At 48.2% G+C, this 63,672-nt stretch overlaps 1 protein-coding gene across 1 annotated transcript; it reads right to left on the reverse strand.

The window, feature by feature from the left end:
* Positions 1–29,127: 29,127 nt before the first annotated feature.
* LOC123032312 (zinc finger and SCAN domain-containing protein 23-like) lies at positions 29,128–38,316 on the reverse strand. The gene is made up of 4 exons (XM_044448107.1): positions 38,289–38,316; positions 35,909–36,988; positions 34,415–34,616; positions 29,128–32,081 (listed from the first exon to the last, which is right to left on the reverse strand). Exons 2-4 carry the CDS (start codon positions 36,761–36,763, stop codon positions 31,450–31,452), a joined length of 1,689 nt encoding a protein of 562 aa, XP_044304042.1. The 5' UTR covers positions 36,764–36,988; positions 38,289–38,316; the 3' UTR covers positions 29,128–31,449.
* Between the last annotated feature and the right edge of the window lie 25,356 nt (positions 38,317–63,672).

Raw genomic sequence — 63,672 nt, forward strand, 5'->3', positions numbered from 1 at the left:
CTTTGCACACACATCAGGTGCAGTGCCCAGGTAGGAGAGGGAACTCTCTTGCTTGAAACTCAGGAGAACCACTGCCAGTCAGTGTTTGACAATATAAGCAAGTTGGACCAATGGTGTGATTCCACAGAACAGTTTCCTATAATCCAGGATGAAGTCCAAGAGCAGCATTTACCAACAGCTCGAAATGCAAAAGGTTGATCATCCTTCAAGATCAAAAACATGGGCAAATGTCACACCATACTATTCCTTTTTCAGTTCTATCTCATAGCTCCATAGAAAGCAAAACAATTGTAAACTACAACAGTGTGTCAGACAGAAATCTAAACAACTATTAGCAACAAAGGCATTGTGCTTACAGGTGACTATATTGAATTGTAACTATCTTTCAGATGAGCTGAGCAAATGAAAAAGTTTCTTATTTGCAAAGATCTGCCAGACAGTAGTGGAAGGAATCTGAATCTCCTTGAATTTTTCATGTTGAAAAATGCATTCAGCAGCTAGATTTAAACTTCATGTAATTTTCTGTTCTTCTTTGATTGTATACATACTTTTACTTTGAAAATGAATGTGCTTCTTTCTCTGCCACAAATGTAGCAAGAGTACTGACCTTCAAGAGATTTCCACAAAGCTTCAGTGAATAAGTTTGAGGAAACATTTCTATTTCCAGCTATTTGAAGAAGTGATATACACCTTTCCAAAAGCACTAATTTGTTGAAAGTGAGTTTTACTAAGACTCACACTGAACCTTCCCTCTAAAAAGATATTTTACTTTGCAAAAACTGGAACACTCTCTCTTCTACTAAAAGTCTCAAACTTCTCAAAAACATAAATGGAACAAGTTTACTATTAATAACAAAATGTAATTATGGAAACCAAGCAAACAACTCTTGCACTGTTGTTTTTTCTTTCTTCCACATACACATTTAGACACACATATTTACACTTAAAGGGTAAGTTTTAAAACAAAACAACAGTTGCAGCAATTAGTGCACAACTGGTCGTCTTTTGATTCCATCCTTCCCATGAGATCCATATCCCGAAGTAATTGTTAGGGCTTTATTTTTTAAAAAAATCGAACTATTCCATCCTCCAAAGAGGATACAAGCTAATTTCAATGATTTCTTATGCCAAGTTCATCATAAACTTGAGCATAAACAATGTCAATACAATCTATGCCTGGGAGATGCCCAAATTGCACTGAATGCCTTGAAGCAATCCCAGAGTAGTCCATGGCCAGGCTATGAACTGGTTAAGGTTAGTGCCAGCAGGACACTGCAGATGGGGAGTGGAGGGGAGGGGGACAAAACCAGTGGACCAGGCCATGGGGGAACCAACCTGCTTACTAATTATAAGGAGCACAGCTCTTCTATTGCAGCCTTCCTGGTTTACCTGCTCACACTCACCTATAAGCAAAGTAACCCAGATGCCTCATTGTTTGTTTAGAACTGGGAATAAGCAAAGGGCTAACCTACTAATTAATTAATTAACTAACAAATGGATTATTAAACACAGGATGAAGGGTGGAGGAGAAGCTGAGCACATCATTTTTAGTTACTCCAAGCCTAACCTAAGTAATGGCCCTTTTTCCAAAAGCAGGGGATAAGACACAACCCAGCCACCCACCTTGCCAAGCGACAGGGAGACCTTTGATGAAATGAGTCCCCCTCCCCACCATCAGAGGCTGAGAAACACCACCTCAACACCACCACCAGACCACGAATCTTTCTGATTGTAAACTGGGCTTCCTGTCCTCCTCTAACACAGATGTCTCAAATTTCCACCTCAAAACCCCCACCTTAGCTTCCTGTCCCCCCCCCAGGAAAACATGTCTGCCCGCCCCCCACGCCAGCTCCTAGCCCATCCTCCACCAGCAGAAAGCTCCCCCCCTCCAACAATACCCGCCCCCAACCCATCTGGCTAAAAAACCAGCTCCCTACTATACTCTTTTCCCCAAAGAAAGAAGGAAGGAAGGAAAGAAAGAAAGAAAGAAGGAAAGAAAGGATCCTGACCATTCATTTTCCAACCCTAACCCTTCCCCCACATCCTCGACCCCTCCCGCCCCTAAGCCCAGCTCCCGACCTTTCCCCCCACTCCAAAACCGCAGGAAGGCCCTGGTCCCTTTCCAGCCCCCCTTCTTCACTCCCCCTCCCCATTTGACACCAAGACAAGGGGAATGCAGCCATTTTGCCTCTTTGATGTGGCTGGGGGTGGGAGGGGCAAAGAGATGGCTAATGTTGCTCTCGCTGCTCTGCTCCCGCCGGCCCCTCTCCGATCTTTGACATGTCTCAGCTCAGATTTTGGGGGGGATCAAAGAAAGCCCCCCTACACAAAATGCATTGCACCCCCTCCTCCTCGTCGTCTTGCACGTGGCTTTGCAAAATGGGGAGGCCCGCCCCTGCAACTCACCCTTGCCAGGGAGAGCCGGTCTTCCCTCCCGTCCCCTTGCACCAGATGCGGTGGCTTGGGGTGGGGGTGTTGCAATCCCAAACCTCGCCCCCCCACCCAAAGGCGGAGCAGGAAGGCGCCTCCTCCTCTTCCTCCTTCCCCACGTGGGCGCCAACGGATTAACCCTTTGCACGCCTCAGGCGATCCGGCCTGACCTCCCCTCCCCCATCCCGATCAGTTGTTTTTTTTAATCCGCAGTTTCTTCAAAGGCATTTTTTTTTCCCCCGGCGGAGGCTTTCGCGGACACTGCGCGGCTCATCTGAAGCCGGGTCGGGGGAAGCGTGTGCCCTAAACTGATTTGTTCGTTCTGAAAAAGGGGCCACAAGACCCATCGTTGTTTTTTGGGGGGCTACAAATTAACTCGCCTAGCCTCTGGAAGTGGCTCGATGCTCTGTAATTTTTGGGATGCGTGGGGGGAGGCAGTCTGGATTTGGAAGCCGGATCGGTGCGAAGTGGACTTAGTTCAAAACTCGCTGTCTCCCAACCGTCCTTATTCCAAAAGAGGAAGAAATATAAATTCCTAAGCACTGTAATAAAATATTTTATTTAATTAATTATGATTATTATTAATAATATATACAGGCAGGCTTAGGGCATATAAACTGGTCTGTTGCTGAAGGAGTTTCTAATTGGTTGGATGCAATTTGTCTTTTAAGGTTTTGTTTATAACTTATTTCTAGCTATTTTTAATTAGGATTTGGTTTTTTAATCTGCTTTATCATTTGCCAACTTTAATGCCATTTTGGCAGAAAGGTGGGATACAAATTATAAATTAATGATCATAAAATAATATATGCTGCAAGACTGGCATTTTCTACCACATCTCCCAAATTATTCTAAGAACACAAGAATGTAGTGATTTGTATTCCATTGAAGATCAGATATTGAAACAAAACATGCTAACTCTCTCCATTTCCAGGGGTTTCCATTTCCTGGGTTGTTTTCTGGTGTTGCAAAGTCAACAAAGAATCTAGTGCCACCTTAAAGGTTAGAAAGTTTATTATTAGTCTTTATGAGCTAGAGTCCATGTGTTGAAGTAGACATTAGTGCCTAAAATGTTTATAATACGTTGGATGCAATCCAATGCATGCTTATATGGGGAATGCACTAGCTAGTGCTCTTTCCATCTAAGTGTGCATAGAATTGCTTATTTAGACATTAAGCTCTTGCAAGACCTTTCATTAATTTCTCTTCTTGTCACTCCTCCACACCAAAAAGGAAATCCATACTTCAAATGATAAAAATAAATTGAGCAGGGCCCAGGCAGTCCAAATAACAGTGAGGTTAGCATTGACTTGAAACTATGCTTTTAATAACAATAAGCACTACAATTTAAGATTAATACCAGGCACTGTGCAGAGTGGGAGGTGGGGGGGGGGTGGAATCTCCAATTCCTAGAACAGGAATGGGCTATTTTTAGAGGTCTGGGAGACATTTTTGCAGGCTATACTCTGGTCAATGGCAGGAGTGGCAAAAATGCCCAAATATCAGTTGCCAATTTTTGGCTGCACACCTCTATGGAATACATCATATTTAGCTTGAAAATAGACTAAATTCTTTTAGCAATTTGCCGCTGATTTTCAGGCACCAGGTTAGGGAAGGCTGCAGGACATGGGAACTTAAGGGTTTGTTGTGTTCCAGTCTTTACTGAAGACTTTTGACGAGGGATTTGAGGGTTGTTTTGAGAAGAAGCTCCAAGCAAGGGAAGGAATCTGTTGAGACAGGTGGAAACTTTTGAATGCTGAAGAGTGATGGTGTTGGAGGAGTGAAGATCACTGTCAGGTGCATATTGGTAAGGGGTGAGAGATACCAGAGGACAAGAGGTAAGGAAACTTTAAATTAAGAACAAGGATCTCTGCTGGATTCAGGAGGGGTCAGGAAGCCAGTGTGGGGTTTTCCAGAGGAACCTTACATAGCAATAGGACAGTTGAATGATTTTGGTACCAGAATGTTGGATAGATGTGAGGGGACCAAGGTGAGACACAGGACCAGAGGAGAGAAGGTTGTACTATGCATGAGATAACCTGAAGGTTTTTGCAGAGGTGTTAAGAGGGGAACAGCCATAATTTTGCAGTATGGAGGAGCAACGGAAAGAGGCCGCATGGCCATGCTAGAACAACCTGAGACAAGAGAGAGATAGCCCCCATTATGTGCAGGGCCCAGGCAATGGAGTGAGTGGGAATGGGTACACTAGACCCCTGCTGTGCACCCAGCTGCAACCTCTTTGCTATGAGAACAGGGCTGAATTCAACACCAAATTTCAGATGATGCTTAAGGAAACCAGCTCCTCTGTTTTGGCTAGATCAGGGATCTCAAACTCGCGGCCCGCGGGCCAATTGCGGCCCGTGGGACGATATTTCGTGGCCCCCACTTGATATCAAAGTTCAGTGATAGTGCGGCCCACGTGTTTTTCTCACACGCACCTGCGTGAGTCGTTAGCCTGGGCGCAATGTTCCCTCTAAGCCGCGCGCCGGGACGGGCAGGGCACGGGGAAGGGGCCCTGCGGCCTTCAAAGCACCGGCGGCACCTGGGCCGGCCTCCGGGAGCCACGCGGGATGAGCGGCCCACCACCACCACGATGGTGGAATACTTGATGCGGCCCAGCCTCACCCAGACTCTACTTCCAGCAGCCCCCAGGTAAGTTGAGTTTGAGACCCCTGGGCTAGATCTTGTGAGATTTGCTGGAGCCAAACAGAACCAGTATTAAGAAGAGAAGAAGCAGCAGCTCAACAATGAATTGCTGGCCCAGGCTTTTTTCCTAGAATGTTAACAGTTTGCAGGTGCAGTTAAGGGAATTGCTTCCGAGCATAATTGCTGGGGCTTTCAGGGTGACAGCAAAGACCAGATAGGTTACATATTATCCACCCTGGGTTATATGCGGTTGGTCATGTGTTGTGACAGAGTGTTGATTTGTGCCTCCTTCCGTACTCGTTGTTCTGGTGGAGATGGTGTCCTTGCAACTATTTGCTCCGGCCGGTGAACTCCACTGGGTTGTGAGGGGCATTCCATGCATCAGCTCCGAGGTCAGTGTAAAGCTGTGTTTCCACTGTTGCAATTAGCAGGGGTATGTGATACAGTGCAGAGGGTGGCTGTGCCAATTTGTCCAGGTCTCTGCCCTGTATTTGCCTTTCTAACAGCTCATCTTCTCTAGCATACCAGTTGCCCTAGTGGGGCACTCTGTGAACATGTCTGAAAAGCTGCACCAGAATTTCTTTTGCGGTATCTGCTTCAAAGGGTTGTTGTGAAGGATAGGACGAGGATCGGACTGAGAGGAGGAGTAGGATTATGTAAGCCACCCTGAGTTCCTTGAAGGAAAAAAGGCAGGGTTAAATATAATAAATAAATAATTTGTGGCAGAGGGTTATGACATCCTCATTGTGGGGTTTCTTCCAAATTCTGCAGGGTCCCTAAGCAGTCTGAATTTAGTCTGAGGTTCTGCTAGAGCCCTAAATTTGGCATATCTTGAGCACAAGATGGCACCTTAATCATTCTTTTCTTAAACTAAAACATCTTCAGGGTCTAGTCCTGTACATGATTAGACAGAAAATAGCCCTATATTTCCCAGCCTCTGTAAATGTAAATATTATACTTGTTCTTCATTGGGATGGAGTTCCAGCCCCCTGTTCTTTTGAATTTCCCTCTAGGCTGCAGAGAAAACATCTGAATGGAATCTGCTCCTGTTTAGACTTTGTTGGATTAATTATCAAGTTCTGCTTGGAGGAAGCTAATGGTGTTTTGCATCTGGTTGCCAGGGCTCAGATCATTCTCTCTCTCTCTTCTTAGCCCAGATATGAGGAAAAAGAACAGCTGTGAATAGCGGTGCATGACAGTAAAATGCGGTCATCAATTGTGTGATTGATACAAAGGCATGGAATATTGCTATTAATGATAAATTAAGCTGTGATATTAAAGTGAGAAGAGGGCATATAAAGAAAAATAAGTTTAATGAGATATGTGGCACATTTATTGAGTATGTGCCTAAACAAGGAAAAGGATTTGAACTGTCAAAAGAATCACTGCAGTTTTGGAAGGGGGAAATGTCCTGAAATAATGCTTGAATGAGTTTTCTATCTGTAACTTGTATTCTAAGGTCCTGGTGGTGGGCACAGTATTATTAAGATTTATTTTAATTCTATGATAATATGTTTTTACTTTAGTTGCAAGTTTTTTCTTGGTTGTATTTTAGATTGAAAATTAATACAAATAATTAAAAAAATTAAAGAGTAAATAGCGGTGTATCTATACCAGCCGAACATCAGTGCCCACTTTAAAGTTGGATCTACCATTAGGCAAAATGAAGTGGCCATTTCTGGGGCGGGAGAACACCTTTTGTTGCTGTTGTGCTGTGTTTGAAGTAGCCTTGTTTTGACATTTTCATTTCTTCTTGCCATGCCTGCTTCTGGCCTCTGTTGCATTCAATTAATCGCTTATTTTGCATTTTCAAAAAACACGCAAATATAAAACAAAGGGATTTTATATTTGCTTGTATTGTGCCCCCCTGAAAACTTTTCGTTATAGCTTGGCTAATAAAGTAAAGTAAAGAAAGAAGGTATTAGACGACAGAGCTGTATGTGACATGCAACCTTCCCGGGGCCCTACATTGTCTTCCGGGGTGCCAGTGCTGGACACCCATTGCCAGTATTCAAGTAAAATTCACCTCCCAGCCCCGTCAGCTTATGCACACATTTCCCCACTTGGCTTGCTCTTTGCCTCTGGCAGCAACATAAATAGGGCCAGTCTCACTATGAGGGCGCATGCAGGGCATTCTCAGGCAGGGTTTTTTTTGCCTTGGCACATTATGTGCCTGCTGTTAATCACCCAAATGATGCTGGCCCAGCAAGCACACTTGTTGTCAAAGAATGACTTGTCGGCACATGGTAGAGATCAGTCACTGAAGCCATAGCGATCTATTATTACATTCAGATTATATTCTGCTAATCCTGTTCTCCGTAAAGAACCAATTTTGCAGGATCCACAGCCTGAAGCCAGATCTGATCCTCTAAGGTTTTCCCAGATCGTGCCTCCCCTGCCCCACCCTCCAATGTGCTTTATATAAAGGACTGGCTATAGGACAACAGCACCATGCACTTCCCAAAAAAAGCAGGGCATGGGGAGGGAGGAAATAAATCACAGCAGAACTCCAACTAGTGACTGCTGCTGCTGCTGCTGGAAAAGAAACGCCTGGCTTAGCAAGAGACACGATTATGTGGGTTTTCCCTATTCTGCCATGTCACAGATACTGGTGGGACAGTGTGTCATGGCAAGCCCCTTTTCTCTTTGCTCACACTATTCTGCAAGGGCTTCCCATTTTCCCATCTTTTTTATCTTTGACGTTGTACATGTCCATGCTCAGCGTTCCTTTGAGAAGAGCCCCGGTATTGAAGAAATATTAGGAATTCCCAGCACAGCAAGACTATCTCCTGGCAGCATAACAATTCTTGTTCCTTTCTGTTATGTAAGGGAAATACTGTCTCAAATTTGTACCAAGGTTTCCTTTAGCACGTAGGCTGATCTGTGGTGGAGCAAGGTTGTTTGGGCGCTATTTATTTTACAGTTTTGTTTTGAAATTGTAGTTTAATTTATTTCTTTTAAAGCTATCTCTTTGTGTTTCATCTATATTTTATTCCTGATAGCTTTCTTGAGTGTCATTTTTGGCAGAAAGGTGAGATATGAATAAAATAAGGAAATAAAGGTGCAATCTATGCATGTTTGGACAATAATAAATCCAACAAGCATTAAGATGAAGGAGGAGAATTTTTTTTTTTTTTTTTGCCATGTCAGAACAGGAAGGTATCTAGAAAGACCTGCCGTTTCTGTGTATCATTCATCAGCCCATTATCTTCACCCGACATACTGACAAGGTCTCTGCCAGTCCTTAATTGCTTGCTGCCATACAGTTCGAACCTCTATCGGTTAGAAGGCATTGAGTAGCTTTTCTGCAGAAAGGAAGAAGGATTTTCGGTGGTAAGAAAGAAAATGCAGGAAGTGGTGGAACAACAAAGAGGGTTACCAATGGAAGACCATGGAAGGTCCACCATCCCACTTACACAATTCCATGAATGAAACAGGGTGATTACCCGAGAAAAGCCTCATCTGGAAACACCTCTTATGTTCCTAAAACAGCACCCTGCATGCACAAGAAGAAGGTATGAAGAGGCGTGGGAGAAGCCCAGGCTCTGCAGCAAGACAAAAACACTTTAGGAAAATATGTGTTGGAGAAAAAGAACTGAGAAAATCAGCAAGTAAGGAGAATGTGATGGAATGGTGTAGCCCACAAAAGTGTATAACTGACTGGGTGGTATTCTAAAGTCCACAATTGTTTACCCACAGAGCAACTGGGAACTTGCCTGGATTTTGCATCATATCTACCAGCATTTAAGGGCACTCTTGTCATGTTCTAGCACTCACATTCTTCCTTCAAGAGTCATCATCTGATCCTGATGAAAGGTATACTTGTAGCACCTTTGCATTCATGCACATGCCCGCTTCTGAGCATGTCCACTACAACGAAGGCATATCTTCCTTTGACTCAGAAGTTTAATTTCAGAGCCGGAACATGAAGAATGGCAATTCTAGGGAGCATGTTTGCACACCAGCATGAAAACAATAAGAACAGCCCACATTTTACCCACCAAAAGAAAAAGGAGCACCAGGGACAGAGATCGGAAAGCAGAGACTGACCATGGTAAGCAGGAACAGTTGGCGTGTGTGGCTATAATGGCCGGTATTATGACTTTTGGGGGAAATTGGTGCTTGCTACAATGAATGCACATTCCTTTGTCCTTTCTCGTGGGAAGTCTTCCCCTATGGTTATGAAGCTCACCTTCTTTGCATCTGAGGGCAAGAGGAGGAGGCTGACACTGCGCTGTCCATCAGTACCTTGCCACCTCTCCTGCAGGCTGAGATGGAGGCCTCACTCTGCCTAAAGCACGTTGCCAACAGGCTGAATTTGCAACTAGAATTGGTGAGTGCACATTTATAGCATTAAAGGACAAATCTGTTGTTGTTTTTCTGTCTGTCTGTCTTTCCCCTGCCCCTCTTTTAATTGCATGGAGCAACAATTAAAGTTGTTGCAGAAACCCACACAGTGCTCCTGTGCAGCACAACAGTCATCATCTTTCCCCTGGAAATGTTTCAGGGAATGAGGGATTCCAAGGGTTAATATGATAGAGCAAGGGAATGAGAGAGGGGTTTAGGCTGGTAGCCAAAGCTCCTTCCTGCTCCGCCTCTTTGGTGAAGGGGGGTGTTGCAGCTGGAGAATCAGCACCTTATGCTGGAGTCAGCCCTGTGGGTGAGTTGAAGAGGTATCTGGAAGATGATGGGCTAACATCGTATCCCAGAAGGAAATATTAAGCTAGAGGAGAGGGAGCAAAAGACCCAGGATCAAGAAAAGGTGGTCTAGCAGCTGTAATTTTCAACCTGTGTATACTTTCGAAAAGATAGTTAGGTTTGTCAGCCCTTGTGCCCCTTCTCCTTTAGCAGGTTAAGATACTAAATTGCACAGTACCGAATCAGTTTATGCATTTTATGCACAAATTGGGCAGGAGGTCAGATCTTTTGATCACCAACAAATGTTAAAGAGACCTCCCCATTTACTATAGACAGAAGGGATTGTACCCCAGTTTCTATCAGGAGCTTAATCCTAGAGTTGGAAATAGCTCATCTAAGACACTTCAGAATGCATGAAGGAGATGCTTCTAACCGAAACAAATTGACATGTCTTGGATTTCCCACAAAAGGAATTTTAATTTTGGTAGGAGCAATGAGACTTATCATAGACCCATAGTCCCTTCAAAGGACTGCAGTGATAACCAGTTCTCCATTATTGGGTTGGGAGCCCAGAAATTAAACAAATATGATCATGATCTATATATGTAGCTTGTTCATGGACAGAGAAAAAAGAGAAGTCCAGAATTGATTCCGTTGCCCCTCTCTAATTCTCTTCCTGTATTTGCGATCTCAAATACAGACTCCTTCTGAAATTCTGCTGTCAGAAATATTATTGGTGTCCCCTTTTTCTAGAAACTACATTCTATTTAGGGCAGTCGCTTAATTAAAAGAAATGTTAGCTGATGAATCAAAGATAGCTTACCTGATTAAAGGTGCAATTCTACACATTTGGACAGAAAAATGGTCTGTGGTCAGCTAGGCTGGAAAGTGTAAGACCGTTTTTCTGTTTAAACATACACAGCATTGGGCCCTAAATCTTTATAAATTGCCATGTAAATAAAATAGTCACTGAAATTGAAAAAACCACTAATTTTTATGCACATACTTTTAGCAGCAGGCACTACTTTAAAAAGTTAAATGGGGGAGGTTTCTTTTATGATAGTGTATATCTGGTACCCATTGTTTTTGTAATCCTTGCCTTAGAAATATAGTCTGTTTTTTAAAAGATTCTGCCTGATTTATAAAGGACATCTTTCTGATTTTTCCAAAGATTTCTGATTTTATAACTGACAGAGCTGGTCCCTTCACCTCGCTTTGTGTCACAGACAGAAATGAATAAAAATTACAACTGTGGTTCTTACAGAACTTCCTCAAACTGTTTCACACATTCAGTGCATAACCTGATCAAACCAGAGGGATGATCAATTTCCTCTCTATTTCCTAGAGAAAGAATTTGGAGATGTGAGAATGCAGAGTTGAGCTGAATGCAAATGGAGCCATGAGAGAGAAGATGGCCATGGAGGCAGGAGATGAGGCAGAGCTGCGTGCATTAATCCACGTGCCACTGAGACTACAAGGAGTCAAAAAGGAAGAGCAAGGACCGGCAGGCCTCAAAATGCGAGATGCTCCAGAGAAAGGAGGAGAGGCTTCTTGTGTTCTTCACACTGGGAAATTAAGTTGGAAATCATCTCTGTTGGTGAAGGAGGAACCAGACGCAGGAGAGAGACGGGGCTGGGAAATCCAAGGCCGAGAGGCAGAGCAGCCTCATTATTTCGGATGTGGGAAGGCATGGCCAACGGAGTTTGAACCATGGGATGATATGTTGGCTCTTCTGGCATCCTTTGAACATGTGGCCTTTGCTTGTCACTGGCCAAAGGAAGAGCTGGTAGGCCGGCTTTTGCCTGCCCTGGGCGGGGATGCCCAAGAGGCCTACCTCAGTTTGGACACTAGTGACAGGAGGGACTATGGGAAAGTAAAGGCTGCCATCTTGAAGAGGGAACCCATGGCTACTGAGAAGCGGAGGCGGCATTTCCGGCAGTTCCGATACCAGGAGGCGAGGGGGCCACGGGAGGCGTGCCGGCATCTGCGAGAGCTTTGCCATCGTTGGCTGAGGCCAGAGAGCCGAACCAAGGAACAGATCCTGGAGCTGCTGATTCTGGAACAATTCCTGACCCTCTTGCCAGACGAGATCCAGAGCTGCGTGTGGGAACAAGTGCCTGAAACCTGTGCCCAGGCAGTGGCTCTAGCTGAGGATTTTCTGGCCAGGCAGCATGAGGAAGAGAGACGGGTACTGCAGGTGAGAAGGTCCTTCGCCTCCCTCCTAATTTCTCCCATCCTGAAATTGCGGATCTGAGCCCATTAAAAACCAAACCCATTCGTTGTTTAATATTAGGGGAGAAAACAGAAGATCAGCTTTCCCTTGTCCCCCTTTGTATAAAATAACCTCCTAAATGCAAATATGGCGAGCTGTTGTAGATGTTTCACGAGCTATGAAATTCCAGCACTGAAAGGCCTTTGAAATAATTTCTTCCATTTGTCCAGAATCTAGAATGCTTTAGATTTTCCATGCAAAGTCAGGAGCAAATGATGTCCCAATCAGAAGGACTAGAGCAGGGCTGGCAGCACATGCCCCATGTGGCCCCCGCCACCCTCTCTGGCCCCCTCCCCTGAAAAAGAACATCTGTAGCACGATGGATGGCTAAAGTAATAAATATAGTTTGCAAGCTATTTTTGACCCCTTTAGGTCTCTTTAACCTTGTATGTGAGCTAAGCTGGAGCTGTTTAGGGCACTGTAGCTACTATGGACCACCAAAGGGGTCAAAGTTAGCTTATACATAAACTGCATTCAATTATTTTGGCACTGCCTAGCAGCTATAGGTACTGTTTCTTCCTTTAAAGAAATACTGTTTTTTGCATAAGGGACAGATCATCAGGATATGAAGATGGCCCCTGGACCTCCCAAAATTGAGGTCCAGGGGCCATTGCTTTGCTTTAAGACAGGGTGGGCAACTTTGGGAGATCTGGGGTCCATCCTGCCCCAGGGCCGCAATCCTGTCACTACCCTGCAGAATTTGGCAGCAAAAAATCCCAATTTGCTGCTGACATGGGGTGGCCAACCAGCCAATTAGCCTGAAAACAAGCTAAATTTGGGCACTGTAGCATTCCATAGTGGTTTACTGGCAATTAGGCTTTTTTTTGGGATGCTGCCGCTGTTGCCATGAATTTGGGTGGTTCCAGCAGGGACCATATGTGGCCTGTGGGCTAGGAAAAGAGAAAAAAGCAATGGCCCCTGCTGTTTTTGGTCCCGTGCCTGTCACTGGCTTCAGTCCCATCGATAGCAAGCTGTCACTGACAGATTACCCCTGAGGGAATGCCAGAAAAATGACCCCCCCGCCCCCCCCCGAGGTAGAGGGCCATCTTCCAGAGGGAAGATGAGCATTCTCACAGGTTCTTCGGGGCCTCACCTGAAGAACCTGTGACACTGAGCTGTGAGATGCTGTGAAATCTCCAGGACTGTCCCCAAAGTTTTGGTTCCTAAGGTGAAGCCTCTGAATGACACCCCGCCTTAAAAATCAGCACGAGGCCCAAGCCAGCCGGACTGTGAGCGGTGCAGGAGTTGCACCAGAGCACAAGGCCAGGTCCTGTGAGTCAGGTCCGTTGGCTGCTCTTCCCGGTCACCCAGGATCTTCCCCCAGGCTGCTGCTGTGCTTTGCCTCCTGCTAGGCTCACCTCTGGAAGCACCCAAGAAAAGCACCTTCTGTGCAGTGTGTGGAGTGAACTTCGGATTCCGTGTCCCAGCACCAGCAGAAGAAATCAGCCAGACTGTCAGACTCGCTCTTCCTCAAGCTCCTTTGCCCTCTCAGCTGTCCCAGGGAATTACTGCCAGAATGTGATAGAGCCCCCTGTATGAGCCCCGTCTCTGTGCACATAACCCCCTCCCCCCACACCACTGTCAATTCAGGTGCCAGGCACTTGGATGGCAGGCCCTGGGGAGCTGGCTGGCAGCCTAAACAGGCCAGAAACAGGAGGGAAGGCCAGAAGGACTCAAGTCCCTAACCCCACAACCTCTCCCCACACAAGGATCAGAAGTGGCAAGAGATGGGGACAAATTGCAGCCCAGAAACCAGGAACTGCCTCCTTGTCCTGCACCAGAGACAAGCTGCTCTGACCGAGCCATCAACTCTGAGGCAAGGGCTTGGTAAGGCTTTGCAGGCCAGCTTGGGTCTTCGGACAGTTGACAGGATGCTCGTGCGGGGAGGGCTACTGCAGCTTACCCTGTGCCCAGTCTCCAAGGTTTGCTTTAGGAACAGATGGATGACGATAAGGCTTCAGGGCTGGACTGCAAAGGGCCCATTTCCCTGGCACTTGATGGGCGATTTTATGGGGTTGCAACTATACGTATGTCAATCAGCATGGCTCTGTTTACCCTCAGGTGCCGCAGAAGAAGCAGTGATGGTGAAGGAAAACCCAAGTCCTATAGTCTGAAAAAGCAGAACACACACACACACCTGTCCTGACTGAAAATCATGTTGACTCTCACAAGTGCATCCAATTCTGTTTCCAACCCCAGCAGAGTCCCTTGCGCCTTCCAGGGAATGTTGTCAATGCTTGGAGAAATCCCGGTCCCCCACCCCACTCATACCAGCCCTGCTCCCATGCACTGAACAGGTCCCTCCATTCCAGGTGTCAGAACCTTTCAAGGACATTGTGGCGATGGATTCCCCAAAGGCAAAGCTCGCTCCATCCGATACTGGGCAGAGGCTCTTCTGCAGGGAGATGAAACAGGGGATCTCAGTTGCAGGGGATCTCAGCAGCTCCCTGGGTAAGTAGTCACTGCCTTTGACATACAGACTTAGATGTTAAGCTCCTTGAGAAAAGGGAGGTCTCCTCGTAGAATCTGCAAAGCCTGTGCACATGGATGGGCTTGTCTATCCACCTACCTGTCTGATAACTGCTATACCTTATAAATGACCCCACAAAAGATTTTATCCTGCAAACTTATCTCCTAGACTGCTAAGTGGCTGCTGTTCTGCTGCGGAGATCAGCACAGAAACGTAGAATTGTAGCAATGATGATAATGATGTTTTTTTAAAAAAAATTAAGTGTAATGAAAAAAAATAGTTGCTTTTTTTCCAAACAAACTGCTGGAGGACAGGCAGAGCTGCGGGTATGATTTGGAGAGAGCAAAGGATAAACAGATGTTGGTTTGTTCTCTTTTCCCTTCTCCGTGGCCTTGGTTGGAGAAAATATGGCAGTTTCACACAGAAAGCCTCCTGCCTCCCATATCAGGGGTGATTTATGTGGGGCTGTCACACTTATCAAGAACTTGAAAGAGTAACCAGGACAGATCCCACAAAGAAGCTGGAGGCCTCCTCTTCTTCCATGTCCTGTGATGGACTACCCCCTCCATAGTACTGCCGACATTTAAGACTAGCCTAGCTAGATGTAAATAGAACTTTGCAGTGTTGGGGCTCAGAATCTTGTCATCTCCAGGGCCAAGCCCAAGACCAAATGGAGAGCCAGTGTGGCCTAGTGGTGAGAGTGTTGGACTGGGGATCTGGGAGCTCTCAGTTCTAGTCCCCACTAAGCCACTGGGTTTCTGGGGCCAGTCACAGTTGCAGCTTGTTGTTGTGAGGATAAAACAGAGAGGGCGATTATGTAAACTGCCTTGAGTTCCTTGAAAGGAAAAAAGCTGGGATATAAATTAATAAATAAATTCTTCCCCAAGCCATGAAGGATTTATAGGTTAAGACCAGCACCGTAAATTGTGCTCAGAAGCATGTAAACAGTTAATGCAAATGGGCCAGAAGAGGAATTGTATAGTCTCGTATTTCTTTGGTTGCCACATTTTGCACACCCTCAATCTGGTAAGAGGAACTACCTACCAGCAGTATCTTAGTCTTGTCTGAGTTGGGCTTCGGTTCGTTAGTGCTCATCTAGTCTGTGGTCACAGCCAGGAGCCAGTTTAGCACATCCACAGCCTCAGATGTGCTAAAGCAGAAGATGAAAAGGAGAATCAGAGCTGTGTGTCAACATAGTGATGATAATGCATTCCAAAAGCTGTTGATGACTCCATTCAGTAGGTTCATGCAGATGTTGAGTAGCATGGGGGCCACAAACTGGAGAATCCGCAGGGCCAAGCAGTATCACCCAGCACCAACCCTCCAAGTAGGAGTGCAACCACTGGAATACAGCCCCCCCCACCCACACACGCTCCCAACACAGCCAGCCACCCCGGCCATGGTCAGTGGTACAGAAGCAACTGAGACCTGTAGAATGGGTCCTGTGACCCACAGGTCCCCTTAACCAGCATGTGTAGACTTGCCTAATAGGGTTCATACTTAAAGAGGAACAGACACTGTGCAGAATACTTATTCCTCCCACCCCTTAGAAATTCGCCTGCTATTTGAAACAGGTGTGTACCTCAGGAAAAAGAAACCCCATAAATAATTGTATCACCATAGCACAGCCATCATAGATCCATCTCTGGAAGCGATACCCAAGCAAGTCCTTCTACTTAGAGGGATGAGGCTATCCAAAGAAAGAACTGGAATAGCAAAGTATCTTGTGACTAAACATCCATTCCCATCTTCTAATACAGCCTCTCTCTACCTGGTGTCCTCCAGACACTTCGGACTTGACTCCCAGCATGCTTAGGCAGCCTATCAGCTCTGAAGGGCAACAGATGGTTGCTTTAATGTTATTTCTTGTGCTCTTTGGCCATTTTGGGTTGAATCACACTGAACCCCTTTTCCATACAGGCTCTTCTGACACAGAAGTGACATGGGACTCCTCAGCAGATGAAGGTGCCTCTGGCAGCTCTGGAAGGCAAGATCCTTCTGTGGGGGCAGGTAAGCATGATGCCATTTACACAGGAAGCCTCCCAGATTTTGCTCCAGGCAAGGATACCCTACTAGTCCTGCAACTGAGCTAAAAATCATGAAGGCTTGCCTTTCTTCTGAACTTAGTAGATGAATCTGAGCAGAATTTCTATCTCCCCAGCCTCACAGTAGACTTAAGACTACAAAACTAGGTGATAGTTCTTTACCAGTCTAGTCAGCAACTCCAGAAAGGCAAAACTGACCATACTTCAGGGCTTGTCAGATTACATAAGGCTTCTGCTGGCTTTAGCTCCTTACTGGGAAAACATCCTCCTTACTGGGACTGTAGGAGAGAATTTGAGTCAACAGGACTCACTGGGGGGTATCCGAAGTCCTGTTTTCCTCTTGCATTATTCTTGTTGCCATTAGTTGTTACCAGCTTTCCCATAAGCCTCAAGAGGACAACCAAAGGGGCTGATGGTTTTGGACTATATCAGCATCTGGAGGAACACAGGTGCCCCTCCCTGAGGTCAACAGTACTAAGCTAGATGGACCTGAGTCTGTGTAAGACAGCTTCCTCGGACAGTGCTGAGTACAGCTATTCCTCTGCAGCCTAGATGAGATAGTGCAATATGTATACTAGACCAGGCTTAGCATGAGTGTAAAAACCTAGGAAGAGCTCTGTTCGATCAGCCCCAAGGCCTGTTGAGTCCAGCATTCTCTTCCTGCAGTGGTCAGCCAGATACCAATGGAAGAGCCACCAGCAGGACATGAGGTCAGGGTCATCCTCCCACTGGTGTTCCCCAGCCAGTGCTGTACACAGGCATTCTGCTCCCAATGCTGCCTAGAATAGACAGAGATCAAGACTAGCCGCCATTCATAGCCTCCTCTTCTATGAATTTATCCAGTCCCCTTTTACAGGCACCCAAGTTGCCAGTCATCACTACACCCAGCATCAGTGAGTTCCACAGTTTAACCATAAGTTGCACAAGGAAGTCCTTCCTTTGGTTTGTTCCGAATCTCCCACCACTTGGTTTCATGGGATAATCCCAGGAAGCTGAATGGTAGCATGAGGGAGGGAGAAAAATGCTTCCTGTCCACACCACACCTGATCCTGACCATGTCTCCTCCCCTTGCTTGTCCATTTTCTTCCCAAATGAGGCTTCTCAGAAAGCCTCAAATATTGGAACCATTACAGAGGTGGGAGTTGCTCTAAGCCCTTGATCATTTGGGAAACAAAGAGAGCTGTGTTGGCTATGAGAAAGAAGCAACCTCACATTTTTAGGGTTTTGCAAGCTTCTGAGATCTCTAAATCTGTTTATCAGGCGAGGTGTCATAACAAGCAGATTAGTGGGGGAGAAATAGTAGCCAGGGAAAGCTAATTGGATGCTGCAGTCAGGATACCTTTGGACCTGTTCAGGTGTTCAGTGCTAAACCTGTGGAGAGAGAGGTCCATCCAGGCCTCCTATACGTCCACCCTCTATGTCAGTGGGGAATATCGGCAACAAAAGCAAAGCGTGTTTAGACAGATGCAAATTCAAAGATCCACATAGCAGGGAGCCCTGCCATATCACGGTTCCTGATCCTGTTGCGCATATAAGGAGATGTTCGCATCTCTTCTGCAGATTCCCTCTGCAGGGCTGCTTGGGCACAGAGAAGCAAGGGTGAAGTTCTTCCTATCTCAGGAGTACAGAGGTGTTTTCACAGTGGGGGCTGGAATCTGCCCAGGCTGAATGTTATCGGGTGCTGTGGTCCCGCCCCATGATGTGACCCCCCTTTTTTTTCTTTGTGATTGAAGGAGGCAAAGAACTGTGCTTTATCTGAGATAACTCCAGAGTATCTCCATAGGAGATGCCCTCCAGGAGCTCTACTCCAGAGGCCTGGCTTGGATCCTAATCCTCTGGAAGTATGCCAGTAGGCTGTGTATTCCAGACTTAGGGGTTCTGGGGGCTGGATCTGGCCCACGTGGTGGAGGCTCTGCTCTATATTATTTTGAAAACAGCACCTGAACAGGACCTTGAGAGGATATGGATAAGGAAACGTGGCTTTCTGAAGTCTGGTGATCAGACGTATACAAGTGTATTTTGAATGCAGTCCCAAGTCCAAGAAAGAATTGTGTAAATTTTGTGAACAAGTTTTTTTCTTACAATAAATGCTTGGCTGTGTCTTTTTGTTTCTTGCTTCTTGCATGCTGGTATCAGGCTGCCAATTTTCTTTTCTCTCTGGCAGCTGGCAGCTGTGGAGTAACATCTGTCCTGGCGATGCATGAGAGGACCCCCGTCAGAACTGAGGAGCCCTTCCCGCAAAAGTACGAGGAGCGGCTTGCAGGAGCTGAGGGGCTCCGGACCCCCCTGGGGGCCGCCAGCCGGGACAGTGCCTACTTGTGCACCCAGTGCGGGAAAGGGTTCCGGTGGCCATCCGCACTGGCCGTGCACGAAAGGACGCATACGGGAGAGAAGCACCACCGCTGCAGCGAGTGCGGGAAGTGCTTCGGTCAGCGTGGGCACCTGACGGTGCACCGAAGAATCCACTCGGGGGAGAAGCCGTACGCCTGCCCACAATGTGGGAAGCAGTTTGTGGATTCCTCGCACCTCACCAAGCACCAGAGGACCCACTTGGGGGACAGGCCGCACCACTGTGCCGCGTGTGGACGGAGGTGTGCGAACAAACGGTCGCTGGTGCAACACCAGAGGATCCACAGCAAGGAGAAGGCTTAGGACCCGGGTGCTTGCGGTCTGCTCGGGGAATGCCTGGACCTGGTTGTGATGCTCGGACTCGGAGCTCCCTGATCCTGGTCTCATTCCGACGCGCTGAACTGCGACTCCTTTCATTCCCCTGCTAAAGGGGAATGATGGAGGTTGTAGTACATGGGAGGCCTCCAGTGTTGGGGGATCTGATCTACCTGAGAGGAAGGGAGCGACTGCTCTCATTATGAGCCCTGTATCCCCCTGTGGCAGGCAGATGGAGGGGAAGCTTGACAGAAGGGAGGATTCCCCCTTGGCCTTCAGAACCCCAGCAGCCACCTGCCCCTCCTTCCCTCTTATCTAATGGGATGCTTCCGGCTGGAGAGTCAACGGGGCCATGCACAGAATTCTCCAGCAGGGTCCAGAAGCTGATTTCTTCAGCTCGCCACCCTTCGTTCCTCCCACCTTTTCTCGTACCACGAAAAACCCGTTCAGAAACCAAAAACAGAACACTGCACAATGGATTCTGATTGTTTAGCACCAGAAACCTTTCACCTGCCCCCACCTCGGTCCCTTTGGTCATTGTGTTCCCAGTAGTGGTTCTCTGAAGTAGCAGGTTCTCTGCCTCCTATTTCCAAAGTGGTAATTGTTGTCCATGACTGAGCCATGTGATGGGAACATGAGTGCTTTGGGGCCTCCCTGATGCTCACCTGTGGTCAGTTCTGGCATGAAGGGTCAGCCTGGGCAGGCACCTACTGAGGGCTCACCCCCCTCCGGGGTGCCACTGACAAGATCACCCTGCAGTTAATTCCCTCCATGATTGCACCTGGCTTGTTTCCCTGCTTGTTTCCCTGCTTCTTGTTCTGACCCAGTTCGTGGTGGTGGTGCTGGTGAGAAGAAAGGACAGTAGACCCCACAGCCTGCTTGCTTACTGGCTCTTTGTCTGCCAAGCAAGCAAGCAAGTAGTAGTGATGATGATGATGAGGAGGAGGAGGAGGAGGCAATGGTGGGGAGAAGGTGGACATGCTGAGAAAGGGCTTCCATTGAGGGTGCCTCACTCAACAGCCCTTGAAAATCTGGAGCTGCCATGGGTACAGGTAGGATGGAACTAGGGTCTCTGCCTCCCGCAGCCTCCGCCTTCATTCTGGGGAGCAGGGTGCACCAAGTTTAAAGCCTATTCACTGCATCAGTTTTCTAAATGGACAGTGGCATAAAAACTGCTACTCAGGCTGGGAAGGAAGGCTGGAAATCTGTAAGTGTTTGTATGTGGGTGGCAGAATACCACCTCTATACTCTGAATTTTTTTCCACTGGGTGAAAGAGGGCACACAAATTTGGAGGAATGTGCAATATATGCATGTTTAGATTTTATAAAAGTCCTACAGCTCCCAGCATTCTCCACTCGGCACGTCTGGATGGGGAGTGCTGCAAACTGTAGGACTTCTTTTTGTCTAAACATGCAAAGGATTGTGTGCTAAGGATATGATGATACTTTAAAGACCAACACATACATCTGACGTAATTGGATTTTGCCCACACATACGTACACCCCTACCTGACTATACTATAGACTAGACTATACATTTGTTGGCATTTAAAGTGTCTCACAGATTTCATGGTTTGGACTATCACAACAGATTAATACAGCTACTCTTTGAAATAGATTCTACGTACTTCTCCAGTTCCTTTCAGAAATTTGAGATAAGCTGCTCTACATGACATGAGGATTCTGATCTATATCATTAAGTCTGAGGGACCAGGCAGAGTGGTCAATATTCAGACTAATTAATTCAGAGTAAAAGTGTTTGAGTCCTGTGTGTATACATATGGAGACATCTGTACTGTTATTTTGCACTGAGACCACTTTGGAAACACCCTCGCCACCTTCGTACATCCTCCTCCATGGGCTCCAAAGAAGACAGTGTTGCAAGTTTGCAATGGCAGCCAGGTATGTTCTTTTCTGAGTGGCTGGCGTCTTGGTTGTCACCTGAAGCCTCCCCCATTCTTGGAACACCCCTTCCCCCCACCCCCTCACCCAATACAGTCGTTAAAAAGCGGATAGATGAGTAAGCAGGCATGCTTTTTTAAAAGGGGTTTCCCCAGCTCTGAGAGGGATGGTGTGGAGATCTGATCAGAGTAAAAGACTTTATGAATAATGGTGAAAGTGAGCAGGTCTGGCTGTACAAGATGTTTCCAACCAAGGCTTAGTTGTGGTGCAAACCTACTATCGTTGGCTGAAAGCTTTGGAATTTTAAAAACATTTATTTATACTGAATTCTCAGAATGTTGACAGGGTGGAGCAAGTGCTTAATGCTTAAAACTAATTTTTTAAGCATTAGTGAATTGGAGCCCTGCCATCAGCTCTGAAAGAAGACACACTTCTTAATTCTAAGGGTGGAAACAGGCCAGATACAAAAGACCTACAAAGACCCACATTCAGAAGTTGTTTACCACTGAATACCATCTGTTGGGAGATAACAGAATGGGCACTGCATTTGCGTCCTACTTTGGGATTTGGCCACCATTTTAAGTTCCCACGATGCCCCAGAGATACAGCATGTCAGGGCATCATGGGAAATTATAATGGAGGCTAGAATGGTGCTGCTTGGAGTGCTTGGCAAGGAGAAAAAGGTTAAAGAGAGGCCAAAAGCAGGACTCAGCTGTGGGCCCTGATAGCTGCCCAGGAAGGCTGGTAATTGAACCAATGCCAGGCCTGTTCTTTCTCCATGTCAAGTGGGAAGTGAATACATTTGCCGGGACAACTAGAATAACATCTGCCACTACATTCATATTTAGCTGGAAAGAAAACAGTTCTCATGAATCAGCATGTTGCTAATATAGACCTTTCCCTTTGGTAGGACTCAACGAAAAGGGCAAGGTGAAGCGATAGAAGAGTTTCCTCTCATTTCTACCTTATATAGTGCATTTTAAGCATGTTCAAGGGCTGTCTAATGTTTGTCAAGAAATTAAGCAGTAGCCCTTACAACCGATTCAATCACATTTCAATAACCTCTTCTGTACAGGTGATATTTTTAAAAGTAGTTAACAAAACAAGGGTTTGTTGTAACATGGACAGGGCAACACGGAACCTGCCTTGCTGGATCACACGCAGCTCGCTGGGGCAGGCAGGTCCCTTGCAGCGGTTTACATGTAACCATGAAGATGGCAGGCCTCCCCTTTTGTCTGAGTGTGCTGGGTGTTGTGGGACTCATTTCTGGCCCTTCGGCCCACCTCTCCTCCACAAAATAGTCCATTGCTTTGTGAAAACCATGACAAGTCTGATCTGGACGTGCAGCGGAAGGAGCCGATAGTGCCCTGCATTGGCGGAATGGACTGCACCTCTTTCGACTCCTAGGGTGCAGCAGGATGTTCTTTTGAATGCTTTCTTACATTACTCCCAGCAAAAGGCTAGATCAGTCCAGCAGTCTGGAACTAGAACCTTTCTCACTCTTGTGCTCTTTTCCTTTGCGCATACATGCTTTTTCCTCTGCCTTTTAATTTACAGGGAAGGACCAACCCAAAACATTTTGATTGTGGAGGCAAAGAACACGATGATGATGCTATTGGATGGTCTCTACCAGAAGAATGACAAGGCAGTTATCAAGGTCCAACAGGTAGTGTAGGGAACTTTCCCAGTGTCCAAAAGCCGGGGCAGTTTCTTGGAGCCATGCCGAAGCCTTCTGGCACCCAGCCCGTTGGGAAGAGCAGCAGAGATAATTGCCTTGGAGCGGCCTTTCTCAATCATTCAGGAGATAACAGCTGCTTTTGCAGTGAAAACAAAGTTTTTTTCCTTTACTGAAACAGCTTCGAGCCCCCGCACCCTGCTCCCCACCACCTCATCTGGGAAGAGGGAGTTAGAGTCTGTGCCCTGGCAGCTTCTGAAACAGGGAAAGAAGTACTTTATTAAAATCCACAGCAAGAGGCATTGCTTTTGTTCTTGGCCTGGGGAGAGGATTTGAGACATTGCTCACCCAGGCAACTTCGGAGGGCCATGAAGCATCCCCTGGCCTATTCATGGAACCACTATGACTACACAGGAGAGGGCTGTAAGTGGCTTTTGCTTGTTTATATTCTGCATCCATATGTCATCACCGTATCCAATAAACCGTATATCATCTTTGGTACTTGGCTTCATTTCTTCCTAAGTATCCTCAAATCTAAACCAAGGCGCCTTGGCTGGACCAGGGCCCTGGGGTGAAAACTTTGCCATTTCCCATGCCATCTACACAAACAGACTGGACTGCTGGTTGGATTTTCTTTAGTACTGGCAATGGGGCAGCAGCCTCTGCCACGCCTGAAGGTAACTGGCTATCTTCGGGGTGCGTGGTACCCCCCAGCATCAGTTGCGTGCCACCTCCAAGGGATGGCCAGCCTCACATGCTATTCCACACTTCCAGTCCATTTTCCCACGGCAGCATCCTAGCAGGGCCTTACCTTCCACATTCTGCAGCACACACAGCGCGAAACTGAGTGGACGCTGCTGCATCTTGTTGCATTGAATTCCATGGTGCATGAAGAACTGCTTCATTTTTGTTGGTGCTAAGCTTTCTGTCAGGGGATGCCATTCAGTGGCCCTGAATTCTAATACTGCAGGAAAGAGTAGGAAGGCCTTGGCAATTATAGGCAGCCTATAAATACATGTAAATAGATAAATAAACAATGCGTTGTTTGGATAAGCATCAGACTTTCTTTCCAGAGATGCTAGTGAGTCAGGGGAGTTGTGGAAATATTGCTGATAGCAATGGGTGCAAGAGCAGCTCTGATAATAATAAGATTTTGATTGAAAAAAAATTACAAGCAGTGATAAACAGAGCTGAGTTTGAAGAGGACCTATGGCAGTGATGGCTAACCTTTTAGAGACCGAGTGCCCAAACTACAACCCAAAACCCACTAATTTATTGCAAAGTGCCAAGACTACAATAAAACCTGAAAAATGAGATTTTAGTTTAGAAAAGACAACTCACAGCCAGTCCAAGAAAAAAAAATATCCTTGACAGTACACTGATGGGCCATGCGAAAGCTCGGACGAGTTGTAGCTAATGAGTCGTAGCTTGTGACGTCATCGCCTGCCGACGCTACTCCTTTCGGAGCATGCGCATGGCCCCTATGTGCGCAGTTATCTGATGCTCAGCTGCTGGGGTGACTTGACTTGCGTGCTGACATAGAGGGCTCTGCATGCCCGCTGTGGCATGTGTGCAAAAGGATCACAACCACTGCACTAACCCTACCCTGCTGCACACCCCTAACCCTAATATAGGGGTAAAATACCATTGAAAGGGGCGATTTTGAAAAAGGCTTCCTTGAGTAGCTTTTTCTGCACAGCTCATCATTTCTATGCATTCTAAACACATTCCAACCATCATAATCATACCAGGACACCTCGTTTTTCTGACCCTAACCCTACCCTGGTGCATACCCCTAACCCTAATATAGGGTGAACGTTCCATTGAAAATAATGCGATTTTGAAAAGCCTTCCTTGAGTAGCTTTTTCTGCACAGCTCATCATTTCTGCCCATTATAAACACATTCCAACCATCAAAATCATGCCAGGACACCTCATTTTTCTAACCCTAACCCTAACCTGGTGCACACCCCTAACCCTAATATAGGGGTCAAGTTCCATGGAAAATGGGCGATTTTCAAAAAGCCCTCCTTGAGTAGCTTTTTCTGCGCAGCTCATCATTTCTGCCCATTCTCAACACATTCCTACCATCAAAACCATGCCGGGACACCTTGTTTTTCTAACCCTAACCCTACCCTGGTGCACAACCCTAACCCTAATATAGGGAGAAAGTTCCATTGAAAATAATGCGATTTTGAAAAAGCCTTCCTTGAGTAGCTGTTTCTGCACAGCACAGCTGCTGGGGCGATGCCGGGGCGATTTGGCCCACATGCCGACAGAGAGGGCTCTGCATGCTGGCTGTGGCACGTGTGCCATAGGTTCGCCAGCACCGCTAGGGTTTGGCTGCAGAGCACTTACTTGCATGCAAAAGTTCCCCGCCTAGATTCCTCGCATCTTCAAGGATGCTTCCAGACAGTGGGGTCCTGGTGTTACCTGTTCTATTTTATTCTTCCTGGATATATTTTTCATTCCACAGGAAGGAATGCAGCTGTGGGAAAGCACCAGAAGTTTAAAAGTGGCAGGTGATGCCCTCTGGACCCCCCCATAAAATTCCATTAATGAGGCAGCGCAAAGGTCTAATAAAGGCCTCACTTTAAGCAGCTTCAGTTGAGCTGGCAAAGTTTCCTGCCTGAAACTCTGCAAAGCTGCTGTTTGGCCAGGCCGTACTGAGCCCCAGGAGAGAAGGCCTCCTCTTGCAGTGGTACCAAAACTGGTTTCTGGTCTAATCCCTCTCTGTGGGAAGTGACTTCTCGCCATTCTGGCCCAGTCTGCTGTGAAGCAACAGGGTTTGTCGAAGTGCTGTCCCTCGTTTGGAGCGCATTTCCCACAGGGCCAATTTTCCTCCTCTCCTGAGATTAGCCAGGCAGAGATTCTGCCCCAGGGGTCAGAAAAAGCCAAGATCCTTCACACCCTGACGTCCACTGGCTCTAAGGTGGTGGTGGGGGCAACCTCAGGCTTCCTGGAGTCCCAATCCAAGGCTCCCCAGATGGCCACATCCCCTTCCTGTCCCAACTCCCTTGCGCCCAGTCTCCAGCTGGTGGTTTCCCAACTTTTGTAAAGTCTTTGGCCAACTCTGAACGATTGAAACGCCTCTCTTGTGGCATTGTTATCAGTTGTATGAGCCTTAAGCTAAAGCAGGCTGGAATTTTCCCTTGCCCCTTTGGCCTCAGCTCCTTCCAAGTGATTCTCTGACACTGAATTCAACCCTTGGGCTGAAAGATCCGGAGCCCCTGCTCAAAGGGACCAGCTTGTCTTCGGGAGACCAGGGGACAGGAAATTACTGGCAATACAAAAGTTTTGCCAAGCAGGGTAGTGAAAGGAGCAAGGGAAAGTCAGCCAGATTGTCCCAAGGCTATCAACTTCCTTGGACTGGCAGAGAATACTGAGGGGTTGGGACAGCCACAGAAATGTGCAAACATTTAAATGGCCAACTCAGAGTGTACACTGGAATTCAGCATCCTAGTCAAGGACACCCTCCTCTACTGAGGGAGAAAAGACAATGTTTGTGACATTTCCTCTTCCATGAATGGAGGATGCAATCAACTTACAGGCTAATACAGCACTTCAGTTCAGATGGCTCCTAGTATGAGATCCTTCAGAAACTGAGAAAATTTTTCCTTCTGTCCTCTGTCATTGCAATGTTGAGAGACCACTGCACTGCAAACTTCTGTTGTGTTCTGTTGTGGTGGTAATTAACACTGATTGGTATTGAATTTGCATAGCTGAGCTTAGCTTGAAAAGTAACCCTGTCAGCAATTTCTTCCCCTCTACTAATGTAAAAGTACTGTCATGATAAATCCAGAACTCCTTCTTTTCTTAAGACCCCTCCCCACCCTAGAAGGTGTTTTGGGCTTAAGCATATTAAGATGGCCCTAGCCTAGCTGCTGAGACTTTTAAAGATATGCCTACAGGGAGTGCAGCATTAGTTTTAAAAAAGGAAAAAGGGGAAAAAACAGAGAGCACCATAAAGTGAGATGTTTAATTTTCTTCGAAATTAATCCATACAAACAAGTGATAGTAAAATCCATTCTCAGTGTGCCTTTTTTAAAAAGAAATAATTTGACTAGACCTCTCCTGAGATAAAAATTCTAGTCCGATAGGTAACAAAGAGGAACAAGAGCTACCTCAACTCAAATTGAGGGTTGTGACTGAATGTGGGACTGGTTGGCAGTTGTTTTTTCCCCTCCTTTGGGATGAGGATTTGATAGAAGCAAAAAAAAAAAAAAACCACACACAAAACCAACTCCTTCACTGTTGCAGAAACTTCACCAATGGCTATCAGTTTCCCAGTGGCTGGAATTGGAAAAAACCCTCAAAGAAAGCTAGGAAGGTTTTATGGTAGTGCGTGTCCAAGAAAAAGTATCTGTTGCCCGGGTCCAGGGGTAGAGGATGGGAGGGAGCAGAACCAGTGTGTGAATTCGTGTGCACCTGTCCTGGCCCCCTAGCCTTTTATGATGGCCCCCTCACCTATTAAAAAACCACAACTACCCACAGAGAAGGGTTTGGCTGAAATTAGAAGTCAGGGTATGACTTGGGTCCCCCTATTTTTCTGCTGTGATTTCAACCCCAAGCAGGGGCAGCTTCGGAAATCTTTATTTCATTCCTGAGGTGAGTGCTGGTAGACTATGGGGGGCTGGAGCTATGTTTAGGTCGGGGTGGTGAACCTTTCAGCTGGAGGGCCAAATTCATTTTTGGAGACGCTCTCAGGGACATGTTCCAGCGATGTGCACAGCCAATGGCAAAGAGGGCCAAAACACCAACAATACCAGCTTGCTTGAGCTTAAAAAGCGTATTGCCTTGGGAGAGGCATTTCAATAGCTCAGAGTATGAGTGCAGAATTTACTGGAGCCTGAGGGCTGGATGCGGTTTCTGAAAAACATTTAGGGGCTGCATTTAGAGGAAGGCCAAAAAATGCCAGGATATTCTAGCGTAATTCTAAAAGCCTGAGGCATTTCAACCTTTGAGTGGGGGAAATATGATGCAAAGGTAGGAAAACATCGAATGACTGAGTAGGGACAGAGGAGAAACGGGGTGAGGCCTGGAGCCAACTAGTCGCCTGCGTTAGATTTGCAGCCCCCCCCCCCCTGCCAGTTCTGCGCCACTGCTTTATTTTCCGGAGAGGGGTGAAGGCAATAATGCCCAGAGTTGCCACTTGTTGCATAGCTGTGCTTTTGAATGGCAAGCAATTTAAGGGGATGGCGATTGCTCCCAGGAAATCCTTACTCCGGGCTGGTGAAACATCTCACCGTTTTCTGAGCCTTCCAAACTCACAAGAACTGCAAGATGCTTGCCCCATTCTCTCAGCTCACAACAGTGGAGACATGAGCCACTTGTGATGAACTCTCGGAGGGTCAATATCAAAATGGTAGGCGCACGTGCGTGCACACGTTCAGCTTGTTCAGAGCTGAAGGAAGACCTTGGAGAGCCTCCAAAGTTGTGTGAAGTCACATGCAAGATCTCCTCCTCACTCCTTATCAGGACGGAGCAAGGTTAGTGGCGAGCATAAATCCTGGCTTGCGATCAGCATCAAGCCAGATCTGTCAACCTCTGGTGACCACCACCCATTCCTCAAATACCTGTGAAAGGGAGGCTCTGAAGGGAGCAAGGCCCACACCCAGCACACAGACTTGTGTCTTGCCATCTCCATCACAGCAGAGTGGAAAAGTGTGCTCAGCGGCTTAGCTTAATGCTCCTGCTTCCACAACGTGTACCATTTCCTCCCGTGCCCCAGTGGGTTGCCACTGGATCTCCAGAGAAGCCTCACTGCCAGAGAGGGATGATCTCAGTCACCAGCAATGCTCTTTCCAGGAAAGGAATCCCACCACCCCTGGCTAACACACTGCCAGATGCTGGAGACTGAGGTAATAACAGCGTTCCCCTCAGCATATAATACTGGAAATGTGTGTCAGGTGGTTGAAAGAAGACCCAAGGTCTGAGCGTTTTTCCAGAAGTCATTTGTGAATGCTGGGGCTTTGCTACAGTTGTGCTTTCTCAGCCACATCAGTCCCAAGGCATAAAGGGCCGTCATGCCACCCTTGGTAATGTTACACCAACATTGGTGATGCTTCGACCAACGAAACATTGCCTCCTCCCCAATTTCTCTATAATCTGGCCAGTCCCAGATGCCAATGAGCCTGCAACTCAGTGATCAAATTTTTTCATGTCTGTCATCAGGATCTGTGGTCTTCTCTGTTTTGGCTTAGAATTCCCATCAGCCCTACCTAGCATAGCCAATGGTGAGGGATGATGGGATTTGCAGGAGGGCTCACCCCTGCTTAATAGCCCTGAGAAAATGGTCAGACTACAAGCTCCATGAGGCTGCCTGTCTATGGTGAAAGCCAACACCCCTCCCCTCGGTGCCATTAAGACAGAACGGTAGCTTGGCCGGGATGTGCATGACTGTTTATTGAAAGTAGAATTAAATTGTAACTTGGCGTTGAGCTAATATAAATTCAGCATCAAGAGAAATTAACTCCGGGACCTCTATGGACTGTGCAAATCAAAATCTATTTGCATATACTGAGTGGGTTACATAAATTTTTCAGCTGCACGTGTACTTGGAAAGGGCCAAAGGGCTGTGCTTTGGATCGTGCCCACCTCCTCTCTAGGTACATTGCCAGGCACCCACGTCCATTTAGCAAACAACACTTGCTTTGTAGCCTCGCTTCCTTTCAAAAATGAAAGGTAAGGATGCCGAATTCTGCACTCCAGACTCACTTCCTTGCTTGCAGATTCACATAAAGCAGCCTTCCCCACGCTGATGCTCTCCAAAGGCGCTGGACTACAGCTCCCATAATTCCCAGGCAGCATGGCCATTGGAGGTTGTGAAAACTGATGCAGAGTATTGCAAGACCAACAAAAGGCAAACCATGCTCTGTAAAACGGACAGGCTGAAAGCAGATCTCCCAGTATTTTGGACTTCAGCTCTCAGCATCCCTGATCACTGGCCATGCTGGCAGCTGCTTCTCGGATTCGAAGTCCAAATACCGAACTGCAGAAGTCCTGCTTTATAAAATGCAGTATTAGAGCACTGAAAAACTGGGCAGTCTGAAATTTCCAGAAAATACCTGCTTTACAGTGAAAGCTTTGCACAGTGGTGCTTCAGAATGGTGCCCTTCAGGTGGGTAGGACAACAACTCCCATCATCCCAAGCCAGTCTAGTCAGTAGTGATGGAATTGATATCCCAACGTATCTGGAAGGCACCAGATAAGCTTGAGGAAGGCTGGTTTAATGCTAAAAGCCAGCAGGGTAAAGGGACACAAACAGCTGTCTTTGAGTTGCAGTGACAGAATGGGGAGTTTAGGACAGGGTGCCGAAAGAGGAAGGCGGCCCGCCCATGATTAAAAATGATAACCTTGCCCCAGATATGGCCCTGCACTCTGCAAACCTGTCCGTAGACTACTATGGGCATTAGGATGACCTTGATGGGTTAGGAGCATGAATTGCCATTGCGGTTTTGCGTGCAGAGTGGGGTATTTGCAGTCCCCAGGTGGATAAAACTCCTCAAATATTCTTAGGTGGAGATCTTTGGGAGTTTCCCCCTTCTTCCTCTAAAAAGTTGGGCCCCTTCATAGGCAACACAGCTTTGCTGAACAGCCAGCTGCAGGGGACTCTGCCTGCTGGAGCATTTCTGCCAAAGGAACTCTTTAATTACTTCTCCCCCAGCAAAGAGGCCCTGGCGACTCGTTCCCCATACACTTCAGTGGATCATCCCCCTGCCCCCTCCTCCCCTGGGCTGGAGGTGCATCAGGAATCAACTCTTGAGAAGTCCTCTGTTGCATTCGAGAGTCCTTTGCTAGTGTCTTGGATTTTCAGGGAAAACAGGGCTGAGGTGTGCAAACGGCAGAGGGGAAGGTCCCTGAAATCAGTGGCATTGGAAGCCACCAATGGAAAGTCTGTGGGGCTGGATCAGACCCCTCCAAGGCTGGCCACCCATCCCTAGCATGGATGTGTAGTGCGAATTCCTCTTGTCTGAAAATCAGGCGGCCTCAAATATCCAGATTTTTGGTCTGGCTGCCCACTGTCCCCTACCCCACTTTGTGTATTTCCCTATCAGTGCAACCAGATGCTAATAACTTTCCCATTTATCAATGTCATCATTTCTGCCCTCACACACTGAAAACTGTACCAAGGTAGTTTCCGTAAAGGGCATCTCCCATTGTTCTGAAAACCATCCCTACCCCTTCCGCACCAATACAGACTGGTAATCTTTGCTAAAAAATACATTGCTTTTGTTTCACTACAAAGAAATGATCTCAGGCTGGGGAATACAGGCTGTGTTATGTAACAATAAACCTGACTAGTTGTCTAGTAGATCAAGCTCCTTTTCTATTAAGAGAGAGAGAGAGAGAAGAGAGGGAGAGGAAGAGAGAGAAAGATCCATCTGGTGCCACCACAATATTATTGGTTCAGTGTTGTTCAAGAAGTCAACTCAAGCAAGACTTGACATCGTCTCACTATGCAGTCTGGTTGTGCTGTGGATCTCCAGGTGGAACATAAAATGAGGCCTGGAACTGTCCATCCTGCTTTGTATGTAAGATTTATTCTAACTAAACCATCCTCTGTAGATGCTGAGCTGAAAGAACATCAGTAATTGGCCCATGATGCCGCTGCTGAGCTTGACGGTGACTTCAGGTCCACACGTTTGCCCCTGGCGAACTCTCAGCACCAGGAAACATCGATCTCCTTCCACGGGGATGACCTCAGCTAAGTCGTGTGGGTTCTGCGATGTCGAACCAGGTGTGAGTTTTGGCCAAATTTCTTCCCACACTCAGGGCACTTGTACGGTCTCTCTCCTGTGTGGGTGATCTGGTGCCGTATGAGATCGGAACTCCATCGGAACTTCTTCCCGCACTGGCTGCATCCGTAAGGGCGATCTCTCGCATGGGACATGCGATGCCTGGTCAGCTCAGAGCTCTGGTAAAAGCTCCGGCTGCACTGCGCACACCGAAACGGTCGCTCCGAGGCGTGGGTCCTTTGATGCCGTGTCAGCTGGGAGGTATGACCGAAACGCTTGCCGCACTGAGGGCACTGGTGCGGCTTTTCCCCTGTGTGGATCCTCTGGTGGGTGAGCAGGTGCGAGTTACGGCTAAAGGTTTTCCCACATTCGGAGCACCGGTGGAGGGGCTTCCCTGCTGGCGGTGGGACTCGGATGGGACTGAGGCGTGTGGCCGGATTCTCCCCCAGATCACCGCATCTCTCCTCATGCTGCTGACCAGCTCGCTCCCCACAATTCTCAGCCAGCCCATTCTCCTGGGAATTCCCAGAATTAATTCCCACTTCCATAGGACCTCCCTGCAAGGGGTTCTCCTCTTGGGTCCCGTTGGACATCAGGGTACCTGGTGAGAAGAGAGAAAGAGAAGCACTGTGTAGGGTTTATCAGTACAGTCCTCTGGTGTCTGTGCAGGCCAGGGCGACACCCGGTAGCTGTCAACGTGGAGACGGAGAAATCTGCAGCAATGCTCTCTCTACCAGGGATGGAGCCTATTTTCTGGCTCCGGTCCTTGGTGAATTCATATTGTCGCATTTCAGGGATATCAAGCCAAAAAGTTGTGTGCAAATTGCTAAGACTCCCCTTCTTTGGGGTCCTGTGCTGCCCGTCAGGCCTTTAGAAAGTGGATCCGAAGGCCAAGCTAAACCAGATACTGAGCGAGTGACGACCAGCTGTGTGAATGGCTTTTAAGCTGAAGTAAACTGAAGGTGCGTGGGAAGCATCCTGATCGCTACTCCCCTTGCACCTGCTTTGTTCATTGGAAAAAAGCTCCAATGTCCTTTACTGCAATCCATTTTATTGAAATAAAATAAATAATTCTGCTATAATTCCCCCGTCCCTCCATGCATTCACCCATTTTCTCCTTATTTCCAAGGAGATAATGAGAACGATGCGCAAAGTGCTTAGCCAATCGGAACAAAGGAGTGATGATGCGCGTTGCCAGAGAGAGCAGTGGGGAGCGGCGATCAAGCAGAAGCTTAGAGCAGCCCCTTCTGTTGCTGCTTTCCATGGGACTCTGATATTTTCTCTCTACTGATGGTCAAATGGAACTCCCAAGTCCAGAAGTAACGAAAAGCCATAGTGAAATATTGAACACTTAGAACAAGCTGTCGAACATAATGTGCTGGAACACCAAAACTGGGTTCCAACAACACAACAGTCCAACCAGGGTAAAAATTCACCATGGCTTCTTATGACATGCATATTCAGCCACAGTTTAATTTTAAGAAAAGGTACTCAAGTTTGTTTGTTTTCTTCTTCCTACCTCATCCCCATTTATTTATTTAAAACTTTTCTATACCATCCATACTTCGATGTCTCAGGACGGTGTACAACAAATTAATCCCAAAAATAAAGCTTTTGTGCTGCCTTTTAGACTACACTGGCAGTCAGGAACTGTGCTGTTTTGATTGATCTTAAGTAAGTCTCACATCTTTTTTGGCTCAAGAGTGGGATTAAAATGCTTTAAATAAATATGCACATAAAAACAAATATAACAGGTTTAGTTCCATCACCGCCTCCAGCTTCAACAAACTGTAATCCCTTGTGAAAATGGAATGGAGAAGAATTTTGGGGAGGTAGGAAGCAAAATCGAAGGACTTTTTATGTTTGCTTATAATTAGATAAGATTGTCCTAGTGCAGGTTTTCATATTATCTTTTTCACACTTAAAATATAGAAGCGGTCTTCTTCCCCCACATGAACAGGGTTGTGACTTGGTTCACACACCGGTGTGGTAATTCCTGGCTTTTTAACCTAGAACTCTCCAGGGATGAGCAGAGCATGCAAGCCTTTCCCAATTTCAGTGAAAAATCCAGGAAATGGATCTTTCCAGGAAACCCATGGATTGTTTTGTGACGATCAGAGCTTAAACCATAAAGAGTTAACACAACATCTGCCCATGATTTGCTGCTGAGTTAACTTTGATCTATTTAACCTGGAAATAACCCAGAGTTTCAGTGTTTGGATGTCACAAAGCAACACAGGAATGGGCTGTTCCCAGGTTAAATGACACTGGAATTGGCTCTTGTGCAGCTACATAGTTCACTAGCTACAGACAATTCCTGGGCCAAACACCTGGATGTGCAAACAGTTCACAGCCATCATCTAGTGTTCCCAGAGGCATTGTGACTAGAGTTTCAAAACATGTGGCAGCTGATCGCAGGGCAATAGCCCTGCATGACTTGACCTTTTTAACACTGCAAAAAAGGGAAAGGAAAGAAAAAAGAGTGAAAAGAGGGGCAAAGCTGTATCTCCTCATCTGATTGCAAATAAAACAAACTTTTTCCCCAGTCACTGGAAAGGGATTTCCAGATATACCATCTCCTTACAATTCAGCCTAACTTGAAGGAAGACCAATGTTGTGGATGAATGGCTCACAAAATCTGCCCCAGGAAATGATCACTGATTTCTTCCACTAATTCCCCAGGACAGGAAAATATTCCCAAAACTTCTACTGCCCTAAAGCCTCACAAAATGAATTTATTTATCTGAAGTATTTGATGCAACTCCTCAGCCCCAAAGGCTCCCAAGGATGGTTTCCATATAATCAGTAAAACAAAATATCTCCAGCCTACACTCATGATCTGAAAAGAAAAGACATGTGAGGAAAAAGGAATGGGGAGGGGGAGGAAAAAAGAAGTCTTTTTATTTGAATCAGATCAGCCGCTCTTCTTCTTACCTGGTTCTTGAAGGCCTCGCGGTTCCTGTTTGGGGATGCACGGCATCTTGAGAGCAGGGCCTGGGGCAGGCTGGTTTAGTGTCCCTTCTGCCAAGGATATGCAGTCAGGATGGGGCAGGAGGGGGGCAGAAGGCTCCCATGGCGCTCCAGGCAAGAGCATCTGCTGGGGGCTTACCTGCTCAACTTTGACCCGCACTGTAACCTGACAATGTGGGACAACAGGGTGTTACAAGACAGGTAGGAGTCTCAGAGAAGCACACAGTGTCCTTTCCAAGCCCTACACCCAAAGGAGACCCCGTGCTCCCCTAAAAGTTTTCTGCAGTGCCCATTCCTAATACCCTGTCATGCAGACACGAGAAGCTAAGCCCAGAAGTCCTCCTGGTCCAGCAACCAGCTTCCCAATCAGATTCCTCCAAGAAGGAAGTCACCAGTGCTTCCCAGCAGCTGTATTCAGCAGCACCCGGCCTCTGCGGCTGAAGTGAGAGAGGCTCCAGCAGCAGCTGGAGTGGATGATGACCGAGGAGACCCAGGTTCTGGCACTCACTTAGCCATGAAACTTGCTGGGTGACCTTGGGCCAGTCACTCGGTCTCAACTGAACCCACCTCACAGGGCTCTTTTGAAGATAAGGAGGAGAGGAGGAGGAGGAATATCTAAACCACCTTACATACACACTATAAATGTAACTTATAATGTAAAGTCACAATAGGAATGTACTGATAAATACATAAATATAGCTATCATAGCTAATATTCATTGACAGAATTATCCTCCACAGATTTCTCTGAACACCACTTAGGATGGTGGGCAACCTCACATGTTGTAGCAGTGAGTTCGACCAGTTAATTGGTGCTATTAAGTGAAGTTACATTTCCTCAGGATTCTCCTGAATCTACTGTCAACATATCATGGCAGCGATACGCCTGGAATGAGGAAAGTTCCAGGCTCAATTCCCTGCATCTCTAGGGATGGAAGGACCCTCCTTCAAAGCTTGTTACCTGACTTATTGCCAGTTGCAGGAGTCAGTTAACAAGCAAACTCTGGTAATTTTCTCTCATCCTCCACCGGACAAGGCAATTTCATACATTAGTCTTCCCCAAGTTGCCACCCTCTAGAAGTAACAGATTTCAATTCCCATCAACCTCAGCCAGCACAGCCAAATGTCAGGCATGCTGGAGTTGTTGACTAGAACATCTGGAAGGCACCACGGTGGGAAAAACTACAAACTAATATACCTGCACATTCTTCTATCCCTTTTCTCAACTTCACCCTTCACTTTTTAGACCATGCTTCTTAGGACAGGCACTCGGCTGTTTTTAAATCTGTGAGGTACGGTGTACGTTTTGGGTGCATTTCTATAAAAAGGCTATGATGAAGTCTCTGAGAAGGTTATCTACTGGGGAAGGATGCTAAAGGGTCAGTGGCGGGTAGTTCTCCCATCCCCATGCGATTTACTTCTCCCTTATACCACGGGCCAGAAAGAAAGACACCCTCACCTGCTGCTCCCACATCCCTGCCTCTCGCCGTCCCATGTGATAGCCCTCCACCAAGGCTACAGCCTGAGCACATGTTTCCGGGCCTCGTTCCCACACCCAGCTCTGGACGTCCTGGGGCAAGATGGTCAGGAATTGCTCCAAGATCAGCAGCTCCAGGATTTGCTCCTTCGTGCGGCTCTCCGGCTTCAGCCAGCGACGGCACAGTTCCCGGAGCCTCCGGCATGCCTCCCGCGGGCCTTCCGAGTCCTGGTAACGGAACTGCCGGAAGCGCTGGCGCTGCATTTCAACACTGGCACCAGCCTCCCCCCGCAGGCTGGACGATTTGGCCTTCCGGTGGTCACTCCGGCCGCTCCGAGCATCCAGGCCATTGTGAGGGGGCTGGCCTTTCCCACTGAGGGCCGGCATAAGGCGGGTCATCCACTCCCCTCGGGGCCACTGGCAGGTCTCGGCCGCCCGCTCGAAGGATGACAAGTAGGCCTCAATGTCATCCACGGGGGCAAGTTCAGGGAGCTGGAGGTTGCCCCAGGCAGGGGGCGGGGGCGGGACGGGCACCGGAGCGGGCACCACTTCCGCAGGTGCCCGCAGCGACTGCACCATCTCCTGGCACTGCACCTCCCACAGCTGCGGCATCGGGTCGCTCCTCACCTGCGGAGGGGTTGCCCACCGCAGCAGGTCGCTGATCGTGCCAGCCTGAACGACGAGCGGGGCCTTCCCTGCAGCGTCCCATTCCCACCCTGCCTCCGGGCACGGCGGTCCAGGCTCCTCCATCTTCACCCTCGGCGGCATGGTTTCTTCCAAAGGGTACAAAAAATGGAGGCCTAATGCTGGCGGGGGCACTTCCTGTGTGGTGGCCATTGCGTTCCGCCCTCTAAGGCAGGCGATCCTCGGCTCTCCCACTGGCCAGCTGACAAGGGGCAGAATCGCCTGTGGAGACTTGGCTCGACTGGGAAGCGGCCCCTGATGCGGTACGCAGTCTCAGTGGGCCGGACGGGGCATGAAACAGCCCAGCAGGCCTGGGAGGGTGGCTCAGAAACGTCTCCTACAACCAACGGAGGGATGACTGAGGAAGAGGACTCCCCTCTGATGCAGAAAGGGAAAAAAGCATTGAGAAGTACACTCGTGAGAAGCATGTCCGTACCAAACCATTCCCGCTCGTTAACGGCTATTTGCACTCCTGCTGTGCCTGGACCCTGACTGTGCACCCACTCCTAGCTCAGGCCCAGGCAGTGATGGTGGTACAGAGGAGGAACAGCCGATGCCATTGCCTACCTGCCCGTGAGCTCTCCACCTGCCAAGCAAACAGGTGAAGGTAATGATGAGAAAGCAGATGAGGAGCAACATCCGGTGGTGATGGAGGCGATGAGAAAGTCGACTCACGGAGGGAGGGGGCCCCTGAGGCTGCTTAGCCCACGGGCCGGCAAAACCTGCAGCCAGCACTGAGGGGCTGTTTGGTGCCAAACTGCTCCCTGATGATCTGGGGTAACTTGGGACTGCTTCCCTAGGAATGCTTAAGAGATATTATGGGTATGCAGAGCATGATGTAAATATATCTGCAGAACAGCAGTGAACATAAAAAGGGATCCCACTGGATCTAAGATGAGGGTGGGCAACACACAGGCCCCAATCCAACCCCCTAGCTGCCAAATTCTCCTCAAACTATTAAAGGAAGCAAGCTGTGGTTTGCCACCAAATTTTCAGCTGCATCACAGAGGGAAAAAAAGGGGAAACTCAACCTTTTTTGCTGCTGCCAAAATCAGTGGCAAATTTGACAGTGATCCAGGAGGCAGCTCTCAGTGTGTTCTGGTGGGAGGGGAAATTGGCCCTGGAAGCTGTCCACACCTGCTGCAATACTACAAGCAGGGCATGGAGTAACGGCTTTCTGTAGTTGTTCTTCAGCACTCCGTGTTCATCTAAGCCAGCAGCCATCATTACTACTTCTTTTGCCACAAAATTGTGCAAGTACATCACACACTATGCAGAGAAGTGCTGCCTTTGGTGAACCTGTGCTGACTACATCACTGCCTGTTCACCATTTCTGACTGGGGCATCTTGAATGCACCCAGTCAGGTATCTTGCGCTGCCCGGCACTTATGTGTAGCTAGCAGAGATCCTTCACCAGGAATGCGGCACCCAGAATCTGAGAATCACATCCCAAAATCCCTTGCAAGGTTGCAAAGGACACTGAGGCAGTGGTGGGGAAGCACCTGGCTGGCCGGCTGGCCTTTCTGGACTATGCGCCTGCAGGAGGAAGGAACTTTTTACGGCTGACCAAAGAAACTGCATGGTTTGGCTTGTCTGCATGGAGAGAAATTAAGAGGTCTGCAGACCAAAGGTCCATCTCTTCCCCCACAAACTAATCAGATTCCTCTGGGATGCCTACCAGCCAGAACAGTCCTCCTCTGCAATTCTGCAGCTTATCACCTCGGAACATGGCGGTCCATGATAACTAGACAAGGATAAATGCCTATCCATTTTTTCTCTTCTTAAATTCTCTTTTAAATGTTGATGCACATGCTTATCTCTATTCACGGGCAGTGAAGTGACCAGCCTACATGCAGGCAGGCAGTTATGAGCAGACCGATGCACTTTGAAGTTGATTCAAGTATTCAAAGTTTTGCCTCAGAGTTCCAAATCTCTGTTTGTGTGCATGTGTGTGAGAGAGAACTTCCACATGGACATATTCCAGGGACCTTTGAGTAGGTCCTACAGGGAACAAACTTCTGTCGAAAATGCAACATGGCATGTGTGAAGCGGTCTGGCAATATTGCAAGGAGAATCTCTCATACTGATGAGCTACACAATGATGAGTTGTGTGCAAGCGGATCAGCTACGTCAGCACACACAAAAGCAGAATCCTTCTGCTTGATGTGAGGATGGCAAGAAATCCCCCCAACACTCCCCCAAAATGTTGTAAAAGAGCCGCTCTACCACCCAGCCCCCACTGCTCTTCCATAATTGACTTCTGTCCACCCTCTTTCCTCAACTTCTTCCCCAGTTTACTGCTGCTGTCCAACAGACCGAAGACTGACTTGTTTCTCCCCCAGAGAACCCAGGAGTCCTGACTCCCAGGCTTTTCCCGCTTTTGTTCCAGGAAAGCCTCTCTCCCTCCTCTGAGAAGCAAGGAGTCAATCACAGTGTATTAGACCCCAGCTTATCCCGCTTCCTTCCAAGAATGCACAAGTCCTGGCTCCCGCAAGGCAAAGCGAGATCTCGTCCTTTCTGGAGAAGCGCTAATCCTAAACTGCAGCTCTATCCCCCCATGTGGGAGTCCAGCAGTCCTGACCTGAACCGATCCCCCCCACCCGCCGCCCCGGCAGCAAGTCCTGCCTCCAGCCTCCAAGCTCAGCTTCCTTCGAGAACCCAGGAGTTGTGCCTGCAAGCCAAGTCCTCCCCCAGGCCCGCTTCCCTACCAGAACTGCCCCGACCTATCGATCCCTTTCTTAAAGGAACCAGGTGGCCGAGCTAACGCAAGACCTCAGCGCTGCCTTCCGACCTCGCTCCTCTCCCCGGGAGAACCCAGGAGTCCTGGCGCTGCCCGCCCAGCCCGCGCGGAGCCCCGCAGGACGTCCGGGCTGCAGCCGCCTCCGCGCCCCCGCCGCCTCCCAAATTGCCCGGAGTCCCGGCTGCAACTCGCGCGCTCCCCGCTCCCCCTTTGTTCGCTCTCCGCTGCGGCATCGGGGCGCCCGCCCGCCGCCCGCCCGCCCGCCCGCCAGTCGCGGCGCGCCCCGGGCCCGGCTGCGCTACCTGGGCCGGGCGGCGGCATCCAGCGCGGCTCCTCTTTCAGGGCTCCCGCGGTGGCGGCGGCGGCGGCGGCAGCGGCTGCGGCGGCTCCGCCTTGAGTCCCGCGGCGCCCATCGCGCCCTCGGCCGGCTCCCGGCCCTGTGCTGCCCGCCGCCGCGCCGCCGCCGCGCCAGCCCTCGTCGCCTCGCCTCGCCTCGCCTTGCCCTGCCCTGGAGGTGGCCACCAGGTTGGTTCCCGGGCTGCGCCGGAGAGGCTGGGGTTAGTCCCCCCTCCGCAGGGCAGGCACTGGCTGCGATCTCTGTCACTCACCGCCGAAAGGAAGGGGAAGCCGGGTTGGGACAGCCCCTCGCCCAAAGGAGGAGGGGGGTTGAATGGAAGGGGAGGCCGGGCAGGGCTTGCAGTGCCACGATAGCTCCATGGTGGAGCCGCCGCGCCGCTACGCACCGGGCCCGGCGCGGCCAATTCCCCCGGGAAGCGCCGGCCGGGGCCGCGTCGCGCGCTTCCGCGCCGCAGGGCGCGCGGCGGCGGCTCTCCCACTTCGCGGCCACTTCATTGCTTTCTTTCCCCCTTTTTAAAGAAAGGCGTCCGACTAGGTCCTTTGTGGCATTTTGGACTGCGTTGCCTCTGAGGATGTGCAGAATGCTTTTCCTTGGGAGGAAGATAGGCGGCTTTTCCCGCAAGAGCCTGAAAGTGGAAAAGTGAGGCTCGAGGGCGTATCGGGTGTAAAAAAAACGGGGGGGGGGGAGGAAAGAAAGAAACCTGTTCCCATTCCACCGCTAAAACTGCTCTGTTGGATAATAACGTTAGTCCTACGTAGAGGACACCCATGGAAATGAATGGAACTTGAGTCAGTCGGCTAAGTTAAATTTCATTCCTATCAATAGGTTCACGTTACGTAATGCTAACACTGGATTACAGCAAGTGGAGCCCTTTGGCTAGGAGACCTTGCGAGGCCCATACTTAATAGTGTCTGATCATGAGAAACAAAGCCTCATTCTCTTCTTTATTCAATGAAAGTAGAACATTGCTGAATCTTAGGACTGATACAAATATTGTTTATAAATTTATAGCATTTAATAAGTTTACAAAAGTATGGAATCAATTAAGACTTTCATACAGAACAGTCATAGGGGAATCATAGCAATTTTATAACATTACATTATATACAAAGTCAGAACAGTTTCTAGCTTTTTTGGCTGCAAACTTACCAGTTATATCACTGAAATCCATAACTCAGTTTATCATGTTTTATGCAGAGAATGCTTAGATCAGACAACAGGTCTTGGGACACTGTTGACCATAGATCATTCTTTACCGTATTTAGTCTAGAAAATTCTTTTGCTAAGGTACCCCCCTGATTTTTATCATTACAAATGACATAAAATTAATGATATTTTTTTAAAAAATTAGCAGGAGGCTGACACCCCTCTCCCTGGGGCTGAAAATCCGGCACTGACTGGATACCACCTATTGACAAGTCATAGGAAACACTGGACTGTTTAGGTATTAGTTTCAGTGGGTCTACTCTAAGTAGGACTAACATTTGATACAACATGTACAACAGATCTGGTCTGGATAGATCAATATTATAGACTCCTCATATAAGGCAAGGTCTGATTTTCTTTTAAGGAATGGCCAGAAGGACACAATGACTTGGGCAGGCTGGCTGTGCACATGCTTACCTGCCTGATTCCCAAAGTGTATAGCAGAAAATGGTATCAAAACTGCCTCTTCTTATTCATGCATGTCCTACTTTGCAATATGTATAGAAGCAGGTTACGCTATGTCCAAAATCCCAAAAATTCCTTTCAGAAATCTGGGAAAATGTCAAGTCAATCTCAACTATTGAAATCCTCAAAGAGTGCCATTTTACAGAAGGTAGATGCCCTGTGATGACAGTAAATCCAAGGCCCTCGCTAGATTGTGTGTGCGTGCGTGCGTGCGTGCATGTGCGTGCGTGTTTTAATCTGGCTTCTCCAGGAAGTCATTGCAGTTGCCTGGTGGACCTCACTGGGCCACCGCACGGTGCAGAAAAAGGCCTCTCCCTACTACAGATACATCAGACTCTGAACGAGGCAGAAGAACAGTCGCCCTCCACTGCATCTTAGCAGGCATGTGGGTATTATGATAACAGCAACACTGCTGGTGAAAACATGGAAGACCCTGTTTGTTTTGGGTTTGCATCTCTTCCCTTTGGCAAAGCAGAAGGTGGATGAGAGTCCGGTTACCTGGCAGTCTTTTTGGCCCTTTGCAGGGGGATGCTGGATTTTATGGGGATTCCATCGGAAGTTCAGAAGAGGGGAGAGTGCAGCTTTTTCTAATCTGGTGCCCTCCATTTATTGGAGTTCCAGCCCCATAATTTCATTGAGCATGCTGGGAATCTGTTCAGCCTCATAGTCCAATTAAGTAACACTTAACTAAGAATAAATAAGGAATCAGAACAGTGAAGGAAAAACAGCACTGCAAAATGAGAAAACAAAACCTAGGTATTTTACTGTCACTTGTTTTTAGGTGCTTTTGATTGTTTTAAGGTGGGGGGTTGTTTGGTTTAACTCTCGCTATAAATAAATACTTTTTTAGCTGCAAAATTGTTTCAAAGTTTTAAAACTATTTTTCCATTCCATATTACGGAACGGTTTATGGTTATTATTGTATCTTGGGCCTGCTTAGGAACTGTTGTAAACTGCCCAGAGAACTTGGCTATTGGGTGGTACAGAAGATATATAAATAAATGCTGAAACGCCAATCTGCCTTCAGTCTAGGAGAGTGTTATGCCTTTACAAGGGTCCCCATGGCAATTGACAAGCATCCTGAACTGGCAGCTTGGGAGTGCTCCTCGACCCAGAGCTTTCACTGGAAGCTCAGGTAACAGCAGTGGCGAGGAGTGCTTTCCTCCAGCTTCGGCTAATTCATCAGCTGCGCCCCTATCTGGAGAATGACTGCCTTGCGACAGTGACACATGCGTTGGTGACTTCCCGTTTGGACTTCTGCAACGCGCTCTACGTGGGGCTACCCTTGAAGACGGTCCGGATACTTCAATTGGTCCAAAATAGAGCTGCCAGGCTGCTGACGGGGACTGGACGTTATGTTCACATGACTCCAGTTCTCCGTCAGCTTCACTGGCTTCCCATTGAAGTCCGGGCCCAATTCAAGGTGTTGGTTATGACCTATAAAGCCCTAAACGGCTTGGGTCCTGGTTACCTGAAGGAGCGCTTACATCCTTATATGCCCAGCCGCCCCCTGAGATCGGCGGGAGAGGCCCTTCTCCGGGAGCCCTCCATGGAAGAAGTTAGGAGGGTGGTTACTCGGAGGAGGGCTTTCTCAGCGGTGGCGCCTAAGTTATGGAATGCGCTCCCCAGAGAGGTCCGCCTGGCGCCGTCGTTATTTGTTTTTCGGCGCCAGGCAAAGACCTTTTTATTTAAGCAGTATTTTAAATGTTAATATTATTGAATTTTATTTGGCCAGGGCGGCTTGTTTTATAGTGTATATTTGTATTTTATTGTATATATTTTAAAATGTTATTTTAAATTTTTTTTGTTGTAAGCCGCCCCGAGGCTTCGGCGAATGGGGCGGCATAAAAATGTTTTAATAAATAAATAAAAATAAATAAACTGGTCAAAGGTGGGAAAGAGAAACGTCTGAAAAATGGGTATTATGTTTTATTGAGAGTGGCAACCCAGTGGACAAGGTTAAGAGAGACAGGTTGGGTCGAAGAGGGAAAGGGCAGTCAGCTCCTAGGTTTACTTTAAGGATTTGAGAATTAATGAAGAAGGAACTAAGCATTTCTGGTTTTTTGGCCAGACTGCTTTTTCTGCTGGGCTGCAGGATTGGATGTCTCCAGCTGGAGGCAGGTATTCTCCACGGCTATCAGGAAACCTGTGGTGTCAGGCTCAACTTTCTTGAGATGCTTTTCCCGCTCTGTGGATGCGATGACAGAAACTCTTCATGTCAGGTTGTGCCTCTGAGGTGCCATCTAGCAAAAAGGGCTTCCTGGCTGTTAAAGCTTGCCACCCCACATCCCTACCCTAAAAAGCCAGTGTCATCCTTTGCAAAGGAGGGGAAAGTGCAAAATTTCCTTTAGAAATTAAACCAGCTGGACCCTTTCCCAGCTTCTCAGTCAATTTCACAACTCTTTTTTAATTTTAGGGAACCGGGGAAGTGGTCATAATTGGGAAAAAGGATAAGGAAACAGGCCTCTGTTTCTTTGTTTGTTTTTGCTTATTCCCTCTTTTTTCTTGCAAGTCATCCAAGGTTGTCTACATAATTCTCCTCTTCCTCCTCCTCTCTGTTTTATCTACACAACAGCCCTGTAAGGTTAGGTTCCCATGAGGTTAGGCTAGGCTGAATGTCAGTGGCTGGGTCAAAGTCATGCAGTGAGCTTCATGGGCAAGTGGTGGCTAGGAACTGGATCTCCCAAGTCCCTCTAACCACTACCTCCCTCTGCCGCCTCTTCTTCTGCCCATGTCCCTCTTGTGGGGAGCCCATTCACATCCCCTCATCAAGTTTGTAAAGTTGCAGGACTAGTGCTAAAAAATAGTCAACGCTATTCTTGTTCTACAGAACTAATCTTTACATAGCCAAAAGCAACAGACATGAGGTCACATCTGTGGTATTCTCACACACCTTTTTGCAGTGTGCCAACAAGATGAAAGCACCAACCAGCTTTCGGTGTTCATACAGATTCCCGTTTGTTGTCAGAGCAGATCGGGAACATTTTACTCGTTTTTTAATTGGGTAGTAAGTTGCAGGAGATAATTAACATGTCTATGCTACATAGGCAATTCAGTTTCAAACTGGATTAACTTTTTTGGCTTCCTCTAAGGAAAGCTTTGCAAGTATTCCTTGGAGGGCTGTGTGTGGGAAGCCATGATGGTCGAACCAGATGCCATGTGCCGCAGCCGTGCCAAACCAACAGCTAGATAGTTCTGGTTTGGGATGCTCCCGTGGCTGCGAGTTGCATTAACTGGCCACTAGATGGCAGGCTGAGCACGGGCAAGCAAGAAAGGCTTCCTCTGCGTCCCATCAAATACAGTAAGAAGTTTCCTGCTCAACTTGAACTTGAAACCATTGGTTAGCTTGAAGGACTGGAGGACCTGAGAGGGGCCTCTGCTGCCTTCCAGCCATATTGTCACGTGGCGATGCCATTGGGTGTGCATCCTTCGACAGCATGTGGAAGTCAGAATGCAACAGTGTGGCTTTTGGCACACCAGCGCACTGGTTCTAAGAGCACCACTTAAATATCTACAGACGTCATGTAGAAAGAAACACGAGGTGCCTAGCAACGGGACTCAACCTTTCGAAATACCAGCAAGGTCCGTCTCTTGTTTAGTTGCAAGCTGGATTGATCTCAGAGCAAAAGCAGACACCATCCAAAGTGGCTGAGGCTGCAATCTGTGCACTCTTGTCTTGAGAGGAAATTCCACTGGATTTGATGGGCAAAGATGCCTGACTGAGCAAACATAAGATCAGCCAGCACACAATAGTTTGGACTGGAGCGGCTAGGTCACTTTGGCAAGGTAGCAGATTTTAAAATCACACCAGACTCCACCCACCAGAGGAAGAGACCTGTGCAACGCAGAGGCCTAAGAGGACAAAACCCAAAGGTTGTAGGTTGTTGGCATTCAATGAGAGTTCACATTTTGGTATGTAGATACTACTGAAATTCAGCACCAACATTTAAGATGTAAGTGCTTTATAGGTGTTTGGCAATCTTTTGCTTGTTTGATTTCTGTCAAGTGTCAAATAATGTAAGGCAGCCTTCCCAAGCTGGTGTCCTTCCCAGTGTGTTGGGCTATAATTCCCATCATCCCTCATGCTAGGTGGGTGTAGAGGATGTCAAAAAGTGCTGCTTCCTTCACTATTATTTTAATTTCCCTGCAACGCCTCTACAATTCTGATGGTATAGCTCTGAAACAGCATTACGCAAGGGCTCCAGAGGTGTTGCGGAGGAGCTAAGGGCACTGGGCCTCCGTGGCCAGCTGACATTTTGGGTCAGTGTCAGGCATGTAACTGTGCTTACTATCAGTACACATTTTATTACTGAAAGACCACTGAGAAGGATTGACATCTGATTTGATATTTTATTTTGCATTTTTTTCATCCCAGAAGACAGAAGAAGCTGGGCAGACTTTGGAGCTGCTGCATCTACTCTCTTCTTCTATTGTTCCAGAACTCTGTGGTCCACCAAGTGTTAAACGTTGTTTGGAAGGGTGTGTGCAAAGCTCACAGAATAGACGATGCTTCTCAACTCATGCTTAACCCGGACGTTTGTTTTATTGGCTTATTTATCATTCATTTAACTTCTATACTGCCCAACAACTGAAGCTCTCTGGGCAGTTTACAACGATCCATTAAAGCACAGTCTTAAATACACTGCAACATTAGGGGAAAATTACCATACATTTTTAGAAAAACCATATTTAAAACAGATATGCAATTCCAATAACTTAAGCAAGATAAAACCAGAGTCCAATAGACAATTCCGGTTTCCTTGCGGGCTTTCTCCCTTTCAGCACCCCAATTTGGGGCAGGGGTAGAGAGTAGGCACATGGAAATGAATAGGGCTTAGATAAATCATGATGGTTTTCAATAGGTCTACTCCAAGTATGACAAAATCTGGATCTTACCATTGTGCTTGACAGCCTTAGTATTACTGACATGAGGTCTGTTTTGAAATAGATGGTTACAAAACTATTTATTGCAACCATGTATTGATTTTTATTCTTGTGTTTTGTTGATATGAACAGTGGATGGACGGACGGACGGACTGATCAATAGAGAAGCCTGCTATTATGTCAGGCTTGTGAACTTTCTAGATGTATCTGTCTGGCCCCTGTGGGAAGCAGGATGCTGGACCAGATGGATGGTTGCTGTGATCAGAGAGGACCCTTATGATGCGTTTTTCTAGAACAGGGGCCAGCCCTGCCGTTAGGCCAAGTGAGGTGAATGCTTCAGGAGCAAAAGCTGAGAGGCAGCTCCCCAAGGTACCCCACTGCCTTCAGGAGTGTTGAAGAAAGATGCTCAGGCTTGGATTTATACTTGGAATGGGAGGAGACGCCCTCTAGTCTTTGTCTCAGGCAGCAAAATGGCTTGTGCTCACTTTGATGAGGCACAAAACCTCAGAACCAGGGGCCAAATCCAACCCACCAAGAGTCTGAATCCTCAGATGGCTGCAACCTCTTCCCATCCCTCATCCCCATTTCTCCAGCCAACATTTGTCTGGCAGTTTTCCCACAGGCCTCCCCCCGCCCATTCTAAATGGTTGAAATGCCTTTCCTAAATAAATGGGCTGGTATTTTTTGAATTTTACCCCCTTTCTCCCTGCCCGTACTGAAATGCAGCCCTGGAGAACATCTCCAAAATTGAATTTGACCTTCAGGCTGAAAGAGGTGTGACACCCCCATCTTATAAGATTCCCCCCAACCCTCCTTTAGGAGCAGCAAAACATGCAACCTTCCCCCTTCGGCCTCAAGTGATACCCCCCAGAAGAAGCTCTGCCTGTCCCAACTGAATCTTTTTCAGCACAGCACCAAGTTTCTACTTTTGTGGGTATTTTTCCCAACTCAGTGACCCCTCCTTTTCCTTGGAATAGGGAACACAGCAGGCTGCCCGGTCCTGAGTCACATCCTATGGATTCATCTAGTCCTGGATTTATCTCGTCCCCACCTAGACGGCGCTGCAGCTCCAGAAGGGTCTCAGGCAGCCAAACCTGCAAGAGCCGGTGTGGTGCAGTGGTGAAGAGCGTGGGACGGGGGCTCAGAGGATCTGGGTTCGAGTCCCCGCTCAGCCATGGAGCCAACTGGGTGACTTTGGGCCAGTCACAGACTCTCAGCCCAACCTACCTCACAGGGTTGTTGTTGTGGGGATAAGATGGAGGAGGAGAGATGATGTAAGCTGCCTTGAGCCCTTTGCAGGAAAAAGGCAGGATATAAATCGCTATATATATATATATATATATATATATATATATATAAAAATACCTGGGCACCAGGGACTGATCTTGGGACCTTTTGCATGCTGAGCAGATGCTCTACCTCAGCTGCAGCCCTTCCTGTTGATGCGTGACATACAAACCCCGGAACAGGCAAAAGGACCTTGGTGCTCCTGCTTGCTCATACCAAGTATATTATACAGGCTCCCTTTTATCAGTTATTTGCACATATCTAGCCCCAAGTAATCAAGATGCATAAATAGCCCAGTACAATGAGCGCAGAAATGTGTTGCCCAAGGAAATGTTTTCCTTTACACGAACTACACAGGTTCTTGTATAGTTAGAGAACCATTTGGTTAACACATATCAATTAGTTAAATAAATCAATTAAAATTCCTTGATTGGCTGAAAAGGTACTCCTGATAAATCAGGTTGCAGATTTTTTCCCCCAAAAAATGTTGATGCTGGTTCCTATTTATTTTTGCTTTGTGCAGTTTTATTTTAAATGCCAGAACCTGCAAAATTTATGGATTTTTTCCTCCCTCTTCTCTTGTGGAGGGAAGGGCTCCCTCTTCAGAACATAAGAGCTATGTTGGAGTGTTCTCTTCACACAAGCGGCTCACCGGCTGCCCACAGAAAACCCTCACACAGGATCTGAGTGCAAGAATAGCCTCTCCACTCATATTCCCCATCATCCTGTAAGACAATGCCTGAAGGACCATGGAAGTATCATCTAAAACCCAAAGAAAGGGTGTTTCCTCTTCAAAATATCTGTTTGACTGCCTACATAAACCCATGCAGATTTGAACCACGACCTTATTAACATGTATTCAGAAGTAAGTCTCAACAGGTTCATTTACTTCCACGTTAAGTGCGACTAGTACTGTACTGTTAAATCTATTAAGGGTGCCTTCTTCTAACTTCCCCAGCCAAAAACAATCTTACCACTCCCTGAATAGTAGGACTATTTTTGGACTAAACACACAAAGCATTGCACCCTAAAACTTCTTTAATCCCTCTCTCTTTCTCCCTCTCTCGCGGAACATTTGAAATTCTGGTCCTCTGAAGAATTCTTTGAAACCCAAACATCTACATGTTCCTGCTGCCAGTTTTGCTTTTTCATCTCCAGAGCTTTGGGGTTGGAGGAAGGGAAGGACCACGCAGGAAATCCAAACTATTAAGGATGATGGGCTGGGTTTCTACTCTGTAAACCACATTATTCCTCCTCCAGGCTCAGCGCTGGGTCCCTTGCTCCCGGCTGCAGCCACCTTAACCCCACTTTTCTCCCACAGAGCCCAGGCATCCCGACATATCCCCCATCCCCTCCCTCTTCTACCCCCCCTCCTCCTCCCCCTCCCCCCACCCCCAGGCCCTAATCTTTCACACTTTCTCATTAAGTTGCTGTCTTTCTCCTGCCAATTCCAGCAGGTTGGGGCAGACGGACCAGTTCCTTTGCCAGGAGGGGAGGGGGGGGAGGGGGGCTCCACATTGTTTCTCCTTGCACCACACACACTTGCCGTGCACGCCCCCCAAGGACAAATAATGCGGATTCCACAGCCGAGACGGCCCCACCTTGCCGTCTTAGTCCCGTACCACAAACGTTTACAACCTGACCTCGGTACTCAGACACACACACACACACACACACACACACAGAGAGAGAGAGAGAGAGAGAGAGAGAGAGAGAGAGAGAGAGAGAGAGACAGGCTTGGCCGTGTGGAGCTAATGATGACTGATTTATGTGGGGAGGGAGACGAGAGGGGGCTCTGCTTCTCCGAAGCAGCTGTGTGGAAGGGGGTGGGTGGCTGGGTAGGAGAGCAATTGAGACAGATTGGCAAACACCCACTATTTTTAAAAGACATCTGAATTCTCTGACGAGCCTTGCATTGCAAACCTTACACATGGATGAAAATCCAGCTACCAGAAAATTGGAGGACAGTATCTTAGGATATTTTGGAGTAATTCCACACTCGGTTTAGGTCCTCTCCAGGCTGCCACAACATGCTGAGGGAGCCGTAGTGTAGTGGTTAGAGAGCTGGACTCGGGAGCTCTTAGTTCTAGCCCTCACTTGACCATGAAGCTCAGTGGGTTGTGCAGGTGAAATGGAGCTAAGCAAGCCACCCCAGGGTCCTCACAAGAGGAAAATAGGTGGGACACAAATGCAACGTAATAATAGTGATCCTGTACCTCGTGGTGTCCGAGCCCCCTGCACTGCTGGGTACACTGAAATGGTGCGTTGGCTGGGGTTGATTTTTGGACAGAGAAGCCCTCGAAGTCAGAGAAGGCGAAACGATAGCCAAGCATCTTTCTGGTATAGCATTCAAGTCCATATGACAAGTTATCTCCAGGTTTTGGAGGACCCATGGGCAAGACGCCACCATTGTCATCAGCCGCTTTTCCTCCATTTCCACTTCCTCACCCGCTTGCTTGGTGAGAAGAGAGCCCAGCATCTCCTGCTCTTCCGCACCACCACCACCATCGCCACCACCCTTGTCTGGGCCAGACAGAGAGGCCAGTGAAGAAGCAAATTACAGTGGTGAAGAGAAGGAGCAAATCCAGGAGAATCATGTCTGTGAGGCTCTCAGGTGCCCAGGCATGTCTGGCCGTGACTCCAACCCTCCTCTCTTTGCAGGCTTGACGTGGAATTAGCTCCATCAGGTGGCTCTTCGGGAAATCCACAAGGCCCCCCCTTGACTGTCCCTGAAGTAGTAGCCCAATAATGGCTCCAGAGGCTTCTAAAACAGTAGCTAAGGGGGGCTGGGCCATCATGAAAAGTAAGGGAGCAGAGCCCCCCCCCCTTATCTCCTCCTGTAATTCGAGCCCTCATGCCTGCCCCCGAGTTCATCACATGAACGGCTGAACAAAGGTGCAGGGGCCCCGTTGATCCCTTGCGTCTGAACCCCACTGCAGTAGCCGGGGTTTTGCCCACATGTGCTTCGCTTCCTGCTGATCTCTTTCCATGAATCCCTTCACCTGAGTTTTTGGGGTTTTCCCTGTGTAGTCAAATGCCCTCTTCTCTCTGACCATACATCTCTTTTTACAAACAGGGGTGCCCTTGGAAAGCGGGCTCCTTTAAAGATGCACACGCAGGCTTGATTTAAATGAGCGTACGAGTATATGTAAGTTAGGGCTCAGCGGGTGGCTCAGAGGGTAAGACCTGAGCTCGTCCACCGACCAGAAGGTGAGCAGTTCGAATCCCTAGTGCTGCGTAACGGACTTTGAGAGTGTGCAAATGCAAGTAGATAAACAGGTGCCACTTCGGGGGGAAGGTAAGAGCGCTCCGTGCGCAAAAGTGGCCGGCCATGCCGATCACACGACCAAGGAAGCATCTTGGGACAATGCTGGCTCTTTGGTTTAGAAACAGAGGTGAGCACCGCCCCAGAGTCAGTCACGACTCGCACGCCTGTGCAGGGGGAACAGTGTGTGTACCTGTGCCTCTTTAAGCAAGTTCGCAAGTGCACGTGCGGGGGTGTTTTGTCCTGGGTCTTTTCGGCACTTAGCCCCATTCCTGTTCTAACTTACCCTTTGTCCTCATCTCTTTTCTCTCCAAGGGCCTGCAATGGCCAGCGACTGCGGATTTAATCCACGGCCAGACTGAATCCATGACCGTGCCGTGGCATGTGAGGGCCAGTGTGTGGCAGTGGCTGGAGGGCTGGAGCAGGACTCAGGAGATCCAGGCTCCAGTCCCGCCTCAGCCATGAAGCTCACTGGGTGACGTTGGCTCGGCCTTAACCTGCCTCGCAGGGATGGTGTGATGATGAACATGGAGTGGAGGAGAACCTGTAAGCCGCCTTGAGTTGCTTGCAAGGGGAAGACAGGCAGGGTATAAATGTGGTAGCGGTGATGATGATGATGCCCTAGAGAAGGCTTCTGGATCAGCCTAACTGCAGTGCTTCCTGACAGTTCCATACGTTGGGGTGCCTGTCAGGTGTAGCTAAATCCAGTGATACTATAAGGGCATCTATGAACCACATGCAACAGGCGTCAAAATCCCCATTTCTTCACCTAAAGTGTGTGTGGAAAGGACTAGGGGAACTATGCCTTACCAACATGAAGCCTGAGGAAGGATCCTGTACACCAGCTCGGGCTCCTCAGGGAAAAAGGCACAACAAATTAATCAACACTACAATTCAAGACCAATTAAGAATATGAGCAAGGTTTGTTGCTCCAGCAGCACTTAACCACACTTTAGGGGTGTGTGTATGTGTGTGTAGGCTCTGTTTCTTGTCACAGGGGCTCCTAGCACTACTAGTAAATGGATTTCTGCAGCAATGCTGTATTTTTCTAGTAAGAACAAAGATGGACAAAGAAGTGAGATGACACAGAGGGCTAAGACTGTAGCTATCAACTGGACACCCCCATAAAATTCAGTGAACAGGGCAGGGCACAACCGAAAGCCCTGTCTGGAAGCAGCCAAAGAGAGAGCACTCTAGATAACTTTACGAATGCAAGAACCCTTCTGAGTACTCCACTATGTTTACAAACAAACAAAAGTCAAGTCATTCCTTCTACTTGCTCCCATCCCAGGCCTTTTGAATGAACCTTTTGAGGAGCAGAAGGTGTTTTCAACCGCAGTCACGGATGAAGCGTGTGGAAGAACAGAAGCATGACAGAGAATTTGGAATGGAAGGGAAGCTTGATCTTGTGTATGTGGCGTGGGAGTGATGCCGTCGGAAATAAGGGACATCTGCCGTGTGCAGCGAGAAATGCCGCGCAGAGCAGCCCTCAGAGACGTGGGAAGCTGCCAAAACTAACTCCCTCTGCGAGGCCTCCTCCCTCCCTGTGGCAGGGCCGTCCAGTGGCATCTGGCCTGGAGAAGGCCGAGGTGGAGCCTGTGGCCTCCACCGGCCCGACTGCCTCGCCATCTCTCATTCTCCCGCCACTCCCATGCGTCTGTGATCCCGTCCCTGCGGTCTGGTCCTTGGATTTCATCCCCTCGCTCCCCAGTAATGCCAAACAGTTGCCTGTGGTTGGAAAAGGCTGCTTTTAACCAACCATTTGGAAATGGGCGAATGTGTTTGGAGTGTGAGGGAGCAGCTGGGAGGGTTACAGGCTGCGGAAATGACACACAGACACAACTTGCAGCGTTTGTCATGCTGGCCACCTTCTGGGGACACCACCAGAACCATGAAAATAGCAGACGGTACTTCCAAGCACGGCTTTTACGTATGGGGCATTGCCCACAGGGACGTCACAGAGCTTGATGGGCACTTGCCCGTGGGCCCCATACGAATCTGTGTACGTTAACCCTTGGAAAATGGGAAAACTTCCAAAATTAACGGTAGTTGTAGTCGTCGTAGGGGCCCCAGTACACTGCTTTGCCAGGGACCCATAATGCTGTTAAGACGGTCCTGATTGCCCATCTCGTTCAAGGGATTTTACAGAAGCGGGGTGGGACGGGGCCAGATGATGTAACCATCCTGCATTTTCTCACTGCTGCTTCTATCTTTTCCCTTACTGCAGGGGACCCATTATGAAAGAAAAGACAAAATAACTGCACCCGGCCTTTATTGACATCCTGCCTTCCTGTGAGAAAAAGGTACTCAAGGAAGCCGACAGTACAGTACAGATTAAAACTTTTAATTCAAATGGAACGTAAAAACAACCAAAAAATTAAATGACACACAATAAAAGAAACAAACTGCACCAAACCACTTAAAAAAAGAAAAACTTTCAGCTATGGATCAGCTTACATACCAAATGATTCCCTAAATAAAAACATCTTCTCATAGGCAAAGGCTGTAAACCCAGTCAAGATTAAATGAACTTCTGGAGGGGATATGGAAATAATTGAAGTATATTATATATTATTAATTGTTATGGTATGTGAATGGTGGTAGCATTGGTCTCCGGGGTGATGGGGCACTTTATTATTTACTTTTTATTATTGTGTTTTTGTTATATTATTATTGTTGTGACATATTGTAAATTTTTTTTGTCAAAAAAAAAATGGGGGGGAAAAACATGTTCTCATGAATAGTGCTAAAAGTCTCCATCTGTAAGTACCCTAATCTGCTTCCCACTTTTACAACACATCTATAAAAATATGCAGAAATGTGTTTGGGGATTATTTTACTACATTTTGGGGATTATTTTACTACATTTCCTAATGAATCCTGGAGTGGTTTACAATCTGAATTGTTTCTGTGGTGTTCGAAGTGTGTTTTAAGCTGAAGATATTAGGGATTTAGAATAGTGACATAACTTTATTATTACTAAAACCCAACATTTTTCATTGTGGGTTTTTTTCTGTAACCCTTAAGGAATCTGTCTCAGAGTTCTTAAGCCTGCTTCATAGTCCAGTTTTCTTTGGAAAAAGTTTGGGGACTTTTTTACATTCCAAAATGTGGCTTGTATTTGGGTCATAAAGACACTTTAATGGCAAATAGTGGATTCTGGTTTGCTTTTGTTTCCAGAAGGGGAACATTATGTGGAAAGAGGCTGAACTCTGGGCACACTGTGCAGTGGCAGTTCACAACAATGGCACAGGAGGATTGTGTGTTAGGCCCACTTGAGCATAAATCTTTCAGTGTAAAGTGCATTGAAGTAACTTTGTAACTCAAGCAGTAAGGAGAAGGAAGGAGAACGGGACCCTTGCCACTGGCAGGGCCAGGAAATTGCTGGATGATGTGAGCCACTGACACCAGCTACATACTGAGCCATGCGCGCTCTCTCTCTCTCCCTCTCACACACACACACACGCCCCTCTGTCCTCCTGATAGCAAGAAAGCCCAAGTTGGTGGAGACTAGTTTGTAAGCCAGCACAGTATGTGAGAAACCGCACGCTGCGGAACCACCGCTTTGCTCATCCCTCTTCACTGGCCAAGCTTGTTGGAATGGCTGAGAGCTGAGAAGTCCCACAACAATTAGGCACAAGGCTTCTCACATGGTGTCATAGTGACGGTGGGAGACTTCACTTGACAACTTCCACCCTCTTGGAGCACAAGTTAAGATCCGTAACTCTTTTCTTCAATGGAGGAGCTTTTGACCCTACCTAGAGTTACTATACATTTTTTTCTTGTACCTGTTTTTCTTTTCCTTTTCGAAAGATGGTCGCCTTCCATGACGCGCAGTGACACATGCTAACAAACCTGCTGCGTCTGCAAATGGATCATTTCCTGCATCGAGGGGAGCCATGCGCAGCACTTGCCAAGGACCCCTGAGAAACCCCCGCAGCCACTCCCCCTCTTCGTCCTTGCAACCTGCTTCCCCACCTGCCTCTCACTCTGGTCCACACACCCAGGACGGAGCGGAGACGGAGCTCCAGATGCTTCAGCCAACCTGCTCGCGGGACGAGTGAGTGGAGGAAATCCTGACAAAGAGGACAAGCAGAACTGCAGCTGGTGACAGTGGCACTGAGAAGGCAGGGGCCCAGTTGGGGGGTGTCTTGCCCAAGAGGCCGCCAAGACCTGGAGCTGGCACCATGTTTGTGTGTGTGTGTGTTGGGGGGGGGGGGGGGGCAGCTGCACCGAACTAGACAACCACAGACAAGTCCCTGGAGGTTTTTATCTGCACCGAAGTTCAGCTTCGGAAAATAACCCACACAGAGATGAATGAGGAAGAGCAAGCCGTTTAAGACTGAGAAGCCAAAATGCCACACATCACACACTGCACCTACACAAGTGCACATATGCTGCCTCGTAAGCTGTGACCATGGGAGTGCTACACAACCTCTGTTGCTCACTTTCAAAGGCACTGGCACACCCACGTATACACAATCAAGCACAGTCCTACTGACAGATAGGCAGACACACACACAACGTATACACACAAGCAGCTGCTCCAGAAAAACTTCCGCTTCAGGCACATGGTCAGCATTGTGTCAAACACCACCCCCTCCATCCACCTCCATCCATCCCAGTTTAGCATCCTCCCTGAGAGAGAATATCCTGTTGCGCACAAGATGAAGGTTATTGATACGAAGATTTATGGACACAGTTTGCATCAAAGCCTAATGCAACACTAAAGTAGTAACACTCCCCCGACAGACACACTCCAATTGCGTCTTCCAAACTAGACTCTCTCCCCACACACCCACATTTCAACAGCTGCCTGCATTGCCTCCAGCACTAAAGCTTCTCCTTTGCCGGCACCCATATTATATTTCACACACACACACAAACACTTGGCCCCAGCATTTAATTTAAGCCTGGGCCCAGCTCCAGAATTTGCTTTCAACACTGGCGCACTGGACATGGAAGACGTCGTGATAAAGAAAGGTGCTGCTGAACATGGGCAGAGTGCCTTCCCATCCCCATTCGGGATCTGCAGCCAGCCTTTCACCTCAAGTGACATTCAGAAGGTGCCACTTCTGGGCAGGCTCGGCCCATGATGCCATTTAAAAAATTATCTATTGCTTCCCACCCAAATATACATTCATCCATGTACCAAAAACAATGCATTGATACAGAACTGTACACACACCCGAACATGCAGACAAACTTAACACGCACAGACAATCACACACATATTTTCACACACAGAATGCTGATTTGTGGTCTCGAAAGTCACAGTCATGGTCCCCAGCTGTTCTTGCACCTTTTTCTTTCCCGCTTTCTCGTCATTGTCAGCATATGCTTGCTTGGCGGACAGAGAGCCGGTGTGCAAGTGCACCGTGACCTCCGCAACCTAGTCTTAACCCCACCACCATTGTCTGGGGAAAAGGCAGGTGAGTGAGCAGGTTGCAGCGCTAGAAATCTCTCGTCAGTGGGCCCCGGCTAGAACCTTTGGAGAAGCATCATATCCTTCGGCATGGGAGGGGGCTGGAAAAGAGCCAAATGATTGGTGGCAGAGAGGAAGTGGGCACACGCTTCTGCACACCCCTGGAAGATGAGGCTTGGTCCCTGCAGTTGAGCTTCTGCACGCCTGGACTAGTCCATCCTTAAAACAGCCCCAATGGCGCCCTTTTGCATGCAGACTTGCTTATGTGCTGACAAGACACAAACACTCTTGTAATGGCACATCCCCCTAAGAGTGGAAACTTAGCCCAAGCACACCAAACACCGGCAGATGTATCCTTTATTGCACACAGATTACTTCTGCACTGTCTCTCTCACACACGTGTGCACACACGCGTGCACACACACACCACGTGGCCTTGCCTGTCTCCCCTTCCCCATGACTGATACGTACGATTGTCTGACACATCTGTTGCTCCATCGGGAGGGTTGTGTAAGGCATTCCTTACACTATGGACGGGCTGTTCCCACGCTCACCTCCCCTGTGGATGTACTTGCAAGAGCGTGTGTACTCGGTGCGTGCGGCCAGGGGCGAGGGCAGCTGGGTTGCCACAATACCCCATCTGCACGTGGGAACAGAACAGCGAGGAGATGTGTGCCATGACACAATGCGCGGGAGGCACTGGGGGCTGAGATCATGCCACTGACTCCGGTACAGACCCTCACAGGACAGGGACACTGGAGGGGGTGCAGGGTGGCCCTTTTAAAAGCTGGACTTAATGGCCAATGTTGGTGGCCGTGCCCATCGCTGTAATTGTGAAGCACAAATTAACTTTTCTTCCTTCCTCTGCTCTTGCAGACTTCACAAGCACTTCTACATTTCCCCATTATTTTAAATTCTGAGATTGGTTGAAGATGGGTATTATTTGATGTTAATTGTTGTTTGGTGCTGTGTTTTTATGGTATTACCATCCTGGAACTCAGCAAAGGACAGTATAGAAAAGCTTCTAATAAATAAATAAATCCCAAATATGTTAGAGCAAGACCAAATGAACATGGGTTTGCCCATCCTGATTTTAAAAAAGACAGATTCTGAGCATGTGTGGCTTCACACATTAAGCTCACTTAAATCATTTCACTGTCATAGCTAAAACACATTTTAAAAAGATGACATCTTTTTAAAGCAAAACTAATAAAATTGGCATGTTACTGTCCACCCACTGACTATATATATGTATATATTAAATACTGAGAAAAGACGGTGCTGGCCCTAGCTGGCCCAGGGGCAAATCTGAGAGGCGCTTTGGCAACCCGCCCCGGGACTGTCGGGCCCCGAACCTCAACCCAAAGGTCCGGCCCTCGCGGCCCCGCGCTGTATTCTCCAAGGCGGCGCTCTGTAGCTTGGCTCCCCCAAGTGGCAAGCTGCGGCATTGCACCCGGTGGGCGCCTGCACCCGGCCCAGCAGCGCTTTGCGCTTCGCTCGCTTTCCGGATCGTCCGCTTCCTTCCTCGGCCCTTCCCTTTGAAGGTGCTCGGCGGCGTGCCCTTTTCTGGCCGGGGCGCCAGCAGCGGGCGACAGAAATAGCCACGCCTGGGAGCCTGTGTGGTGCTGGGGAACAAAAGGCATCGCGGGTGAGATTCCAGGCAGCCGGCTTCAAACGGGGGCTGGATCAGGGCAGGCTCAGACTTTGCCAGGTGCAGCTGGAGGCAGATCTGAGCAGGGAGGGGGCGGAGGAGATCAAGCAATCTCTACCAGATTTGCTGGGAGGATTGTGTTACCCAGAGCTGCGGGGCGGGGGGGGGGGGGCGTAAGAAAGGCGAATCCAAGGCTCCAAGGGTCTTAGAGGGAGAGGAACCGGCAGCTTGGTTCAAGAACCCTCATGCCAATCAGATAAGCCCTTTCCATGATGGCATACAGCAGGCTTCCCCATCCTGGTGCCCTCCAGATGTGCCGCACTACAACTCCCAGCATCCCCAGAGGAAAGTCCGCCCTAGAACATCCAGCATTTACAAGGCGCCAGTTTCCAAGCACTGCCGGATGCTTCCTCAAACTGGAGGTTCAAAAGACACCTCTGTCTTTGAGGTTGCCAGAGGGTCCAAATTTGGGAACCCCGCTGGATATTGATTTTTTTACTGCTGTAACTAGGCTTTCAACTAATCCGTCTCTTGTGACCCCCCCAACCCAACTTCCATGTCCCTGAAAATGGGGCTGGAACTAGTAAAATGCAGCCATGCTCTTTCAAGGCTGCTAAACAAGCCCAACTTACAGGTCATGGATAAGGCTGTTTCTGCTCAAGGACAGCCGTGCAGAAGGCAAATGTCAGGAGTCTTGTGACATCCTACCAGCCCAGAATTCACAAAAAGCTGGACGCTAAGTGCCACTTTGCCTAACCTGCTTCTTAAACTAAGCCTCTGATCAGCTGCCTTTTCTTTTTGCACCTCTAGAAACTGTTGCTGAATGAGCTTTCCTATGTTAGGCTTCCAGCCCTGAGTCAACGAGAAAGCAGGAAAGGGGGCTCTTTGTCTAACCTGCTGCTCCAGCTAAGCCTCTGTTAGCAAGCTGACTGACATCTGGCTTTTCATCTACCGCCTTGAAAGTTTGCTTAAGTAGTTCACCTCTGCAGAAAATAAATGGAGATAATTTAACATTATTTAAGTAATGGTCGCTCTATTACTTGATCTCTGATGTCCACGTTGCACATTTGATCCAGGCTGTGTGCTGGGCAGGCATCCAAGCACCCCACCTTAGCCACACTGCTGAGTAACGGGGAGGCCTATAAAGAGGGGAGTTGGTCTGTACTGCCGCATCGGCTCTGCGATTCATCAGGGCCACATTAAAATGAAAGGGATGTGGCATTGAGTGGGTGGGGAGTGGAGGTTTTTGAGGCCGGTTGCTGCAGCTGGGAGCCAGATGAAGGCAGGGCCTGTCACACTGTCACCCTTTGATTTGCATCCTCCTTGAACTTTAATTAAGGGACAGGAAGACGCAAAACCTGCTCCCCACCCCACACACTCTTCCCCAGAACCACCTGCATTAAGTGCACCGGCGTGTCCTGCATCCCACATGAGCCAGGGAGGTGGGTGGAAAAGAGGTTTTGTCTGGAATTGCCCCATGCAAAATCAGACTTCTTATCCTGGGCTAGCCTGGGGTCTCGGCTGCCTGCATTGTTCACCCCAAACCAAGAAGATAATTGTCCTAGATCAGCTCTGTTTATTATTTAGAGCCAATTCCCATGCTGTCTGGGACAGGGCCGTCTTAACGCATGGGCCTGATGGGCGCTTGCCCGTGGGCCCCATACGAATCTGTGTATGTTAACCCTTGGAAAATGGGAAAACTTCCAAAATTACAGTAGTTGTAGTTGTCCTAGGGGCCCTGGTACACTGCTTTGCCCGGGGCCCATAATGCTGTTAAGATGGCCCTGGGCTGGGAATGGCAGAAGTTGCAGTCCTGCACATCTGTAGGGGCACCAGGTTGGGGAAGGTGTCTAAAGGCACAAACCGATGCATGTTAGAGAGAAAAGCATCTTGCAACTCCAGCTGACTTTTTTTCTGGCCATTGTGCCTTACATGTGGGGTTTCCCACAGGGCAACCAGGATGCCCACGGACAGCTCTATCGGTGCCTGCTGTTCTCCCCAGCAAGCTGCTTTTCTTGGTTTCTCTAGTTTGCCTTCTGCAAAGCAAGCACCTCCAAACTGGCCATGCCCACCTTGATAGCCCTCCGATGAGAGTCACCGTGACATTTCCTGAACAGTTGCAAAAGTAGCCAGTGGCCCAAAGAGGTCAAAGCCCTGAAATGCAAGGTGGGCCCTATAGGTCATGTTTCTTGAAAAGTGATGTCCAGCGTTCTCAGAGATGTGAGACGGTGGCTTCAGGATGGCAGCTTCATTTGCACTGTGCCGGTTGCTGATTCACAAAAGGGGAGTCCTGCTGAGTCAGGGCAAATAGGTCGAGTAACAGGACCGGCCCTCTTGTGAGGCAGAGGGAAGAAGCTGCATAAGGCAGTTGATTTTGGGTGTCCTGAAATCGTTCCGTGTTATTGCTTGTTATTTGTACATATTATTGTCATGTTTTTATTGCAGAGGAGGGAGGCATTATGGGATTTTCTGCCTCAGGTACTAAGTGAGCCAGCATGGCCTAGTGGTTAGAGTGCTGGATTGGGCCACTGGAGCGCTGGGTTCTCACTTGGCCAGGAAGCTCACTGGGTGACTTTTTCTCAGCTGACCCTTTCTCACGGGGATGCTGCGAGGATATAATGGGAAGAAAGAGAATTATGTGAGCCACCTTGGGTTCCTTGGAGGGGGAAAGGTGAGTGATATAATCAGTCATAAACCTCTCTTATCTTGGTTTTCTGTACTTTAACACGAGTGGCAGGCACATGGTTTGCAGTATGACAGGAGAACAGACAAATGCATTAATTATGGAAAACACCAATTCTATATTTTAAAAATCCTGCATTATGTTGAGGGCAGGCCTGGCTTCGCTGTTAGAATGGTGGACCGAGACTTGGGAGGCCTGAGCTCTAGTCCCCACTCAGCTATGCAGTTCACTGGAAGACTTTGGGCCAGTGACTGGCTTGCAAGCTAATCTACCTCACAGGGTTGTTGTGAAGCTGAAAAGATGCATCCTGACCCCTTTTCGAGAAGCAGAAATAGGGGGGACATGCAGCCATAACCTTCATAACCTTCTTCACTGCTCCCATGAGCCCAACCAGCATAACCCATAACGGGATGATGAGAGTTGTAGTCCAAAGCACTGGGAGGTAGGGTAACCTGCTATCACTGTTAGCAGAGGACAAGCCCCTATTTTGGATGGCTATAACAGAAGAGTCCTTTATTTGAAGAAATCCCTTTATTGGAAGGGCTGCATTTCTAAACGTGCATCTCTCGCTCTAGATTACCATGTGCAAATTTGGTGCAAATGCGTGTCCGTGTCTCTGGGTGATGCATTTCTTCCTTTCTGGACGGGGCTGCAAGGACTCAGAAAGGCGGCACCGCTTACTTGTGGCTTTGCAGTGCTGCGGAACTGACACTGTTAAGGCCTTGGTAGGGAACCCACAGCCGAGCGGTAAAATCAGCCCTGCAGATGATCGTCAGTTGGCCCAGTCCTTGCTGTTGTGATTCTAGCTGCTAAACCTGGTCTTTATGCTCTCCTCAATCTCCTCGAAGGCTGCTTTTTATTTTTGCAGAACTGCTCTGTGGCTCTTCATTCCAGCCAGCACAAGAGTTATCCTGGAGTCAGCAAGTGACTTGGAGGAGGAAAGGGAAAGGGTTTGGCTCCCTGCCACCGATCTGCCCTAAATTGGTCTGCCAGTGAAACGGAGTCCCTGCCCACGGCTGCGTGTCCTTAGGGGTAATGTCAAATTTCCTGAGCATCAGGTCCAGAGGCAAATGTGAACCATTTCGCAGAAGTCATTTATTAAAGATGAGAAGCCAGGCTTGTCTCGAGAGAGTCTTGCTCCAGGGTCCCTTGCTTACAAAAGGAAAAACAATCTTGGCTACAGGCCTTATTCTCTAATGGTTTGGCAAGGAATGGGAAGACCTTTTGCAATGCTGTGTGCAAAAGAATCTGTCCTTCCTCCCATCTTTGCTGACTACATCCAAAATCCCCGATTGCTGCAATGGGCACAAACAACCAAGGGCCCTCGTGTATATTGCATTGTTTTCCACAAGCAACACACAAGGGCAGGATTGTGTTTTGGACAGAGAAATCCCACAGACCCTTAGCATTTTGGTTTGTTGTTGTGGGATTTTATTGTTGTTGTTAAATCAAGTTTCTAACCCATGAGAATAAAGTGGAGAGGAGGAGAAATATGTAAGCCACCTTGGATTCCTTGCAGGAGAAGCAGGTGGGGAATAAATATAATACACACATAAATAAATGATAGGCTTCAAAGCGTCTGCTAGCCATAAACTATGCAGGTGCTACAGTCATGATCCTGTTTGGCCTATGCACTTGGCTTCTGAGATTTCAGCAAGCGTTACCAGACACATACCTAAGTATTCAGCCATAAGGGCTAGAAACATGTTTTGTCATTGTTTTTACACATACACACAAGTCCAGGAGGGACCATAACTTTGGGGGAGAGTGCACGTTTTGCGTGAAGGAGGTCTGAGGTTCAGTGGTACATCTAAACTCTGCCTTTCTTCCCAAGATGTCTTACGAGGTTCTCCTCCTCTCCATCTTGTCCTCACAACAACAACTCTGTGAGTTCGGTTGGGCTGAGAGTCTGTGACTGGTCCAAAGTCACCCTGTGAGCTTCGTGACCAAGTGCAGACTAGAAGTGGGCTAGATCAATGGAACCGAACCTCTTTCATCCCAAGAGCCAAATGCCAGTATGGAGAAGCTTGCAGGGTTGGGGGGACACATACGCCAGTCCTGCCAAAGCAAAAGGCGGCTGAGTCAAAGGGGGCGGATCAGACCTCCAATAAGACCACCATACTTTAGCTTAAGGTTCTTGCTGCTAGTAACACGACCTTAGGAGAGGCGTTTCAACCTGGAAGAAAACTGTGGAAAACCTGGAAACCACGAATGATTGCTGGCCGAGGGAAAGGGGCACGGCCATGTTGGGAAAGGCTCAGCTGGGGCTCTGGCAGGCCAGGTTTGCTCCACAAGTCTGGGGTTCTGCAGCTCTGGTCGAGGTGGGACGATGACCTCAGCTGGCAGAAGACTGGTTCCTCTGAACCTGCAGGGTACTTCAGATGCCAAAATGAATACGCATGGACATAGAAGATGGCTGTTGACAAATCATTTCTGGCATGGGTGTGTATGCTGGAGGCATGCAGTGAGGAAGACGTTTGGTGGTTGGCTCCAGTGGTGAGAAATACTAAGCTTCAAGGTCTGCCTCACGCTCCAGAGGGGAGCAAGGTGGGGCCTCAGGACAAGCACGGGTGGGTCCCACTGTCCCTAAATGATTGCACAGAGTGTATGAGAAACCCAAGCAAACTCTCAGTTCCCGTGTCCCACCTCTACCGTGTTAGTTGCCTACCACATTAAGGCTGCCATGGCTGAGGGATCCCAAAATCTTGGGACCAGCCCGTGGCCCAAGCAGGATGCCAAGCCTGGCAGGAAACTGCTTGGTGATGGTCAGGGGTACCCTTGCTGCTTTGCACCTTCTTTGGCTGGCTCTGGAGACCTGCTGGTGTGGAGAAAGAGCTTGTTCAGGTAGCCCTGCAGCCAGAAGGCCCTCCAAGGTGATGCTTCAAAGCACCAGGTCTCCAGGCAGCCCAAGCTACCCTGACTGGTCCCAACCTGGTTCCTTTGCTAGGAAATCCCCCCTCTGTGGGCCTTTCTCCACCCCTGGGGTGGGTTGGAAAGTGTGTGTGAGGAGCAGTGCGGGACGATGAGCGGGAATCCCCTGAACTCAGCAACTTTTGTGAGCAGCCCTACGGATAGCCATAATGTGTGACATGAGTGTT

This window comes from Varanus komodoensis, unplaced genomic scaffold, assembly GCF_004798865.1.
Source record: "Varanus komodoensis strain SLA01 unplaced genomic scaffold, ASM479886v1 scaffold53, whole genome shotgun sequence".
Classification (NCBI taxonomy): domain Eukaryota; kingdom Metazoa; phylum Chordata; class Lepidosauria; order Squamata; family Varanidae; genus Varanus; species Varanus komodoensis.

What these genes read in the sequence shown, in the direction of transcription:
- LOC123032312 (XM_044448107.1), bottom strand. Translation starts at nt 36,763, where the DNA reads ATGGCCACCACACAGGAAGTGCCCCCGCCAGCATTAGGCCTCCATTTT. An exon ending in CAGGGATGTGGGAGCAGCAG is followed by an intron (nt 34,617 to 35,908) that starts GTGAGGGTGTCT and finishes CCACATTGTCAG; the next exon opens with GTTACAGTGCGGGTCAAAGT. An exon ending in GCGAGGCCTTCAAGAACCAG is followed by an intron (nt 32,082 to 34,414) that starts GTAAGAAGAAGA and finishes TCTTCTCACCAG; the next exon opens with GTACCCTGATGTCCAACGGG.